The sequence below is a fragment of the Ananas comosus genome, linkage group 25 (assembly GCF_001540865.1).
Source record: "Ananas comosus cultivar F153 linkage group 25, ASM154086v1, whole genome shotgun sequence".
Lineage (NCBI taxonomy): Eukaryota > Viridiplantae > Streptophyta > Magnoliopsida > Poales > Bromeliaceae > Ananas > Ananas comosus.
Genome location: NC_033645.1, coordinates 2,535,823 through 2,598,644, shown reverse-complemented (window position 1 = coordinate 2,598,644; position 62,822 = coordinate 2,535,823). Strand labels below are relative to the sequence as shown.

The following is a 62,822-nucleotide window of genomic DNA, read 5'->3' as shown; positions in this document are numbered from 1 at the left end:
TAATGTAACACAAGTAGTAGTAAAGTTCTAAATGCTAAATACGTACGATCGAGCACACTAACTCAACTCAGCTTTATTGGGTGGTAATATTTTTGTACCAGCTAGTTTATCTCAAAACTAAAGTAAGACTAGTATGTAAACAGAGAAAAAGGAAAGGAAAAAAAACAAAAAAACAAAAAACAAATCAAGCGCACAAACAAGCAACAACTGGATCACTCGAACACAGAGGATTTGGGCAAGGAATACAAAGCTACTGGGCTAGGCCCATTAGGTTTGCTGGGCCGATGAAACATGAGCCCAAATCCACCCTATGAGTAATTTATATGGGCCTTGGCCCAAAACACACTAAGTTTTTAGGCTCTAATACCTATGCTAAAGGGCTCAAACCAACTCAAAAACTATTCGATAAAAACACCCTCCACGTTATGTTCAAGTCCTCGCTCCATTTATCAAACTGTTATTTCTAAATGAGTGCAAGGTCCAGAATTCACTGTGAATTATAATCATACGACTCCTCTGGTACGACTCTTCTGGTCCTAAAGCCACTTTCTCTCTACTTCTCTTATCACTTTTTTTTTTATTTTTAAGTTTTGGTAAAAATTTAAAAAGGGTTAGTAAAATCAACAACTTTTGAATGAGGGGTTGTAGAGATTATAATCTTTTTTTATTATAGACTAAGTATTTCTCTTATTTTTACGTGATCCATCTCTACGGGTGTAAAATGGCACGACTGCCGGTCGGGCCATGGCCTGGCACAGCTATAGTAGCATCGTGCCGGGCCAGGCCGGTCCAGCTATATGGGCCATGCTGAACCAATCTTCTTGGGCCCGACGGTTCGTCCTGCCACAGCCCGATACGGTTCTGAGCAGTGCCGGAACGAAGGGAGACCCGTGGCTCGGCACGGCACGGCCCAAGTGGGCTATGCCAGTTGAGCCAGCACGGCCTGAACCCAAAGGCCCAAGGCTAGCCTTGCGGTTGGATCTCCTGAGGAGAAGGGCCTTGGCCCTTCATCCGAGGAGATCTCCTCCCAAGGTATGCTAGAAGGAGGTTTTTGGTCCAATGGACCAAATAATTTTGGTCCATTGGACCAAATACACTCTCCAATTTTTTTTTTCAAAAAAATATAAAAAATTATATATATTTTTAAAAATTTAAATATTTGTTATATTATAATTATTATATAAATTTTAAATTTTTAAATAGAAAAAATTATTTGTTTATTTTTTAATTTTATATATTTTAAAAAAAATAATAAAGGATAAAATCCTTTAGTGGCCGGCCCGGAGCACAGCCCGGACCGGCACGGCCCGGGCCTTCCGGGCCGAAGGGCCGTGCTGGGCCAGAGAGTTGGTAGCTCCAGCCCGGCACGGCTGGCCCGAATTTGAAATCGGGCAGAGCCTGGCCGGCCCCTAGCCGGGATCAGCACGAAAAATGTGAGCCGTGCCGGCACGATCCGGCCCACATTACACCCCTACCCATCTCTCTCTAGTACTGCAAATAGATAGCACTACTTTTCAACCTTCTATCCTATTCCCTTTTCCTCTTTTGCAGTGTCCATGTATGGGATATATCCTTGACAGGTCGAGACTCGAGAGCCTCCACTTTGGCTTCTATAAGGAAAAAGCCATACATATTGCAACTGAGCCCTTGCAACGTTTTCCTATTTACACCCAAGACCACTTTATTAAGTCCTTATTGTGTTCACTCTTTATAAATGGGTTTATATTCCTCTCCTCAGAGAATTGGGTTCAAAGTTCACCTGGATATATAGCTTTATTCCTTCCCCACCTCATTTACTACAGCTAAGTTCTGGTCTAAGATGCTTGTGGTCTTGTTCTGGCTATTTAAGGTGGCTTTAATCATGTGGTCACGTAGAAAAGTTCATCTCAATTTCCGTTAATTATGATAAAAGTAAAAGAAAAAAAAAAAAAACAAAAAAACTTCATTTATTTAGCTTATATATATTTTTGAAATGCGAGCGTAATTTGACAAGTGAAAAATTAATGCAGTCTCAATTATTATTTTTTAAACAAATAAATTTAACTAAAAATATAAAGTAATTTGATTTCAAATTTGAAATCATAGATATTTTTCCACTTGTTTTAGAGACCGTCAAAAGTGATTGTTAGTTAATTTTAAAAAATAAAACGTCATGAAAAGATCGTCTCAAATCTATTGTTATAAAAACTGGGTTTGAATTTTGCGTCGGAAAAAAAAAGAAAAAAGAAGAAGTGTCTACATGGATTATAATTTATATATAAGCCTACAATAATTATTATTTTTTTTTTATTTTTTTTTGGGTAATTATTTAAATCACCGCGCGATTCGTTTCGCTCCTCGGATTCCTCTGGCACGTATGGTGGGCCATGCGCTCTTGGGGAATGTGGACTCGGCACACGTGTCGCTGTCGCTTCCCGTTTACAAACGCGCGAATACGCAGCACAAGCGTGGGCCCCACACCATGTCACGATCCCCTCGGGTTATCTCATGATCGACGTCCACGTGTCCGACGAGGTCTCGCATCGTACGGCCGTTACTGTGTTCCATTCTCCCTAGGGAACTGCATTTGCCCGGTTTTTTTTATGTAAAAATGTATTTTCGTATTTATTTTTTTAAAAAAATTTGATAAATTCCTTTTTTGGGGTTTTATTGAAGTTTCCTACTGTTATTTTTTTGTGAGAAAAAGAGCATGGTATCTTGCTTCATTATTTTTTTAAAAAAAAAAATAGTGAAAAATATCAAACAAATTAATTTTGAACTCAGAACATTATATACTGTTACGATGGCAATATCGTGTACTAATTTTACCGCATCTCTAATTAAATAAATTAAAAATTAGATCATAGATGCGTAAAGAAAAATTTCGCTATGCTCATAATCACATCATATATTAATCATCGTATTCTTTAATTAACAACTTACATTAGCCGGGGACGATCGTAAAGTTTTATAATTTTATTTGAGCACTTAGATAGATTTAGTCACTCATCATGATAAAAAAAATTATTAATATAACAAAGGGCTTGAGGATTACGAATACTCTTCAACAAAAGAAAGATTTGATCTACATTCATGCTGTTGTGTTTTCGTTGCGACTGTAAAAAAACTATTTCCTATTTTTCAAGCCAAAGTTTCAACCGCACAAGAGAGTTCTGGACTCGCTTATATCAAGACCCATATAAGTATGACCATGCAATATATTTAATGAAAGTTATTAAATACGTATTAATCTTTTATTATTATAGCTGTTATTATATGAAAAAAATATACTACACAAAATATTAATATTGGAAAATTTTGATAAAAAAGTCACATAAAATTAATGTATGTATAACAGTTTGTACATATAGCATCAACTAAGTTTAGTCCCCACCTCATCTACGTTCACGCTGCGGTAAAAAACAACAAAAGTAAAACCTTCTTTAGTATTATATTAAATGAATCACGTACCAAATAATTAAAAGGACGTTATTTAATGCACAAAATAATATATGTTTATAGCTAGGCGCCGTCCAAGATGATATATTGAATATTAATACGAGAGGAGACATATAAATAGAGTGTTAATGGAGTAAGTAATGCATGGATGGGGACAAAGTAACATGTAAAAGTTGATAAAAGCTTCGTCAAAGATCGGACGTGCGTAATGTTTCTAATTATTGAAAGTTAAATTAAGATAGAAGAGAGTCGTGCACGTTACTCCTCTCCATTCGTTCGTTCAATGCGATCGAAACGTACTCGATCCACCCAATATGAGACCATCCGCATAACGCCAAAACCCACCCACCTCCCCATCACCTACCATGCATCATCCTCTCTCTACATCTCTCTCTTCTCTCTTATACTGCTTTTTCTTTTGTTCTTAATTAGCAATAACAAATTTTATAGAGTATTCAATAAATATACAGTTCTAAGCTTAATACTGTGACAAGAAAAGAGAATTATAATTCTAATTAAGCTGGCCCCTTAGAAACAAAAGCTCCAACTTGAAACTTTTGATTTTGCTTGGACAAGATGCGAATGGAATGAGAATATATGCTGTTAAAAGAGTGGTTCTCTTACTTGAATATATATTAGCTTAATTATGAAACAACAATATACCTTATAACAAGACCAAATTAATTAACAGGTTTAAAGTGCAACAAGCAAGTGGAAGGGCAATAATTCACGCAAGCAATTTAATTAGCACATTTTTCTGAAAATGTTTTAAAAATTTCGAGCATAATTTTTGGAAGCGCGGTGAGCTTGCATTTTAAGCACCACAATACATAGTTATATAGGGGTTTATAGCAGCTTCATGATGGCCACACAAAAAACATGTGTGATGATCATGCTATAACACACATCACAAAGGAGAAAACAAATTAAACACAATCATATATATATCCTCACCTCTCCATTGCTAAATCCCACGCACTAAGTTAATTAACATGCAACTTCCATTATCAACTGCTTCAGTAATTAAATGTTACAAATATCTATACCACATGAGAACAAAAATACCAAAAAAAAAAAAAAGAAAGAAAGAAAAAAACCCCTATCTTACACACGTTCGTGAACCTATCATATCTTATAAATCACCATAATAAAAGTTTGACCTTTTTTAATCTTCAAGTGGATGACATGCATATCTTCCTCCGCTTCACATCTCTTTCGTTAATCGAATTCCCAGCGAAGTTTACCCGAAACAAATTCTCCAACTCCTCCATTTCAACACTGATGAGCTCAAAATCCACCGAAAGCCTTCTCTTGCACAGCACCACCCTCCGGGGCTTCCGCGGGGCCGGCGGGCAAATTCGCGCGGCCACGGGGAGCTTACTCGCTTCTGCAGTCGGCGTGCGGCACTCCCCGCTGTCGTCGCCGTCGACCGTCGGCGGTGAAGCGTCGTTCCTTCCCTGGTCTTGAACCGGATGCGATCGGGCGGTCGCGATAGGCGGGAGAGCGAGCTCAGGAGAGGCCGACATGGTTTGTGGGAGTGTAATGGGGATGGTATGTGTTTTGTTTGTGTTTATGAAGAGGTGAGAGAGATGGAGAGGCTTAGTAGAGAAGGTAGAGAGGGGTTAGAGAAGGGTTGTTTAGGTTGGTCTCTTGCTCTTCTTATATTTGTATTCTTTTAATTCTTTTTCTTTTTCCTTTTTTTTTATTTGTTTACTCTTTTAATCTTCTTATCTACTATTGGGTCCTATCTCTGTCTCTCTCTACTGTTTGCTTTGTTAAATTCCAGGATGATTTTCTTAACCTTTTTACTTTTCCTGGAATGGGACCCTTTAGAAGCTACCTTATGACCCTTATCTCCTGTGTCTCTTTCTCCTTTTCTTTTTTAATTTCCTTTCTTTTTTCCTTTTTTTTTTTTTTTTTTACTTATTTTTGCGACNTTTTAATGCAAGGGTCATGTGAGTTTTCTGTAATTTTTTTTTTTTTTTTTTTTTTTTTTTTTTTTTTTTACTTATTTTTGCGACATAATAGATTGACGTTTAACTAGTTGGTTGTACCTCCATTAATTTGGAAAAATTCTAGAATACACCGGGTGTATTAGTGACATGGCATCACAAACCAATCAAATAAATCCTTTTAAAGATATATGTCCTATTATGATTGTAAAAGAATATTTTTATTGTACGTTTATTTGAAAAGAAGAAATGTGATTGGCTTGTTACGGATGACGAGGTGCAAGCGTGATAGTGTAGAACTTCTCATTAATTTGGGCCCATCTAGCTGGTACATGCAAAGCCATTGCCCCAACATTTTGAGCTAATATATTAATTAATACACTAATATTCTATAAAGATAATATTCTATTAGGATAGCTGAAGTATTTTCTGTTTAAAATTAAAAAATTAATTCTTCTGTCACCACAATTTCAAAACTCAACCTATTGAAAGAGGGGACAATTAGTTATCACTTAAAGTAAATAAGCAAACAACGTCCGCAGGTTTCGCTTGTGATTCGGTGCAATCCGCTCTCTGCCACGAAACAAGATTTTGCTGGTCTTTCCTAAGCCAACATGAAATATGTTTTTTAAGTTTTCTATTTAACACTCCAAAATGGTAAAGTTTTACAGGATGATCGATCATATTACGTGCCGTGGTGATCGGATCATTTTATAAACCAATCTTGCTCGTCAAGATGGAATATTAAGCATTCATAACACTTAAAAGCAATGAAAAGGTTACAATTTGCAAACTTTAAATTTGAGCTTCTAAGTTATAATCATAAGTTCATTTTGGCCTTATGTAGAACTGATCAAAAAGTTCAAACTCTTTTATTTCAAACAATAATATTATTGCTATAATACTATTATTATTATTGATAGAATAAATATATTAAACATTTATTACAATTTTGCAAAAACTCTAGTTTCAGAAAATTTAACTAGATTCAATGTATCCGTTATTACTTACTCTTTCCGACAGGGTACATAGGATACCCTTTCTCCAGGGTATCAAAAATATTCGGCATCTTTGATAGAGTGGGAATGTGGGATGGCTCCGGAGACGAACACCCGTCCGATCTGATCGTGGTGGGCCCAAGCAATAAATCAACGGGCATAGGATGCCACTGGGGTATATTAAATGCCTAAGGGTCGTTAACCGTTTTATCCGTTACCATTTAAAAATTTACCTGGAGGAGGTTTCGCTGGACCTAATCCACCACATCATCCATGAACCACCACACAGAATATAACAGTTTTTTTTCATATTTTATAAATTATTTTTTAATTGAAGAGTAAGATGAGATGAATAACAGATTATTATTGAATGTGTAGCACGATACAATCACAATCTCAAATGTGCTAGTTAATTGCTAAATAAAGGGAAAAGGTAAGTCCAAGAATTTACTTGCATGATATGCAACAATATTTATCTACTTTTTCATCGGCATTGACCATTATTAATTAGTGATTATAATATTCTCGTTAAGCTTTTTCCTTGCTCAAAAGTCATATGTAGCATCTGGCTAAGATGTAAGCTCTCACCTAACAAAATATTTGGTTGTTTCTCCCTTTTCTCTTTTCTAATCTGATTTGGTGGATGTGGTTGAGCCAAAACAAGTAATTTTTTTCCAACAAACTAATGAGAATGCATTACAAAAGCTTTGTTCCAAACAAAATCTGCCTATTTCTTGTGACACAGAACATGAAAAAAATACTTTTTGAAAAAAGAAGAAGAAGAAGAAGAAGAAGAATCATCTGATATTTTGCTTCAAAGTTTACCTTCTTTCTTCTCCCTCTGAGATCGAGGATCAAGATAAGGACCTTGATCAGAAGCACGATTCGAGGATTTCATTTTTTTTTTTTCTTTTCTGAGCATTGATAATCGATAATGAACTTGATTGTTTGAGAGACCAATTTGTCTCCTCTCCTGCTCTTTGCTGGTTCTAATTTATAGATTTGAAGACCGCCGTCTATATATTTTAGTTACATTTAGTTTTGAGGATAATTGTATACTTGCTAAGTTCTGTGCATTAATTGTGCTATTTTTTTTTTGCAAAACTCTATAAGCCTGTGATCCAGCTCTGTTGTTTAAGGAATTGCTTACATATTTTTACCTTTGGGGAGGGGAAAAAAACAAAAAAAAACTTATCAATTAGAAGGTTAGGCTCCGGATAAACCCATTAAAGATCATAAGTGGGCCTAATACACAAATTTGGCCCGTATTGCACAGGCTTACATATAGATTGGTCCGGCCCACTACAGTTTGGCCCAATTTGTGGGAGTGGGCTTTAACTAGTGTAAAGAGAGAGAAGGCCTATAGCTCCCCCTCTCTTTGATTATTTTTTTTATTTTTTTTTTTTTTTTTTTTTTGGTGCACAAACTATTGAGGAATAACTACCTATGCGCCCTATCCACTTTTTTACTCTTGGATTATTACAACCATATCAATCACCCACTTAACCTTAAACAACCAATGATCACAAAATAGACAGTATCATACTATTAATAGTATTTTAGCACAACTCTCTTCTTCTCTCTTTAACTCTCTCTCTATACATACACTCTTACATTACCAGATTCTGTATGTATCCTAATTTAACTTTATCTTTAGTCTAACCTCCGCGTGAAATGAATGGTACATTACAAAGAAGTTGGAATACTAGAAAGATAGATTTTATTTTATTTTTTTTATTTATTTTTTTTGGGAGAGATAGGTAGCACGCTACCCGCTTCGTTTATTTCATTTAGAAATAAACTTAGCTAGAAATGTGAATCAACTAGGATTCGAACTTAGATCTCGGGTACCAACCACCCAGCCCTTTGCCACTTGCTCTATAGGGACGGTCGGCGAAAGATAGATTTTATTACTTAAAACTTAATTTCTATGAAGCATATTTGAAAGAGCAAATATAGCTTTATAGTAAGGTAATGGCTCTTTTTAACACTAAACTAACCGAATTTAATTCAATAATGTATTTGAAAGAAGTTGAAACTTTAGAGGGATAAATCTCATCACTTAAACTTTCTAAAAGTATATCTAAAAAATAGGCACTTCAAGAGGAATATACATAAAGAACTGCCCCAACTATTATATATAATAACACGACTTGGTATATGTGTGTATAACCTTTCTAAAACATTTGTGTATGAGACTGACCGTCCTTAGAACAAGTGGCAAAGAATTTGGTGGTTAGTATTCGAAATCCCAAGTTTGAATCGTAGTTGATTCACATTTCCAGCTTCGTTTATTTTTAAATGAAATAAACGAAACATTTGCGTATGAGATTTTTGGGAATACTCATCCAAACACCAATTTTGTAAGATTTTTTTTTCTTTTATTGACACGATTCTGTATATTTCCAGGTGTGTTTGTTTACGGGTGCCAGTGTACGACCAATCTGAACTTGTTTTGTCACAAATTATCAAATTCAGGTTATAAAATTCAGATTCAATGAGCTATTAAGTAACAATCAGGTTATAGATTTGGGTCTCCATCAAAAGTCGTACATATATTCCTGAGCTCATTGCCGACTTCTTGAAATGACGCTCATGTTAATAAAATATCCTTTTACAAGAAAGTCATCATCACTACCAAATTCATGAATTTGAGGTGCATTGCGATTTCAACTATATATATATATATATATATATATAGAGTCGGCTCTATACTATTTATAGTCGGGAGCTCCCGTACTTATAGTATTTGTTTTCGATCTTTGGGGCATTCAAATCAATATCACACCGGTGAAACTGATCTAGGTATTTAAAGTTTTCTAGAAATAAAATTTATATTTTTTCGCCATAGTTTAACTTTATGATCAAACATTTCCAAATTTGTCAACTTTCAATGGCTATTATGACGAGGTTTGGGATAACGGTGTAGAATAATCTAAATTTTTGTCAATTTTTTGATAGAAAATTCTTTTAAACTATATAGATTAAGTTAACATTCTTGATCTTGATTTGAAAAATGTCTATGCTCAAATTTTTTAAAGAGTATTTATTCCACCGTCTATTTTGACATATTTATTTACTAATGTAGAACGAGTTATCAAAAAAACTAAATTTTTTTTCTTAGAACTTCATATACCCTAGATCATATTTAACGCGTGTGGACTGTTAATTGAACGCACCTAAAGATCGAAAACAACACTATAGTACGGGAGTTCCCGTACTACAAATAGTATAGTAGCCTAAATTCTATGATATATATATATATAATATATATATATATATATATATATAGCAAAAACTCTTCTTTACTATCAAATTTTTAACTTTTGAATGAGAAATTGTAGGATATGTGGATGATCATTAGTCATTAGATGAGTGGTCCCCTTGGGTTGAGTCGTCCCCCACTGATTTATAGTTGTATTTATCAAATGATTAGAAATTATTAAAAGAGTTGATCCAAAGATCTAAATTGATAGAAAATGACGTTTTGCATCATATATAGCCCAGCTCTCTCTGCTCTCTCTCTTTCTCTCTCTCTTTCTCTCGCTATATATAGTATATATATATATATATATATATATAGAGCCATGGCTATTATACTATTATGAGTATTGGAGCTCTCGTACTCATAAGTTGTTTTCAATGATTAGAGCTTCCGACATCTGAACGATTCCACTCTTGTTAAATATTGATCAGAGTAATTGAAACTCTAGAACAATAATTTAGTAAATTTCGAACTCATAATAAAGCCATCAAGTGGGTTATTAAAATGAACGGTCTAAATCGAACGACGTTCTAAAAAAGTATGATTCGGATCCTTCAATTCAAAGATCGGAAGTTATTGACTTTATCTAGTAGTGAATAGAATTTCTATCAAAAATTCAACAAATTTTGATTCTTTTACACCGTTAACTAGAAGTTATCCCATACCGCGCTTTAAAAATGCAAATTTGTTGACCTCTTGATCATAAGGTAAATGATTGCTTCGCAAAATTATAAAATTTGATTCTAGAAGTTTTAATACTGTAAAATAACGTTAACGGTGTGGATCGTCGTATTCGCAAAGCTCTATCATCGAAAACAATTATGAGTAGAGAGGCGATCGTACTCATAATAGTATAGTAGCACGGACCATTATATATATATATATATATATATAGAGAGAGAGGGACGAGAGAGAGAGAGAGAGATAGAGAGAGAGAGATGTTGTCTCGTCGGAGATGAGAGAGAGAGTTTTGCTTTAGAATACTATCGGCTAGTAACGGCTCTTTTACTACCGATTGCTTTCGATGATTAGAGCTATCAAATGATGTCGGGACCGTTAACAATTATCTAAATTATTTAAACTATTGGAAATCAAATTTCACACATTTTTCGATATTGTTCTCTTGTCATCAAGTTAACAAAATGAATGCGCTTGAATTGATTCCTTCAAAAATGATTGATATTTAATTTTTATATTGAGATCTAGAGTCTAAGATCTTATTTAAATAGTTTAAAGAATTCTTCTAAAAAATTAGTGATTTAAACCTTCTATATGTTGTAAACGATGCAACGCACCAGTATCGGCCATTAAAATTATAGTATTTTTGTGATCCTTTGATCGTTCAGTTAGTGATACCAAAAATCTGAGAATTATTTTCTAATATTTAAATGGTTTAGATCATGTTCAACGTGCCGCATCGTCGATTTGGAGCTCTATCTAAAAGACAATCGTAGTAAACTGAGCGAGTTTATACCGATAGTAACCCAGTTCAATTATATATATATATATATATATATATACTATATATATATATAATATATATTATATATATACTAGTTATTTTACTTATATTAATAAGAGTCGCTACTATACATTTATAGTCGGGAGCTCGCGTACTTATTAGTATGTTTTTTCGATCTTGGGCATTCAAATCAATGATCACACCGTTAGAAACTATCTAGGTATTTAAAGTTTTCTAAGAAATAAAAATTTATTATTTTTTCGCCATAGTTTACTTTATGATCAAACATTTCAAAATTTCAACTTTCAATGGCATATTATGACGAGGTTTGTGAGATAACGTTGTAGCTATAATCTAATTTTTGTCAAATGTTTTTGATAGAAAATTCTTTTAAACTATATAGATTAGCGTTACACTTCTTGAATCTTGATTTAAAAAGTCTAGGTGCTCAAATTTTTTAAAGAGTATTTAGTTCGCACCGTCTATTTTTTACAATATTTATTTCATAAGTAAACGATTATCAAAAAAAAACTAAAATTTTTTTTCTTAGAACTTTCATATACCTGCTGTAGCTCATATTTAGCTGTGTGGGATCTGTTAAATTGAAACGCCCTAAGATCGAAAACAACCTATAGTACGGGAGTTCCTCGTACTACAAATTCATATAGTAGCCTAAATTCATTGATATATATATATATATAATATATATATATATATATATAGCAAAAACTCTTTTTTACTATCAAATTTTTTTAACTTTGAATGAGAAATTGTTAGGATAGGAGATGATATTAGTCAATTAGAGTGAGTGGTCCCCTATGGGTGAGTCGTCCCCACTGTTTATTAGTGTGTATTTAATCAAATGATTAGAAATTATTAAAAGAGTTGATCCAAAGATCTAAATTGATAGAAGAATGACGTTTTGCTATCATTAGTATAGCTCCAGCTTCTCTCTCTCTTCTCTCTTTCTCTCTCTCTTTCTCTCGCTATATATAGTATATCATATTATATATGATATATATAGGCCATGGCTATTATACTATTTATGAGTATTGAGCTTCTCGTACTATAGTTGTTTTCAATGATTAGAGCTTCCGACATCGACGATTCCACTCTTTTCGTTAAATATATGATCAGAGATCATATTAGAACTTCTAGAACAATAATTTAGCTAAATTTTCGACAACTCATAATAAAGCATCAAGTGGGTTATAAAATGAATGCCGTCTAAATCGAACGACGTCTAAAAAGATGATTCGGATCCTTAATTCAAATGATCGAAGTTATTGACTTTATCTAGTATGTGATAGAATTTCTATCAAAATTCAACAAATTTTGATTTTTCTACACCGTTAACTAGCAATGTTATCCCATACGGCTGTTAAAAATGCAAATTTGTGACCTCTTGATCATAAGGTAAATGACTTCGAAAAATTCATAAATTTGTATTCTAGAAGTTTAATACTGTAAATAACGTTTAACGTGTGGATCGTCGTATTCGAAAGCTCTTCATCGAAAACACATTATGAGTAGAGAGGCGATCTACTCATAATAGTAGTAGTAGCACGGACCATATATATATATATATATATATAATAGAGAGAGAGAGGAACGAGAGAGAGAGAGAGGAGAGAGAGGAGACGAGAGAAATTGCCGTGGAGATGAGAGAGAAAGAGTTTGATAGCGTTAGAATGACATATCGGTAGTAACGCTCGTTTTACTACCCGATTTGCTTTCGATGATAGAGCTATCAAATGATGATGCGCGCACGTTAACATTATCTAAATTATTTAACTATCTGGAAATCAAATTTCACACATTTTTCGATATTGTTCTCTTGTCATCAAGTTAACAAAAATGAATGCCTTGAATAATGATCCTTCAAAATGGATGATACTAATTTTTCATATTGAGATCTAGAGTTCTAGATCTTATTTGAAATAGTTTAAAGAATTTTCTAAAAAAATTTAGTGATTTAAACCTTCTATACTGTTAAGACGACGCAAACGCACCATATCGGCCATTAAATTATAGATCTTTGTGATCTTTGATCGTTCAGTAGTGATACCAAAAAATCATGAGAATTATTTTCTAATATTTAAATGGTTTAATCATGTTTAACGGTGCCCGATCGTCGATTTGGAGCTCTATCATCAAAAGACAAATCAGTAGTAAACCGAGCAGTTTACTACCGATAGTAACCCAGTTCAATTATATATATATATATATATATATATACTATATATATATATAATATATATTATATATATATATAGAGTTGAGCTGGAAGGCTATCGGTAGCAAACGGGCTCCGTTGCCACCCATTTGTTTTCGATGATGGAGCCTCCGAATCGACGATTGGCACCGTTGAACATAATTTATACCACTTGAAGTATTTAGAAACTAAATTTCAAATCTTTTCGATATCATCGACCTAATGATCAAAGGGTTTTAAAATTTGTAATTTTAATGGTAGATATAAGGTGTTTTCACGTTTAACGGTGTAGAGCTATTCAAATCAATTGAATTTTAGTTAGAAAATTTTTTAAACTATTTAAAACAAGATTTATACTCTCGATCTTGATTATAAAATTTCTATCATCACTTTTTAGAGAATATTCATATTCAGCTGTTCATTTTTGCGCCCACCTGATGGACAAGAGAATAATATCTAAAAAGCATGAAATTTGATTTCTAGATACTTTAAGTGGTATAGATCATGTTCACCGATGTCGATCGTCGATTTGGAGGCTCCATCATTGAAAATAAATACGTGGCAAACGGAGCCGATTTGCTATCGATAGTATTCCGAATCAATATATATATATATATATATGCGCTGTTGCAAATCCAAGCGTGAATCTGGAATAAGATACTCTTGGGACCACGAAGATCTACAAATAGCTGGTAATACTATGGCTACAAGAGTGCCCCCATATTGAAGGCGCCAAGCATAGTAGTGCATTATTGTGGACAATTAATATATGTACAAAAAATAAATGCATGAGAAAAGTCAATATAGGTACTATTTTGCAGTAGCAGTACAAAATAGATTGGTCCCCATTCTCCCGATATAGATAGGCCATGTGAATATTTTATTAAATTTTCCTCTTTCAAACATGAGTTCAAATTTGTATATTAAATGGATGATTAATACTTCCCCCATTCCTATTAGCTTTGTGTATATATATATATATATATATATATACATACATATTTGTTTTTAACTTAATTGTATGAATATAATGCTTGCTCTCATCAACATTTTCAACGTCTACAACATATGTTTAAGTTAATGCGGTGACTCTTTTCAATTTCAAAAGATTCTTTAGAGTAATTGGAGAAAACTTAAATGTACATATTTTGAGGGGAGTTAAACATATGTTAAAGAGCTCAAATAATTAGAAATACTAAAACATAAAATTAATGGTAATATATATTATATACATACAGGTCGGGGTCATGATTCTTTTTTCTATCTAGTATAAGGGCCTAGTTCGTTGCATGTAATTTCAAATTCAGTGTTGTCTTAATTAAATTGCTACTGTGGAAGTTGGACGAGTAGGCTAAAACACAGTAGTTCGAATTATCTCCGTATTAGCTGCTGAAGCAGTTGGAGAAAATAACTTTGAATAAAAGATAATCTTACCTTCCTATTAATCTCTTAAACAGAAAATATATTTTATTCTACATTATAATAATCTCACCATCCCATATGTATAAAGTAGTAAAACTTTGTACCAAATAAATTATTTTAATTACAATGCTTTCTACAACATCCAGTCAAATACGATATAGTAGTTGTAACTGTTTTATTTTCAAACGCATACATCTTCAACTATATTATATTAATAACTGCATCGATCCAACCAAACAGGCCACCATATGATTACTATTCCTAATATGACACTATTAGTTAACTATTATAGTAGCAAAGAACGTGTCGATGATTTTACGCAAAATGAGATCAATTATTGGTTCTTTTTATAGCATATCTTGAAAAGGTTTGACTTAATTAATTTAATTTTAATAAAAATAACACAGCATTTCCTTGGCTTTTCTTCACTACTGCCATTTCAATGAAACTTCCTAAGTAGCCTGCCCTAGTTGAACCTTGGTTTGAATGGTGCGTCAAATAGTGTGATAAACTTTTTTTTTTTTTTTTAAAGACTTTAAAAAGTCAACTAAGAATTTCCATTCTATTAGTTTTTTAAAGAGAAATAAATAACTTGGAAAACATTTCCATCATTTCCAGTATAAGGAAGCTTCCTTGGGAGTTGACTCCTTTAATGCTTACTTTTGTAAGAAATGAATGTTTTTTATGTTTTCTTTTCCGCCGTGTACTTTTATAATAAAGCACAATATACTTATACTAATGTATAGTGAAAATTTATGTTTAGATTAATTAATGTTTTGTATACATCCAAAAATATCTCTGAATATTATTGATAAATTAGCCTGACACATATTATGACACATTTGGTTACGTACGTTTGCTGCAATCATATATGGTACATTTTATATTTAGGAAAGCGAGTTAATTAGCCTAATTGTTGCAGGTAATAGTTTTGATTTTAATCATTAATATTGCTAACTAAATTGATTAGGCACATGTGTGATCATTACTCTTATTTAGTAATATCCTATAGTACTAGCATTGATTTATAATGGTGGTCTTGTCTACGGCCTTTATGATGATCCACCTATCTCTATGAAACCACTCCATAAATCATCATACTTGTTCCGAAATAAATAAATAAATAAAAGCTAAAGGTCAATCTTTAATTTATATACCTATTTCTATATATTACAAAGATAATTAAAAGGATTCCAACCGCAAGTATAATTAATTATAGATATATTTTTATCCCTTACTCTCTCCTTTCTACGTACATACTATACGGATCTTATCTCCTACAATTGAGTGGTTGAATAATTTGAAAAGGAGGATGATGGTGATGATGACGTAGTCTCAATTAATTTGTCGGAATATTTAAATAGCCCAAAAATACGATGCTCAAATTGTCAACGCCTTTTTGGCGAGGGAATCAGAAGTCAAATTGGTTGACTATCAGGGAGGGCCTTGCCAGGAGTCAACCTCCTTGACTCGAGGAAGTTCTTGTGCTTCGATTCGCACGAGGCGATGTAATCGAGGAACGAGGCGAAGTCCGTGTCCATGTAACGCCGCGGGTTGTCGTCGTCGTCGACAAGGTCGGGGGAGGGCCCGACGACGCGCTCGATGGGGAGACTGTGGAGGGATGCGACGGAGATTCGGAGCTTCGCAGGGTTGACCAACACTCGGTGGAGAACGCTCTTGTACCTCCCGTTACTGAATATCTGAGATTCAAAGATCGAATTCCGATTTAGGACTATGAATTTGTTCATTGGCCCGATTTCTAAAATAACTGTTCAATCCGAAATATTTAACTAGAAATTTTGAAAATATACCCTCCAATTGTAAGGAACAAAATGGTTAGGAAAATGCTTAATTAATTATCATGAGAGCAACACTCGTGTTTCAAAACCAATAAATTTAGACTTTTGAGAGCGCAATTAATGTTGAGGGAATAAGTACTCCTAACTAGAGCGAAAAATTGAAATGATATTCTAAACCCAAAAGTAAAAGCTTTAAATTTAAGTAACTTTAACTACCTCAAAATGATCGCCGATGTTTACGACAAGAGAGTCAGGGACTGGCTCGACGGTGACCCATTCGTCGCCGTGCTGGATTTGTAGCCCCTCGACGTCGTCCTGGAGGAGAAGAGTGAGGAAGCCATAGTCAGAATGGGGCGGCATTCCGAGGGTAAGTCCCGGTTCGGGGCACACCGGATAACAATTCGCTACAAGGATATGCGATCCAGTTCTAAATTCTTCGAGCACGCCACGGTTCACTCCTAGAGTCTCCAAAATCGCTTCCATCAGATCCATGAACAAACTCTTCATTTCCTTGACATATAAAAGTGCTTTGTCCCTGCATTAGATTAATAAAGGAGGGTTAATTCAATAAGTTTAATTTAATTAAGCAGGGGCTAATTATGGTCCAAATAAACATTTTCACAATAAAAATGTACGTTGTGGTCCAAAACTCTCCCATATAGTTGACTCGATCCACAACTCGAATTCTCACGTGGGTCAAAGTTGAAATCACGCAAAGATCAAATTAAGCGACCGAATCTATACGGTGTTTTTATTTAATCTTTGATTTGCTCAAAATTCAGCTACCCTTTTAATTAGGATTGAAATTTTTCAAATTGAAGAATTAAATAACTATACTAATTTTTCCAAATGAAACCACTCAATTTGATCGAGTCAAATTATACATCTTATGGTACAGTGAGTGCAAACTTTATTTACTAATTTCTGGTAAAATTTCGGCATCGTTGTCATTTTTTTAAAAAAATATTAATTTTATATAATGTGAAGTGCTGGATTTTTTTTTTTTTATTTGGGGTATTGTTATTGTCCCTTAGCTTACTATGCATCAGGTTGAGTGATAGATGGCTACATGTTTAAAAAAAAAATTAAAAAAATTTATTTATAAATATCTTTTTTGTTGCTGAGTAAATGTTACTTTGGATGAAAAATTTACAAATAATTCGCTGTTTGCTCCTACAATTTTTTTTAATATACAAAATTTTATTATGAAAACAAAAAATAAATATGATAGCGAAAAAGGCCTAAATAATTTAATGATGTACTAACTACTTCTCTATATCTTAGTTGGCACAACATGTAGTAGCGACTCGTTTAGCTACCTGAGTTTAATTTTATATATATATATATAGAATTCGGCTGGAATATTATTAATAGCATGAAATATTTGGTACTATCAAATTTTTTACCGTTAAATTTATCCGAATTTAATTTAATATATATATATATATATAATACTAAGGGTACAGTAGAGGGTACCCAAAAGTGTAGTCCTTATATGGAACATGAAGATCTAAGTAAGATATGGAGTCCAAAAAGCTAAAGTAAGAAGGACTCACTCATAAATTATTAGATACTAACTATGGGTACTTTAATAATACATCTCATTGTACTATGGTTGATTTTTCACTCTTCCAAACATATAACAACTAACTGTTGTGGTTTAAACTTTCAAATTTTAAATATGAAATTAAAATTAAGATATTAACTTCAAAAAAAAGCAAATCTTCATTAATAAATTATAATATTTATATTAATACTGATTTATCAATAGTATTTTAAAATATATTATATTTATTTATGTATAAAGTTGTGAGTTTGGTTCTGTGCAGTCGACTTCTATCACCATATTACCCACAACTGACTATGACTTGGCTCTGATGAGTTGGCTTCAGCACATCTGTTTGGAGGAATTTAATTACTTTTTTCGCTTCTAGGGTGTGCGTGCGCACACAAAAAAAAAAAAGAAAAAAGAAAACAACTTGAATCCACATATATATATTGTATAAAAGAATATTAAGAATTTAAAAGAGGTGGTAAATTACTTATCTGAACCATTGAAACAAGAGAGAGATAGAGTTTAAATGGAAAGAAAATTAAGGTGGTTAAAGCTTGAACAACTTAAAGAGAGAAATATATATATATGCTTCCAATAAAAGCTGGCTCCTGTGTCGTAGAGGAACTGCTACTCTACTAAATGAAGGGGACAAAAATTAATGAGTTACAGGAAACTTAAAAACCGACCAAATCTAGGTGCGTACATAGAAATTATCAAACTACCCACCCCAGTTTCCACCTATAAAGGCTTTTCAGTGTGCAACGCTCACACGATCATATATATGGTATATAGGCCAAGAGTTCGGCTACTATACTCTTATGAGTACGATTGCCTTCGTACTCATAAGTTGTTTTCGTTGATAGAACTTTCGAATTAACGATTCATACTGTTAAATATAATCTAGAGCATTTAAAACTTTTAGAAATTAAATTTTATAATTTTTTGATATCATTTACCTTACGATCAAAAGCTCACAAAATTGACAATTTTTAACGACCGGTATGAGATATTTGTTATTTNAAATTTTATAATTTTTTGATATCATTTACCTTACGATCAAAAGCTCACAAAATTGACAATTTTTAACGACCGGTATGAGATATTTGTTATTTTAACAGTGAAAAAGAATCGGAATAGGTTGAATTTTTTATAGAAAATTTTATTCACTACCTAAATAAAGATCAATAACTCCGGTTTTAAATTGAATGATCCGATCATCCATTTTTAGGGTGTCGTTCGATTTTGACCGTTCATTTTATACCCGCTTGATGAATTTATAATGATTTCAAAAAATTATGACATTTATTTTCTAGAAGTTTTAAATACTCTAGATCATATTTAACGGTGTGGATCGTTGATTTGAAAATCCCAACATCTAAAATAACTTATGAGTACGAAGTGCTCTATACTCATAAAAGTATAGAAACCCTGCTCTATAGACCAACCCTACTTTTTGTTTGATAGGGCTATTTTTGTACTGTTTCCTAAACAATCATTAATGGGTAATATTTCAATTGTTGCTTTTTTTTATTATCTTTTTTATGAGTGTGCGTATAATAGAATAATATAAATTATTTTTTTTTATTAAATTGATCTATCATAATCAATAAATAAAATAGTTAATATGTACTGCGAGCGCTACCTTAAGTCTGCAGGAGAAGAAGGCCAAAACGGGAGAGCGCTGGAGATAGGATGGCAGCTGAGTTTCAGGAAGTCTCTCCAAGAAAACACTTTGTCGTTCATTTGGTTGAAGCTCGTCCCGTACCTAACTGGATTTCGTATGTCGGACGACATATACTTTGATCTCTCCTCAAACGGAAGCTCGAAGAATCTCCTCACGACGCCGACCATATCCCTTATAACCTCGATCGGAATGCCGTGGTTCACTATCTATAAACTTCATACAGTGAGAAGTAGTTTTTTTTTAAAAATATTAAAAATAGTTCTATTCAAATAGCACTTCAACAAACGTAGTACCTGAAAGAATCCGTACTCCTCGCAGGCCTTTTCCAAGGACTGAATAACCGATGCGTGGTCTTTCGAGTGCAACAGAGAGAGATCAATGACGGGCAGCTTGAGACTGAGGTTTTGAGCGGCGGTATCGCGCCGTCCGTTCACCCGAGGACGCTCCGAGGCTGGCAAGATGTACTTGTTGGGCACCTTCTTGATGCCGCTCTCGCAAAGCTGCTTCACCCCTTCCATGTACTGCCGCTCCGCCGCCTCCTCTTTCTTCTCCCCCTCCGCTTCTAAATCCATTGCCATTTCCGCAATCTCACGCCAACGCCAGGGAGAGAGAGAGAGAGAGACTGAATAGGGAATAGCTAATCGCAGAGAAATGCTAAAAGATGGAGAACTAATAGTAGGGGTTTTATTTTGGTTTGATGTGGAGAGATGGGTGAGGAATTAACCATAAATGTGCCGAGGAGATTGGGTGGGAATGGTGAAGGTGATCAGAGGTATATATAGGAGTTCGAGTGGAGGAGGGGGGTTGAGAGCATAATTAAAAGAGATAAAGGGCTTTCTTAAAAACCCGGCATTTGGTTCCCGGAAGTGTGAACTATTCTATGCACCCGATGCATTCTTATCCGTGTGTTAGGATGAAAATAATTTTTTTTTTTTTTGAGAAAAGATAGCATGCTACCGTTTTATTCATTTAGGATATGAACTTGATTATGAGATGAGGCAGCTGGGGCTTCAAAAAAAAAAAAAAATCGAAGGAAAACTACACTAGAATAAAATATGTAGTAGTTCTTATTAAATTTTGCTTTGGAGGATATTTTTCAATCTACTTATAGCGAAATCCTTCTTAGCCTCTCAACTTTCACCCATCAGAAATGGACGGAAGGTTAGCCTCGTACTCTATATTTATAAAATTATATAGATTGAAGCATATACCCAACAATCACTGTCATTCAATTTTTTTTAAGAAGAAAATAGTAATTCATAAATCAACGAGATTGAAAGTAGAGATAAGATGGATGAGAGATAATCTAGGCCGAATAACTTGGCTGTGCACGGGTGTACGGATGGACCGGGTGCGGGGAATAGTTTTCGTATTTTGCGTGAGCGACGTGGATCCGTTGACCCGTCACTTGGTCAGACCCACGAGCCCGCCACGCCGGATGAGCGCGGACTCAAAATCGTTGGCCCGATCCCCTGGAACGCACCACAACGGCAAACACGCATAAGAACGTTTCGTTTTGACACGTGTCCAAAAGTAGAGATTCCACCTTTATAAATAATTTGAGTAAATAATAATAATAATAATGGTAATAATTTTTTCACTATAATTTCTATTTTTCGCTCCACCGCTGTCGTTGCACCTAGATTGACGAACGCTTTTCATTCTTTATAATAATAATAATAATAATAAATGTAATGTTAAGAGGAGCTGACTTTTTAAAAAAATTATTCACATGTTTAAAATAAAAAAAAAGTAAAACATAAAATAAAAGTTTGTTGTACTGAGTAGGACGAGTGCAAATTTTTATTGTACAAATGAGGACAAGTACAAAACTGCCTCCTCCACATGTGCTTGGTGAGATAAGGAGTATCCCTTCGTGTTAATATATATATATATATATATATATATATATATATGTAATGCTAATTAATTTAGATAATGGATCATGATTAAAGGTGAATATTTTGCGATGTGGGAATGCTATATAAAGTAAGGAATGGGGAAAAGAGCTCGTGCACAAAAAGTATGAGGCCATATGCATGAAACTCTTTTGTATGATTTTTTAACTAACATTTCAGGAATCTGATACGCCGAAAAAATATTTCTATTTTATTCTAAATACTAAATCAACTTTTAGTAATGCCATAGTAGAGACATCCCCTGTGTTCGACATCATTTAATTTTATTGAGTTCAACAAGTAGAATTCTCCGTTAATCTTATCAAAAGAAAAGGTCAATATATATATAGATTATTTCGCCGAATTTCTTGAACTTGATCAAGTAAAATCTAATCACAAAAATTAACCCAATTTATTGAGAACTTTTAGCAAGGATACACTTCTTGTTGAACTAAAAAAAAAAAAACTTGGATTGGCTCCAAATTCAGATACCGATTGACCTAAACACCGTTTACAATCCACTACGCATGCACAATAAAAAATTGAGGCGGCTAAAAAAAGGATTAAATTTATCTATTGTCCACATTTATGGGAAACAATTCATTACTGGGTTGGCCTCTGATCCAAGATCTAAAAAAAACCAACAAATTTAATTCCTTGGGCTTGGGACATGGCCATTTATTGTTTGACTTTACTTCGAGCCATTTATGAGAGAGAGAGAAGAGAGAGAGCGAGTAGGTAAATCATACAATACACAAGTAAGAACAATAAAAACCTTTTTTAACATGGCCAATATATAGATCAATGTTCATGACTCAACATGCTTAACATAATACCAACCATAACTGAACATGCCGAGCACAGTTGGTTAAAAACTTAATAATTGATATTCGATGTTCCAAATTCAAAACCTAAATACTTTATATTTTTAACTGAGTTGATTTCTAACAAAAATGATCGAAGTGGGGCCTTGCTACATTTCTAACTAAAAATTAAGAAACCAATCATATCCCTCCCTTTTAAATATTTACTAGAAGTAGTGTCCTCAAATAAGTGTTTAATAGAATCAGATAAGATTCATCGAATTTGGTAAGATTCAATTAGCTTAGTGAATAGCAATTAGACTTTATAAATCTAATCATTAATATTAAAATTAAACATAAAAAATTTGAACCTTAATTCGGCTTGGTGTGATAGGCTTAAATTTGATTAAAAAAAAACTAATCCGTACATAAGGTGCAAGTTATTTATTTCTATCAGGTTAAACTCATAAGGTTTTTTTTTTTGTCTTTTTTTCCGGAAAAATGAAAAGTGTAGATATATAGAAACCACATTATGGGGAATATATAAAATAGCCCTTTCAAGTTTTTTTCTTAAGAGACAGAGTCAACATATGTAATTTTTTATGTACGAACTTCAATTGAATGAGGGAACCTAATCAGCTCTCCACAGCCACACAAAAAAAAATAAATAAAAAAAGAAAAAAATCTAGAATGCAACAGTTATATTGGCGACAGAACGTAACAAACCAATCAAATGTCTCTTTTTAGAAGTATATGTCCCATCATGATTGTAAAAAAATATTTTTATTGTACTTTTATTTGAAAAGAAAAAAATATGATTGATTTGTTATTAATAACATAATGCAAGTGTGATAATATAGAATTCCTAAAAAAATTGAGTTGCATTTAACATTTCCCGTCTCTTGATCTCCGTCGAAAAAGAAAAAAAGAAAAACCTTACTATATACCACGTGTGCGGTTAACATGTCAATCAGGTGTCCTTGTACAAAAACTTAATGACAATAAAATTCATAATGCAAGATTGCGTGATTTATAATCTATCATGTCATTGCTCGAAAATTAAAGTTGTATAAATGTCTGATCACGCTGTCTCACATTGGAGACTATTCCAAACCTAAACCATTTATCGCTCAACGGTCTTGATAAGTTTCCTAATTTGACTCTTATCGTTGAAGAACTTGCTCGATGCAACAAGGTCTATACACGAGGATCTCAAAGACCCGAGCATAGACACCATAAATATTAAAGAGACCATAAATTAAAGATAAAAAGTAAAATATGATCTGCAACATTTTAATTTTTTTAAAAAATAAATAATAATTTTTAGAACTCTTTTACTATGTGTTGAGCAACATATGTATATTTTAATATCTAGGTTTGAGTTTTGGGAATACCAGTATATGGACCGCAATACAGAATTTTTCCTCTATATTGTTACTGTTTGGTTGGATATAATAAGCAATACAATATAATTATAAATGCATATAGTTAAAAATATAGTAATTATAATTATATATATTTTATTTGGTTGAATGTAGTAGAAACACTGCAAATATAAATAATTTATTTGGTTACATATAATTAAAAGTGCAATTTAATTTTATCATTTTATGTGGTATGATTATTTACAATGTAGAGAAAAAAATATATTCATTTATTTAAAAAGTTATTAGGAAAGTAAGCTAACATTTTGTTTCAAGTTATTCTTTTCAACTAGAACAGCCGCCAATTTAGGCGTAGTTACAGTTTCTATAGTTGAGTCTCCTCATACATTTCTAAGAAGTTGAATTCAACATATAAAATCAAACACCGAATTTAGATTTGTATAAAAAGAACACAAAACATTAAGAAGTCTCTATTTAAACATTCACTATAAAGAGTTCTCTCCACTTGTGTTGGACATAAGGCGAAAATTCCTACGTATCTTACAACTCTAGATCATATGGTGGTTCATAATAAAGAATATTATTATATTTAATAAGATGCTTTTAGGAGAATGGATGCTTATTAGACTTGCATAAAATCCATTAGAATAGTAGTGATATATATATATATATATATATATAGAACTAGGCTGGAATACTATTAATAGCACCAATGATTTAGTGCTATTAAGTTTTCTGCCCTTAGATTAAAAGATGTGCGGTTAGGATAATGTGGGCCCACTAGGGTTGAGTGGGTGGTTGGTTAAATAGTATAATCGAACGGATGAAAATGATAAAAGAGGTAAATCTAACGGTAGAAAACTTGATAGCACCAAATACTTCATGCTATCGATAGTATCCCAACCGGACTCATATATATATATATATATATATATATATATATATGTAGAGAGAGAGAGTTTGACTGGACTACTATCGGTAGTAAACTGCTCGATTTACTACCGATTTGTTTTTTATGATAAAGCTTCCAAATCGACGATCGGCACCGTTGAACATGATCTAAACCATTTAAATTATCTAGAAATCAAATTTCATGATTTTTTGACATCACTAACTGAACGATCAAAGGGTCACAAAATCTATAATTTTAATGGCCGATATGGTGCGTTTGCTCGTTTAACGGTATAGAAGAGTTCAAATCAACTAAATTTTTGTTAAAAATTCTTTAAATTATTTAAAATAAGATCTAGACTCTAGATCTCAAATATAAAAATTGTATTATCACTTTTTGAAGGATATTCATTTCCAGTCATTTATTTTTCTGTTTACTTGATGGACAAGAGAACAATATCGAAAATGTGTGAAATTGGATTTTCAAATAGTTTAAATAGTTTAGATCATGTTTAACGGTGCCGATCATCAATTTGGAAGCTCCATCATCAAAAACAAATCAGTAGTAAACCGAGCTGTTTACTACCGACAGTATTCTAGCAAAACTCTCTCTCTCTCTCTCTCTCTCTCTCTCTCTCTCTCTCTCTATATATATATATTGCACTTTATTATAATACATAGACGCTGTTTAAACTACTATTGCTTTTCAATATCATAATATTAACTATATACATATGAACATAACTAGTGTGTTCATCATTCCAAAAAATTCTACTTTAACAAGAAATAACTTGCTCCATCAAAATTTTGTGGAGTTTTTGAACAAAATTAACAAGAGATGTTTCCTTTTATCGTTGAGACATATTCTCAAACCCTATATAGGTCTCAGAGTAAGTAGTCCCCTCTATATATATATTTATATATAATATAGGGTATAAGATACTACGAGAATTCAGTTAGAAAACACTCTTATTTTTTAAAATAAATTAGAACTTTTCTGGCGAAAATCCTAACTGGATTATTAAATATTTCTCTAAACTATTTATGACATAACCCTTCTGAAAAGTATAATTGACATTTTCAAACTACAGCTCTCTACTTAATTAGGGTGGTCCTTTTCTTCCGTGCGAAAGAAATTTCATCTATGAGATATCATTTTCCCATGCATGCGAAAAATATATATAGTGTCATAACTCTAAACTTAAGCTCTGTTTGAATATCAAAATAAGTCACTCAGTGATATTTTATTAATTTGATATGAACATCTTTTATTACAATTGAAAGTTAGGAGTGTGGTCAAACATATATATATATGTATATCTCAAATTATATTCGGCCTTCAAATTATTTTTTTAAATAAGATAAATTATTTTGTATATAAAATATTCTATCCTATTAAGTTACAAATGCCTATACATATATAAAGCAAAAAAAATCAAATTTTTACCTCTAATTACACAAAAAATTATTTTCATACCGAATAACTTATTCGGGCATCCAAATAAAGCCTAAAAAGAATAGTAGAGCAAGATGCGTACTATAGAAAGTTGTGGCACCTACATTTTGTTGTACACTATGTTTATTTATTTTAAAATTTTTACGTAGGGATCTCTCCAATATATATATATATATGCTATCATGAACTAAAGAGAAAAAATAAAATAAAATAAAATAAAGTGAGGGCAAAGGGAATGTTATCTAGTATGACGCGAGATTAAATTGGATCTAGAGTTGATGATGCCCCACTTCGTTCTTAATCCCTCCACTCAAAAGATTTGGGAATAAAGGAAATTGCACAATATCGATCGACCTTCATTTTGAGCAACAAATTCAACAAGCCTTCGCATCAATAAGCTCTTTTATCTATCAATGTTGTTGGCCACTTACTTTTTTTTCGGGACTTAATCTTTTGGAAGATCTTGTAGTGTCTTTTGTATTTTTATTTACTTATTTGTTTTGTGTTGCGGCATTGATTGGTAAAAGATCCTTCCTTTTTGTGGGCCTCACTTTCGTACTCGGCGGATATCACCTATGAGACACTAGATGCTACAAAAATTGTCCTAAAATTGTCGTGCCCATGTCGAGCCAAACGCAATTGTCGTACCAATAATTCTTCGACAGCATGTTGCATGTTCGATTAGAAAGTCACAAATATTCAGATTCATTTGCACTTGTCCTGGATAAATTTGGAATATTGTTTCGAATTCACATCTTCGAGGATCGTTTTGGAGTCGCAAGAGCTTGGTGCATCTTATTCCTCTAGGTAATTTTTGCCTAGGGCCTCGATCATGGTGAAGCCTAGGCAATCACTCTTCAAAATTTCTTTTTTAAAAAGACTCTTCTTTAAATTCAAGATTAATTGCTACATTTTGCAAGTGGGTGCATGCATGGGTTAGGACTTAGCGTATACGAAAAGATTCTATAGGAGTCTAGCTTGAGAGAATTTGTCACATCACAATTCACAAAGGCAACATGCATGTACATATCCCACCCCTTAAAAAGGAGAAAGCTTTCTCCATGATACTTTTGGTGTTGACTTGAATCAATTGAGTTTCGAATTGAGTTGAAAAGTTTTAAAATTTTTTGAGAAATAACGTAAAATGAAAACAATTGAAAAAAATTTCATTAGTTGAGAGAATTTGCCTTCACAGTAGCTAAAATTAATTTGAAATGTGGCGCATCAATTTGTAATTTATAGAATTTGTTATTTACCATCTAATCTTTTCGTTCTTTTAATTTTCGACATTAGACCGCTTTTCTGCTTTAAAATTCGAGTGTGCGTGAATCATAAAAAACTACAGTCAACTTTGCTGAAGCAAATAATGCATCATAATTGTTGACTATAAAAGATCCATCAAATTAATTAAACTAAACAAACTTAAAAGTTAGTGATGAAACCCAATTTTGTATTCTAAATTCTAGGTCAAATTACGACTAGATAAACCCAAAACAGCTTTAGAAAACCGCTTTTCCAAAAAACCCGGTATTTACGAAAACCGCTTGCTGCTACAGCTGCTTCTGAGCTGCACAAACATAAATATATACACATAACACATCACTGGGGCCCACCAAATCTAGTTTAAAAAAAAAAAAAAAAAAAGGGGAAAGTGAAAAGCACTTCGATGTGACTGTCATGTCCCAAATCCAACGCATCTACAGGTGCCACGTCATCTGATGGGCCCACAACTGCTTTTTGTTTTGGTGTTGCGCGCCACAGCTCCATATACACCGATTAATAAATGAACGCATATAAATAGCTGAGCTATCTCAGTCGCCACTCGCCAACCGTTGATCGTATTTTAATGCATTGATTAATACAAACTATATACGTTTGGTTTTAGTACGTCACTGTACGAACTATATATATATCTTTGAAAACTATAGTATAATTTAAATAATAATATATAACAATAATAGTAGCACTAGTAATAATTAAAATTTTCCTCTTAACCTCTTACCGAGCCTACTAATGAGATTTTTTTTTTATTAATGTTTAAAACTTACGCTTTATATGTATAATAAATATAAAAGACATTAAAAATTAGCAATTGAGGTACTCTACAGAATCGTGGGAGAGTACAATTTTGTGGCTTAGAACTAAATTTTTCACATGTGAAAAATATTCTATGTAACACTCTTAGCATGTAGGATGTCGATCAAACGTACACATGCATCCATTTGCGTGCGTACAAAATTGAGAGTAATATTTTCTACCATTTCATTCACTTGAGATACAATTTTAGGTGATTTTATGTCGCCATGTGATTTGGTTGCTAATTCGTCCCATACGTTGTTGATGTTGCATATTATGTAAATAAATAAAATATATATGGTCTTTTTGGACTAACAACTTGTCACATTAATAATATTTTTTATGTTAATTTCTATATATGTTGGTGCATGTAACTATTAGATGAAATCTGGAGTGCACCAAACCCCATGTGTTTCATACTCTTTGGTAATCGGACAATGAGGAGTCTCAAATTAAGTTGTGTCATCCATATCACGTTTGGTGACGAAACCTACATGCCCATGTTGATTTGGTAACATATACTACAACACAATTAAGTTATAGGGACATATGTTTGGGACACTTTTGAGTAAGTATTTCATTTATGTTAAAATTTAAAAAAATATTTGCTAATGCCTAAATATAAAGCCCAATCCAACCAAAAATAAAAGATTACTCTACTCAACCCATCACACCCAGTCCATTTGGCCCGATTACAAACAGAAAAGAAAAAAAAAAAAAGAAAAATCAATTGCCATCTTTTCTTCTCTCTTCACTCAATCTACTGAAATTCTAGACGAAGAGCCTTTTCTGTCGTCCTCCTCGGCCACCGCAGCCAACGAGATAGAGTTTCGGCGGTTGTTAAATGCTTAAATAAGTGTTGGTAAATTAGCAGCACTCTTTTAGGTTATAGCGACATTCTTTAACTGTCACTATATACCTAGCGACCCCACATATAGCAACACTTTTTAAAAGTGTCGGTAATTTTAGCTAGCAGCACTTTTTTGACATGTACCTATATTTAAAAGTGTCGCTATAGACCGTTTTTGTTGTAGTGATATATATTTCGACCTCACTAATTAAAAGATTGATTAATTAATGAATATTTGCACTGACTATTTATAATATAAGTGATAAAAAATTTGATGATTGGTATCTAAGATCTCAAGTTCGAAGCCTAACGAACTGTTATATTTTTTTAGCTAAATTTATTTTTAAAAAATAAAATAGATAGCATACTATATATGTTTTCTCAAATAAATAAATAAATATCTTATGAAATGATATATGCCTACAAAAATGGCGGAGACAATAGTGCCACATAGCTAGCAAGGATCCTTGCTAATAACATGTGCTAACAATCAAATTGTATGCAATAATTAATTTATACAATAAAGCCAACATATCAGCAGCTATAAAAAAGCCGAATAAGAAATGTCTTTATCATACACAATTAAATGCTGCTTAATTTGTCTCATGATAGAACCCCTAAGATCCTAGCTACTAATGACATGTGCTAACAATCAAATGATATGCAATAATTAATTTATACAATATAGCCAACATATCAGCAGCTATAAAAGGCCGAATAAGAAATGTTTTATCATACACAAATAAATGCTGCTTAATTTGTCTCATGATAGACTCCCTCCCCCCCCTCCTCCCAAAAGCTGCACACCGTCGCATAAATTTTATCTTTGCCGACATGAGTTGATCGCTGCGTTAGGATTAAGACACATCCGTTCCTAAGTCCAAAATGATATCGAATGCAACCACCAACTGTGAAGATCAGAACTTAATTACTACTGGCATCCACTCTGGTCTAAAAAATTCAAATTCAAATTATGCTTCGTGCAGAAACCAGTATTGAAAAAGAAAAATAGAATAAAAATGTATTAAAATGGATTTTCCTACAGCAATAGATTTTATAGAATCGAAATCTAATATTCCATGTTGGAGATAATGAATTGGTTATATATAGAAAATTGCACATATATATATATATATATATATATATATATATATATATACATATGGGGTCTTTTGAGGTTCCCTACAACAGTTATGGTTAGACTAAGTGACCCAAGAATCGAACCTAGTCAATTGCCATAAAAAGCAAAGTGGGTCCAAACCGTGGGCCCGGGTGTTTGTGTGTACAGTAATGCTCCTTGAGATGCCCTTTTGTCCTATGCACCTCGTTCGTTGTATTGTGTTAGCATCAATACATCATCACCCAACCAATAATGTGAGGCTAAGTTTGCACAATTTTTAATGCCTCGAATCCACCTATAGATATCCACTTCCCTATCTTGTAGCATCATCATCACCCCAAGTCATGTTATGGGCATCTGGCGCTATCTCTCCGTTCATTAATTTCCCCTCTAAAGTTTCTGGAGCGTGACACTACATTTATTTTTCTCATGTTAGGATTTGTGTGTGTGTGTGTGTGTAGTTTCCTGATAGTAAAATGTTTACATAAATTATCACACTTTTAGCTTTCAGCATACAAGAGAGATGTTCTGATCAGTTTCAAGTCTTTCCGGACTCCGAACTCCATATCTTTATTTTCTTCTATTTGATTCAAATTTGCATAACTGAGGCTTGATCGCGACTTTTGAACCGGAGCTTTTTGTAGATTGCAACTGTGTAAAGGGTGTTAGCTAACGGGGCTAAATTGAGCAGGGCACCAGAGAAGGCCTATTGGGCCCAAATTTATTCGTGTGAGGTTTTCGAACCAGAAAAGTCACTTTGGGCCTTAACAGGATAGGCCCAAAATTGCTCTCTGGTTCGCGCAGGTATCGTCTGCATCACATTAAAGGCCTATCACCTGAAAATGTAAGTCGAATAATTGAAGATTATAACTAGCTGCAGATACAATCTCATCTAACTGTACAAAGGAATGAAAAGAAAGTGTGATGCTTCTGTTCATGTTAAGCATAAATTTGAGCAGAAGGGTACAGAACATAACCCCTCTGCTGCATAGAAGATGATATGAAAAATTTAACTGTCATTAAAATCTTCAAAGATTACATAAAAATAATTTAAGCTTCCCAGGCCTAAAACTCTCTTGAAGCTTTATGCTGTCAAGTACACATGCATATGGCTATGACTTGTTCTCACAACTCAAGTTAGAGCCAAGATGCATGGCCGAGTATTTAAAATTTACAAACAACGAAAATAGAAACTCAGAGGTTGGTATATTTTTTGCACCCCCTCAACCGCAAAAAAAGAAGACGACTCGCTGAAAACATTCATAGAGAGCAGCATCTCATAGCTGCAATAGGTTTTTGCAACAATTACTTATTTGCGACTATGCCATTTTACTCATGCCATGCCATCTAGCTGTTGTGACATCACATCTCTTCGTTTTCAAATGCGAAAGTCAAATTTGTCAAGGGTTTGTCGCTGAAGATGATCAACATTCTTGTATTTGCACATGTAAATGTTAGCAAAACCTTTGATTTGGTATAGCAGCATTTACTGCTTGCTTCTGTTTTAGTCGAGAACTTTCTCTCCAGTTGAAAAGATATTCCACACCAATGCGCCTATGATATAGAGGGCAACAGCCACCTTAAATACATCATCCCATGAGCCTGTAGAATTCATATGGTGTGAAGAAAAGATAATATTAGTATAAAGATGCAAGTGTTGTGTAAACTAGTGTTAAATTAAATAAGTTTAAAATGAGATTGTGTATCGGTTTTGCTATTTCCTTGCCTTTTTGTAGGATATAGCCGGTCGCGGCAGTGCCAAAAACTCCTGCAAGCACCCCAGCAGTGTTCGATAACCCTAGTAGCACTCCCTGTTAATTTTCAAAACATATCCATTTTAGGATACAACTACATTAGAAGGATGAGCAGAAGAAAGAAGATCTCTTTCTTTGTCGAAAGGCATAAGCGAGAAACTTCCTATAAATCTACAAAACATCAAATTGTTTTTCATATGTGCTAGCACATCATTATATTGGCAATTGACTATATACAAAGTAGACAATTCAGAACAGTTAAGAGCATCAGAAGAGACCGCGTCGCATTTTTACTTGACGTGCGGCTAATAATGACTATCAGTTGTATGAACTCAAGAAGCAAGCATTAGCATGACTATTATAGCCTTTATTCATGTGACTAATATTATATCCTTTTGCCAGTAAGCGTTAGCACGACAGCACCAAAAACGAATGGAAAGAACATACTGCATAACGCGGTCCTATATCCTGGTGATTGGAATAAAGACCAGATTGTGAAAATGCATCACTGCCCTGGAAAAGAAAAAAGAAAACTTTGCCTTAAAAACCAACCAAATAATATCAAGAATGCACCGGCTATAAGTAAATAATATCAAGTCAAATAACTTGATTCAAATACAGTTCCCTAAAAGAAACTTTGCTCTTTGAAAGAAAATGGATCATTCAAGAAGAACTGAGGAAAGAGAAATGAGGACTTCATAAAACGAAACAGCAACAATGCCAGGCATTATATAAAATCTCAACAAATAGCAAATAATTTTTTTTTATAAGAAAGCTATTAAGCAAATCAAACCTGACTGCATGCCATACAAAGCACAGCCAAAGCTGGTGTACGGACATGGCTGAGCAGTGTCAAGAAGAAAGCTGGACCAAGAAAGCCAATTGATTGCATTATCTGCAATGAGGCAGCAAATTAAAATCAACCTCAGCACCAGAAATTCACACTTGCAGCTGTTTTGATCGCAGTATTCTCCTAGATAGATAAAGTAGATAATGAAATATTAAGAAATTCCAGATATCAAGGAATGATGATTGACGATCCAAAGTGAACTTTACAATCAGAAGTATGCTATTTTATGTCTGAAGAGTGAAAACGAATGGGTGGGTAAAATTTTAAGTAACTTGTATGGCAAAATCATTTCAAGCATTACACAACAGTTTGCACAAAGATGAGCTTGTACACACCTAAAAAAAATTTAGTTTGCTGGGACAAAAGGACCATTCAATAATATATAAAATGAGATCAAGCACTACCACCATTGTCTGCATAAGATAAAAATTCGATAGCATAAAAAACTTACTTTACGAACAGTTGTTATTGAAAGTCCTTTTGCAACTAATGTGTCTGCAATCCACCCTCCTATGTTCGCAAAGACAGCCATGGTTAACCATGGTAACACACAGAATAGCCCAGATTCCGTAAGATTAAACTTCAACACCTGAGTACAATCAATTGAACATTGACTTTTGCAATTATTAGTTATATACAATACTAAGAAAAAGATAATTTTATAGTTATTGACAAGCATCAAGAGTAAGGGAGACAATGTTTTCTGTTAAACACTCCCTATGAGTTTGATAAAGAAACAACACAAACATCCAGAACCATGAAATAGCAATCACCTGATTGTAATATGTGGGCATCCATGTTAAAAGGATAAAAGTGCCCCAGTTATGACAAAAGTGTGATATTATGAGGGCCCACACTGGAGCCTTCGATAGAATTAGTCTCCATGGTATAGAGGTAACAGGTTCTTTCAGCACATTTCCCCCTAAGATGAGCTGTTTTTCAACTGAACTAAGCTCTGGATCTTCTTGTGGAGAGCTGTGCGCCTAAAGAGAAATCAAATTAATAAGTGTAAAATAAATTAAAGCCCTACTTCAACTGGCCAAATAAGAACCAGAAACATTTGAGGGACTCGAAATGCATAATGGATAGAAAGTCGGCAGATTGCTAGATTATGAGTTATCAGAAGGTCAGAAGCAAATAAAAATCATGGCTTACTTTTAATTGCCACAGAGCAAACCAGATACTTCCAAGGGACCCAAATGCATAAAAAACAGAAGACCATCCAAATCTGTGGATTAGAATTGGTGACAATGCCAGTCCTGTGACAGAACCAAGGTACATCCCGCTATAGACTAATGCAAGCGATCTGCTCCTTTCTGAAACTGGAATCCATTTGGAGAGTATGTTATTCATAGCAGGCATAGCAACACCCTGCAAGGAAATAAATTGCCTCGTTGATATATTATACATAGGCATCAAAATGAAGAGCAGAAAATTTTATAATCCAAGAAAAGAGCAGCTGCGTCAACTACAAATGACATTACATTATAAAGATACTTATAAAATGATCTGACAGGTATCAAATATCAGAGAGGACAAGTCAACAAACTGAGAACAGCATTATCCCCTTCAACTTTCTGACAGGTCCTAAAATGATTGTCCTCTAGGTGTAACAATCAAAAGGTCAAGGTGAAAGAAGAAACCAACCTCACCAATCCCCATAAAAGCACGCATAATAAGTAGAAAGGGAAGGCCTATCTTGGCAGCCAGTGGGGTAAGTATTGTCGCGATTGACCACCATACAACTCCAAAGCCCAACACTACCTTGCCGCCAATCTTGTCGGCCCAAATACCTCCGACGATCTGTCGACACCAGAAACCCAACAATGTAAAAAGGGATGTCCATGGCAGTACAATACACATTAGGTATGAACTGGGCAGAGGCTCTTTGCCCCTACCTTTTCTCAAAAATTTCAGAAAATACACCTTAGGTAAGAACTACCAGGTACAAAGAATTGAAAGCATTGATGGAAGAAAAAAAAATGGTTAATTCATGTGATTAGTCTTAGAATTGAAGACAAAATATTCAGCAAAAAATTGCTCAATAAAAAAAAAATTTACTGTCCTGAAAGTTTGTAACAGACTATAAGTGATCAGAATATGATCATTCTCTATGTTTTATGTGCCCCCTCACTACAACCTTACTGGAAGCAGACATAATTCTTGAAAATCGAGGACGATCAAGTGTCTGTCAATCCCCAGTAAAAGGGTGTGCGTGCCTACGTATTTTTCATCTGTATGAGAGAAAAAAGGAAAGGAAGGAATGAAGATAGACCTGAGTAAGAAGATAGCCCCAAAAGAAAGATGATTGAATTAAGCCAACAGTTGCTGGATTCCAATTAAACTCTGCCGACATTGGAAGGATTGCAATGCTCATATTTACCTGCACCACACTTGACCAGCTTCAGAAAAAGAAAAGAAGAAACTATCAAAGACTGCGGCAATCTACATAAAAGGCTGCCAAATGGATCTTCTTTTGAAGTTACGACTACTGGTATTGTCAACAAGTGTATGGTATACAATAACAAACTTACACGATCCATATTGCAGAGCAGGAATGCAAAAAAACATAAGAGCACGATCAACCAACGTTTAGGAAACTGCTCCCACCATCTAGATACATCCCTCACATTTCCTCCAGGTAAAACTGCTTCACTTGATGCTTCTGAAGAACTAAATGACTCAGGTTGTGGTCCTGTTATTTCATACTGCTCTGATTTGAAGTCGGCACGAGTTCTAATTGCCAACCGGTATCTGCCAATATTGTTCAACTTTCCTTGTTGTATCCAACTATTATTTGTCGGATCTGAAGAAATAAAGCATTCTGTTCTTGCCCGAAGTCTTCTCTTGAAATTGATATTAGGCATCTTTCCAGTAGATCCATTCCCTAAAGAATTTGATAGAGGGTATCGTAGCTCGCCAAGTGATACAAGTCTCTTCATCATGATAGTGTTGCCTAAAGTACAAGATATACGACTTGGGAAGAAGGAACTCCTAGCAATATAGGAGTCTTCTCTTCGAGCAGACAAGATATAAATCCCACCCCACACAAATTGCTCTGCAGAAGATGGGGAATGTGCTTTTCTATCATGTGCAGTAGTCCGTTTCAAGCGATACTCTTTTCCTGCATAGATACCTTCAAGTTTATGAACTTTGCTAGAATCCAAGTGACATGTCCTCCATTACAAATCATAAAATCTCATCATTCGAGCTAATGCCTTTAAGTAACGCGAGTTGTTTAATTTTGATAACAGCTGTGCTCACATGATAAAAGATTGAAATAAGAAAGTAAAATTCTACAAATCAGTATAATACATTAACCAGGAAAGAGAGATGCAATATCATGTAACTAGCATGCTTGAACCGAACATGCACACATGTTATGAATGCCAAACTGACTAGAAATAGCCAGACCATAAGTTTGATTAGCACTTTACGCATCCAGACTAGTCACCACGAGTCCCAAACCTTCAAAAACGTCAAGTTGACATCTCCAAGCATGAGGCATCAATTGCAGAACATATGTAGGACATGGATAATAGCATTTAATCTTTAATAATTGTGAGCAAGTTGACCCACTTATTTGGTTTTTGGTGATGGCCAAGTACTTCGCTCTGAGAATGGTCACGAATCAAAACAAAATTTATAAAGTCAACTACCGTCGATTTTTGCCAAAACAAACTGCTGTTTCTGAATGCTGTTAAAAAAACTTTATTTGGATTGGGCTTTTTAGTGCCTGAAAGATGGGGACAAATTTTTAAATCTTTATAGCAAGCCCTCTCTCCCTAATGCAGCTTTTCCTACCACAATCTGACACCAACTTGCCAAAAGCTAATTGAAAAACTTAGTCAATTCTTTAAGGGGGAGCTTCTTCACAAGTTCAACCCGTTAGCTGTCACCAATTTAAAAATGATGGCTAATTACTAGCTTCGCATAAGCACGAAAAGCCTCCTCTTCTGAAAAGGTCATACAGGGTTAACATGAACCAAGCTTCAAATTTCACAACTACTGCAATAAAAAATTACCATCCTAACTAATTCGAGGCACGAAATTTATCAGTAGATGCAAGCAAAATCAAATCAATTCGACTTTCTCCCAATTAACTCAACCAATTAAAGTTACTAATTAGGCCCTCATTTACTGGACACCAGCATCCATACGTGACCCAATAATCCTACTACACATCTCAACGCATAACACCATAAAGGACACGATATTTGAACTTTCCTACGCTTCAAACCGAAACACGAAGAGACGGATGGTTTGAGACCAAACCTGAGACGAGAGGAGAAACGAAGCTTCTACTGGAGAGCACGGCCCCCATCGCCATTGGAAAGGAAACGAGCTTGGAGATCGGAGTGAAACCCTAGATGGAATACCACCTATCGGGGATTACTCGTCATAGAAGCAAAAGAGGAGAGAGGAGAGGGGAGAGGACGAGGACGTCGAGGAGGAGGGAGAGGATAATAAATGGAGGGGTTTCCTCGTGCACACATCCACTCCCACACTAATTCCGCCTCTTTTTCCAAAAGCGCGGAAAAGAAGCGCAAAAAAAAAAAAAAAAAATCTCCGATGTAACACTTCGGTGTTTCTCCATCTGGGAATAAAACTGTCCCAGCAACGGCCGAGCTGTTGCCACGTGAGTATCTGTGTGGGATCGTTATGATGGCGTTTGATGATTGGTGATCTGAGGGTGGTAATTTGTGTAACGGTTTTAAGGCCGTAACGGACAAGCGGGGCCCGCATTTGTCAATTTCGTGACCCGAACCCAACACCTCACCCGTGAACCACCTGCCATTGTTACGGTTAAGGATGGGAGCATGGGCCCGGTCCAAATCTGACCTTATGGACCAGGATGAGGACATAATATTCCGTGTTAGTGGGTCCAACCAATCGGTTTGAAGAACTGGGCCAGAGTTTAACTGGGCCGGTCATGGGCCGGTGAACCCCGAGGATATGGGCCACGGCGGTGCTATTACGCGTTTCAAGTAATCTGAGGAACCAATACTTCGATTATTACCACTATAATCATTTCATTAATCTTTATTGTCCTCATCTTGCGACCTACAATCTTTTTTAAAATATGATTAGTTGCAAATTAATTTTATAGCTAATTAAATGTGGCATTTTAAATCCATAGTCATATATAAGCTGGGTTAAAAATCTCACTACTCAAAACATAGTAACTCAATAAAATATATTAAAAAATTTTGACCGTTACTTTAAATTCAAAGTACTTTTTAAGATAAATTTCTTTTCAAAATTTAAATATTTTAAAATGGCAAGTGAATTTTTTTTCAAAATTTAAATATTTTAAATTGGCAGGGGCCGCGCGTTGCGCGTACCCCCTTCTACCACAAATTATGACGTCCACTCTCCCTCTTGGGGAGATGGTAGGCCAGCGCACCCACAAAGTGCAATGTGGGCCGCGGGCCCAGGCCATGGACCTTTCTGATCGCCCATAGACCCCGTCCAGGTAAGTATGGATATACGGTCCACTCCCCACCCATCTTATACATGCTGGCGAGTGGGAAGAGTAGTCGCTAGTCGATGTGGGACTAAAGCGTTCTTCAAATATAAAAACCATGGCGCATGCACATGTTATCGGCTTATCGCACTCACGTGTTGTGGTTAGCTAGATGGATGACGATCACCTGCGCAAAGCCTGTGCTTCAGTTGGAAGGTATCCCAAATTATACGGAAATTATCCGAGAAAACAAAATAATATTTACTCGCATTATTCTTTTATACAAGTCCCAGATCCTTTGAAACTTCGACCATTCTACATGATAAATTTTGGGAATAATCACTATAATGTTTCATGTTACGAATTGTTTGGTTCCACATAAAAGTGTAACAAATACTTTTTCACGGAAAAAAATAGTTTTTAATGGAAAAAAAATTATATGTTTTTTAATGTTTGGTTTATTGTAAATAAAAAGAAAATTTTACACCTTTTTATGTTGAATTTATTGTAAAAATAAGGATTTCAGACTCGACATATTTGATTTGTAGGAAAAAAAATAAAGAATATTTTTTCTTTTCTATTGTTTGATTATATAAAAGTATTTTAAATAATTACTAACATATATATTAGTTATATATTTTTCTAGGACAGTGGATGAAAAATAAATTTTTCAGCAAAATCTATAAAAATTTTTTGCACAAAAGTCTATTTTGCAAGCAACCAAACGCTCGTATAGTTATTTTTCGAGCCGAAAATAATTTTCGGTTCAATTCTACACCCAGTCAAATATTCCCTTAGAAGAAAAATATATAACCAACGCCATCAAAGCAACCCAAACAATAATCAACTCCTACTTAAAACCAGAGGTAGTGAAAAGGATGCATAGAATTAAAAAAAAGAAAAAAGATTTCTTTCACACACTGCAGTTTCAACGCGGAACGTTTTATATCACCGTGCAGTATTGCTGAGGTTCCTCATCTCATTAATGGTATCGATAGTTGCTAATCGCTTTCTGATAAACAGTCAAATTTTACATCTCCAAAAGCATTAAGAAATCGAAGGTTGAATTTAAGGTTGCAGCGATTGTTTCAGCTGATCAAATCCATGCTGAAGTCCCAGAGTTTCTTCGCCAGATCAGCGTCCTTCGCTTTGGCGCTCGGCTCATATAAGTTGCTGTCGCTGAAATACTTCCCCGTCACTCCTTTCACTTGAGAATGCAACGCTACGTAGCATGTGGTCGCCGCCCCCTGTTAATGACAGAAATTTCAAAAATATAGAGCAGTTGAATTGGAATGTACCGTCAAATTAAATATTGCAATATCATCTCGATAAATAAGTAGTTTAAATAGCATCAGAATGTATAACCTGGTTGCATGAGTGAAAGCTTATTACAAAACTATGGCACTCGAAATTTCAGGATAGTGCATGGTATAATTTAGTGAAGATGCGCAAACACAATTCATTGGTTTTGCAGGATATGTAGTATACGTGCTAACCTGCTGAGCATTTTTCAATACTAGTTTTCCAGCCGTCCGGTGAAGAACTGCATGCAAATGTAGGGTTAGTCAGCTTCAATTTCGACAGATAGAATTATAACTAGAAGTGCAACAGAAAAGTTATTCTACACATGGATATCATGTAAGCAATAGACTAACCTATCCATGCATCAGCATACAGATGCTTAAAAATGTCTAATGCATTTCTGTTTAATGGAAACAGTTATATCTACGCTACCACTGGAAAAGACCATGAGAGATTTACACACAGTAAAGCAATTATTGTCATACATGATATCCTCCTAAAATAAGTTAGGATTTTGTTTCTCGTGAAGCACAGATGAAGAGTGTATGGTAGAGAAGATTAGGTTATTGGTTACTTAATAATCTTGTAAGAGTGCACTATATCAGGCAAACATATGAGATAATCATTTGCTAACAATAAAGAATGGAGGTATATATTGGTTATCATTCAACAGCATCTCTGCGTATCAGCAGCTAGGGGGGAAAAAGAGAAAAAACAACCTTTGGACATTATATCACAGGGGAATCCAGATACCATAGAATATAAGCTAACTATTGGGAATTACTAAAGAGAATATATGCATGAATTGAGTATACAGAGTACAGATAATTTACAATCTAGAAAACTGTGGTAGCGCAGAAGATTTGTGATAATTGATCCTGGATGAAGAGAATTTGCAGTAATCTCCACCCCTTCCTCCTGTGGAAAATAGTGATAAAAGCTTTATAAGAGACAACTTTATTAATGGATCCTGCAATTAATACACTCAAAAGTATAATCACTGTAATCAACCATAAAAACAAATAAAACTCGGCTCTGACACAGCAGATGAATCATCTGCTATGTAATTTCCACATCATCTCTCTGAAATAAATAAATAAAACTCGGCTCGACACAGTAGATGAATCATCTGCTATGTAATTTCCACATCATCTCTCTGAAATGACATAGCAGCTAAACACAGCTAAATCTTTAGGAAGGCGTTGAACATAGTATAGGAAAACTATCTCAGAGAAGTTCACTGAGAACTCTATGTGATCTTTCAGTTTATTATATTGATCGATAACAAGACAAAGATTAACTGCATTCATCTTGTGAAAATCATAATGTATTGACTTTAGTTTCTGCTAAGAAAACTGTTTTTCTGTTCAAACATGTTAAGTAGACCAGTCCGGCCCTTTCAGCATGTGTATATGATGGGTACAAACTAGGACAAGGTATTTAAAAAAGAGAATATTAATCAACCAAGGTATCATATATAGACCCAACTCTCCCTGATAGGTACCTTAAAGCGCCTGGAAAGTTCATTGGCATGTAAAATGTTTGCAAGCTTTGATTGCCCATATGCACCGAGACTGCTATAGCTGTAGATGAACATATTAGAGCAAGAAGATCAGTAACCTCACTGGTTTTGACTTTATGTTAGAAGGATGCACTAAAACATAGTTTTTGTGTACCTAGATGGGTCGTTGATCTTATCAAACCGAATCCCTTCCCCGTAGGAAAATCTATGTCCCTCAGATGAGACATTGACAATCCTTCCTTCCACTTCAGATTCACGAGCTGTGTTCTTCAAGTTCTCCAGAAGAAGATTTGTTAAAAGAAAATGACCTGCAAAAGATAGCATTTTAGTATATCACATATCTTCAGATTTCCGCTATGAAATCATTCCGAGTTAATGAATCTTAGAATTTTTGAAAGCTAGAATACTCCAAAAAAAAAGCCAAAAAAATTGTTGGTGAGCAAAGAAAATATTTCATGATATGGAACAAAGCTTCATATATATATTCTGGAACTTAGAATAGCTCAAAAAAAAAGGAAAAAGCAACTTACTGTTTAATGATAAAAAAATTAAGATGAAAAAAAAAGAGCACGTACCTATATGATTAGTTGCAAATTGCAGCTCTATACCATCTTGTGAAAGCGAAAAAGGAGTTGCCATAACTCCTGCATTGTTACTGTTAACAGTAAAAGGAAGAAGGTACCACTTTCATATATCCTCCAACTAGCGCATTAAAATAGAACAACAGATAATAAAACAAAAAAAGAAAAGAAAACTTGGTTCCTGGCTTCTAAAGTTTCACTACTCTGAGCAGCAACAGCTAGCGCTTCATCCAATTGGTGTACTTAATAACACTTCTGTAGTTGTTTGGAAGCTCTAGCCGCATGAAACAGGCCCTTAGTTATATTCAAATAATATAGCAGTCGCCAAGTTAATTCTTCCAGTGATTTTTACATTTAAGAATTTCTCACATGAGCACATTTAGCGGTAGATTCTGAGATTTGAATTCTGAAGCAAACTTCCTAACCGATGCCTTCGACGTGAGATCCAACTCCATTACATCAAGTTTGGCAGAGGGTATCTCCTTTAAAATCTCCTCTTTCACATTGTTACCAGATGTTACATTCCTAACAGCCATGACCACATGAACACCACGCTTCGCAAGAACACGAGCTGTTTCAGTGCCAATTCCACTTGATGCCCCTGAAAAAATGGTCAATCTAAGCTATACAGCAGCTAGAACATATATCCATAATAAAAATGTAATCAAATTTGCTACTTTACTCCTCCCAGCTCTGTTAAGGTAACTTAGATGGATGCATCGAACTCCAAAGTTGTCCTCTTTCTTTAGTTGCATCTATACTAGCAAAAATTTCTAATTTTGCATGGATTCATAAGTCATAACTAAGATAACTGGAAATAGATCAAATGACTCATTAGCACTCATTAGGAAAGTAGAAAACAAGGACATATAATCCTGAAGAACATTATAAACTCAATGTATGATGCTTCTGGTCCATCTATAGGCCTCTTTTTCACTAATAAGCATGTAAATATATATGAATTACCTGTAAATAAACAGCTTATCCTAGATTATAAGCCCTAATTGCTCTAATATTTTCAGACATCATCACAGAAACACTCAAAACTTAAGCCAAAAATAGCAAAACGCGGGTAGGAACAGCAAATCGAAGTGGGTATCAGCATCCGAACGCTAAATAACGAACAATTTGTGAAACAACTACTAAAACAACTGATCCAAATCCTGCATAAGATCGACAAATAAACCGTATAACGATCGATTGAGGGCGGAATCGAACCTGTGACGATCGCGGTGAGGCCGGAGCCATCGATCCCCTCCGTGACCTCCTCGGCCGTGGAGTACCATGAAAACCCCGAAGGCCCCTTCCTACTAAACGGCCACATTCTAGGGTTAGGGTATTTCTTCTTCTTCTTCTTCTTCGTGAAAGTAAAAGGAAAAGAGAGCGCGGTTTCCTCAAAAGGGCGGATAATGCGCTTTGGTATCGTATATTAATATATTAATAAAATAAAAATCTACATACATCGTACTAACGTAGCGAGCAATTTAACTAACTTTACCCACGGCCCTTGAAATATGTTAACCTATAATAACTCAAAACTAGTGTTAAAAAATTTCTTAAAAATAATTTTTTTATTTTTAATATTCAATTATACATTTTGTCTATTGAATATTATAAATTTTATTATATAAAAATATACTGATCATGCATTAAGAATGATGAGTCTATAAACTCGTCAACTGACGACAAGAAAAGCAATTTGCGTGACATTGATCGAATGACCTTTTCTTTTCTTTTCATTTTTTTCTTCGGCATGGTGCGAATCCACTCCCCACCGAGTATATATTTTCGACGAAAATATTTTTTGGACGTTGATTCCTAGTAGCATAATGTTACGAAAACTACTAAATGGACGCAAAAGTCATGGTTCTCACTATCTACGTAACAAACAAGGCACAACCCGGGCGTGAATGAACCCGGGGAGACCACCCGTACAACTCAGCCCCATCTCGGGTCTAAAACGGCCCAAGATATCGAGCATAACTACGGTGGGCTGATATAGGCCCAACAGGTCCATCGAAAACTTGGCCGGGCCCATTAACAGCGTGGGGAATCGGTGAGTGATTTTGGGCTTGGGCCCCTGGTGGGCCGGATCACGGGAAATTGAAAGACAATCCGGCACGATTTCCGAGGCGATTTCGTGGTCCAATCACCAGTGTGGTAAAATTAGCTTCTATTTCGAGAATCGTCAAATTCGCCCTTGTTACGTTGCTTTTTGAAATTCGTGTGTCTTTACACGATAGACACGATTTTACGGTGCGGATAAATCCCAACTAGATTTTCTATTTTAATTTAACAAGAATATCTTAGTTTGTCTCGTCAAGGATCTCTCTAATGTTTAGGAAAAATTCTTTTTTGCAGTCCTAACCGCATATAGGGTGAATTTAAATTATTCAAAAATTTTAAAAAGAGGTCTACAATTAAAGAGAAAGATCATTTTTCATATCTCATAGGAGTAACAGGCGAAAAATAATTGAACCCTAGGATTCACGAAATAGTGAAAAAAAAAAATTGAGAATCAACATAACATGCATACATCTAATCAGAAAACGGCACAACATAATATGATCTGTTACGAAAGAAAAACAAATCGGCATTTTAAAGTATTTCGAAAACTATCAAAAAAATATTTAAATATTTTTTTTGTGTTTGCATAACTAACACACAAGTACTATCCACTAATAAGCTAACTTTCTATTTTCCCCACTCACATGGCCTCATTGTAGCTACTGGTTTAAAGGCTGAGATAAACAGAGGCGTCCTACAGTCCCACTTGCTTTTCGGTGGAACGAAAAAAAAAGAAGGGGAAAAAAAAGAAAAAGAATGCTTCCAAACACTCCACTGTAGGCACATAGACCATGTCCCCAAAGAACTTTCTTTCCCCCCCCCTCTCTCTCTCTCTCTCTCTCTCTCTCTCTCTCTCTCTCTCTCTCTCTCTCTCTCAAAAGCTCTCTCTCTCTCTCTCAAAAGAAAAAGTATTTAAAAAAAAAAATGGAAAAAGAAAAGGACAAAGAAGTCCTCATGTGATGGTGGGCTCCCACCCAAGGTTTTCACCTAACAAGTTTGGCGTAAATTATACGCTTATAAAAGATTTGATAGTAGGTATCTGGTGCCTCCAATTTGAAGATTAGTTATTATTTATTTTCAACTAAATTCGTAAGAAATGGTTGGAAAATGTATAATATGCAGCATTACTTTCGAGACAGTGAATCACCTGTTGGTAGCAAGTGTCGTTACCTTCAACCTTGAGAGATTTCAAGTTCTTCTCTTTACCGAGGATGTCCAGATTGTTTGGGAGGAGTTACAAAGGAGGGGTACTCAAGATGCTCTGAAGACACGGATTTTGATGCCGGCAATGTGGTGGATGATCTAGCGCGGAATTTTTACTTTTTCTTTCTTTTGACCTTTTTCCTTCTTTGAGGCATTGACGCCTCACTTCACATAGCTAAATTTATTTACTAAATGAATTATGCAAGTAGCGGTCTATCTTTATTCTAAAAAAAAAAAATCATAATTGAAAATAATGAATAAAGTCGATAAGATGCAACATTTATCCCAAAAAATAAAAAAAAGTTTGTCCTAAATTTCCCTCACATATATAATTACATGTAAATTCCTGCAAAATCACATATTTGTGCATATGTTTCTATAAGACCTCAGATTTTCATCTACCTCCTAAAAACTTGTATCTATACCCTGATACTAACAGAAACACTCTCTTCCAAATACTTTTGTGATATGTGTTGATGGTAAATAAAAAATAATTTTCCAACAGTTCTAAGTTTCTAGAAAGAAAAGGTTGGTTTACATGATTTTATCTGGCATTGGAGCAGAAGAATTCACAATATTTTATATTAATTTTTATCTAACTTTTAAAAATTTAACTTAGATTTACGTCTCGAACTTCAAAAAAATTTCGCATTCAAACGTGAGAAAAAGTATATAAGTTTGTTAAATAGGAAACCATTAAAATCACTTCTCTTCTGCTTGATTTGGGGCACAATTTCTCCGCACCCCAAGACACCTCCTAATGAGGACCCTTTGATGGATGGATAATCAATCTCCATCACAAATTTCTGGTGTGACATAATTTATCTAATCTATACACACATGACCACAAAAGTAGGGACTTTTTTTAAAAATACTTTAGGGTAAATTTTGCAATGATATGTGTCATCACTGTCCACCACTCCCATCACCAACTCCCACTATCACCATCTTAAATAAACAGGTCAACATACTCCCTCTGATCCACACATTAAACTTTTATTATCTCAATAATAATATATAATTAGTACATGCCACTGGATAGTAGGTAGACAGATAAGGCTATAGAGAGAGAGAATATACACTAGAAGCTGCTAATTTAAAAAAGCACTTCTGGTAACAGCATTACATAATAATAATAATGTACACACTTGATTGAAAACCAGCCACATAGATGATGATGATGATGATGAAATACATGAGGACATAAACTCAAGTTGCTGAGGAGAAGGAGAGAGAGGATAAAGTAAAAGCTCAAACTCATGATGGATGATAAGATAAGATAAGATAAGATAACGAGGATACAATTAGGAACAAGCCACAAACATAAAGTTTAAAACAAAGGTGGCATGAGTGGGGTGGACTAAAGTTTTAAGCCCTGCTTTTGAATGGAATGGCCCTGATCACAACAACATGGTAAATTGCAGCAAGTGCAGCTCCAATGAATGGTCCCACCCAGAAAATCCACTGAAAAATAGCAAAACAAAACAAAACAAAAGGGTTAAAACTAAGTAAAAGTTAGGTTTCTTAATTGATTCTTCTTTTTTTTTTTTGGTTTAAAAAAAAAAATTGAGGCAAGAAATTAATGTTTACATGGTCATGCCAAGCATGAGGCCTATTGTAGATAATTGCAGCTCCAAGGCTTCTAGCAGGGTTGATGCCTGTGCCAGTGATGGGGATGGTGGCCAAGTGAACCAGGAACACAGCAAACCCAATAGGCAAGGGAGCAAGGATCTGCACAAAAAAAAATAAAAATAAATAATAAATAAAAACTAAAAAATAAAACCACAAATAAGTAAAAAAAAAAAAAAACTTTCTAGAAGGTTCAGGAAATTCAATTAGAATTAAAATTCTTAGATCTTTGTATGGCTTTCTTTTTTTTCGTTTAAAACTAAAATTTTACGTAATTGAATGCCACTTCTTTACACTTGGTTGGCTCTTATTAAACAAATCCTGCAAACATACAGACTATATATTGATCGCATGGAATTTAAGTTCTCCAAAAAAAAAAAAAAAACATAAGCATAGAAAACCAAACAACATCTAAATCTAAATTTTGTTTTTTTGTACAAACACTGGAAAAATAGGCATAAAAGCTGCTAAGCAACAATATAAAAAAGAGTTAAAATTTGTATGGAAACTTTTCTCAGCTATTATCTATTTGATCTGAATTAGAAATCTCTAAAAAAAATTTATTTATTTAATTTAAGTAAGTTAATGACTCTTTAATTTTAAAATTTTATGATTTTAATTAATATATTTAATATAATTCATACAACTACAAGTTTATTATTCAAGTAACCAATCAGTTCAAAATTTGTATCAGCAAAGTCATCAAATAACTTGAAATATTACAAATTGAAAACCCGGATAAGTGCTAAACTTAAAAAATTTAAAAAATTGGTTAAAATTGAATCAAAATAATTTATAATTCACATATGAATTCTATATTTTCTTTTGTGCCTGAGAGAGGAAAAATTCTAGAATACAACCGGTATATTGGTGACGTGTCGTAACAAACCAATCAAATATCTCCTTTTAGAAATATATGTTCAATCATAATTATAAAAAATATTTTTATTATACTTTTATTAAAAAAAATGATTGACTTGTTATTGATGGCGTAGTACAAGTGTCACAGTGTAGAATTTCTCGAGAGAGAGAGAGAGAGAGAGAGAGAGAGAGAGAGAGAGAGAGAGAGAGAGAGAGAGAGAGAATACAACTATACAAGGTTATTTGGTTCTGGGAAAAAAGACCAGAAAACAATTTTACAGGTAAACAAATTATTTTCTGTCCAAAAAAAAAAAAACGTCTTCAGGAACCATTTTTAGTTACTTTAAAAGTTGAAGCTATGTGATCGTGAACTTAAATTAAACAAAAAAAATTAATAATGATAGGAGCTTAATTAATATGACTCGAGCTCAGTTCAGAACCTTTTATTCTAAGGGGCTATGAAATAACCGTTGAACTCAGAAAATTAAATTTTAGTTAAAGTACACCGGTTATTTCACAACAGAACTTTAATAGTAGAAGTAGAAGCAACAGCAGTAGTACTTACGGGGACATGGGAGTCCCTAGCATTCCTTTTGGCATCAGTGGCAGAGAAAACGGTGTAGACGAGGATGAAGGTGCCGACGATCTCAGCACCGAGGCCGTCTCCTTTGGTGTATCCAGGGGCGACAACATTGGCCCCGCCCCCACTGCCCTCGTAGAGCCCCTTCCGGAACCCCTTCACAACCCCAGCCCCGCATATCGCCCCAAGGCACTGCATCACCATGTAGAACAGAGCCCTCGTCAACGACAGCTTCCTCGCCAGCAGCAGCCCAAACGTCACCGCTGGGTTGATGTGCCCACCTATACCAATAATATTTTTTCTTTCAACATGGTATCAGAGCGAGCGAGCGAGCGAGCGAGCGAAAGAATAAATGAATGAATGTAATGAATGAATTAGATAAGGTACCGGAGATGCCGGCGGTGCAGTAGACGAGGGCGAAGATCATGCCGCCGAAGGCCCAGGCGATGCCCTGGATGCCGACGGTGGAGCACTTGGAGGGGGAGTTGTTGACGCCCATGACGGTGAGGATGGTGATGTAGAGGAAGAGGAAGGTGGCCATGAACTCGGCGATGCCGGCGCGGTAGAAGGACCAGGACGCCAGCTCCCCGGGCTCGAACAGCGGCGCCGGCGGCGGCTCCTTGTAGTCCTTCCCCTCCTCCTGGCTCTGCGCCGCCGTCCCGATCGGCTGCCGCTCCGGAAACTTGTTCGCCCCCACCCGCACGTCCTCTTCTTTACCTTCCATTTTATTTCTTACTAGTACTGTATATTCTTTTTTACTCTTAATATATTCCCTCTCACCTGATGATAATATTCCTGATCAGTTTGAGTACTTCAAAAAGAGTGAGGGGACGAAGCTAGCTAGGTGAGGAGGAGGAGGAGGAGGAGGAGGAGGAGTGGGCTTGTGAGAAGATGGAGTGCGACTGATGATGAGGAGTGCTACTTTATAGAAGCGCTGTGTTGTCTTGTTTTTTTTTTTTTTTTTTTTGTCTGTGCTCTTGATGGAAAAAGGGTGAAATTTATTATGCAAGTGCCCCTACACTGCTACACAATCGCAATATTGGCCAAAATGGTCCTTTTAATTAGTTTGGCGTGGTGCTTAATTGCGTCCTCCGCTCCAGCTTCTTTTAACACTTTTTGGGCACCAAAAAACAAAAAAAATCTACTACAGTAAAAGAATTATATTCTTTTTTATAAAAATATTTGCAGTCTATAGAGTTTCTAGATTGGCTGTAGATGAAAGTTATTGACGAGAATTTTAATGTAAAAATAGTATTAGTATAGTAATTTATCGATCAAATTATATATCTTACAGTATTATTTAGTATTTTTAGACATTTTAATTTTTAAACATTTCTAATGGTCGGAAAATCTAATTTTTCTAAAAATATAATTATTTTTTTCTTCATTTTAAGGCAAGTTATTTATTTTAATTTACTTTTAAGTGTAATTAAAAAAATAATTTGTACGATAAGAAACTAAATTTTTTCAGAGAACTAAAGTACATTATGTGAAAAAAGAATCTGTATCAAGCTCCTATATCAAGATTGTACGGGGACCATCCACACATTATTACCCCCACCCTCCATGGCTCCACCCAAAGGACAAAAAAAAAAGAAAAAAAAAGGACTTTGTTTGTGGTGAGGTAAGGTGCGTGCTAATAATTATCTCCGTATCAACAGTAATAGGATAGGGTTATGTGCTAATTAAAAAAGTTTTTGGGGTTAGGTAGGTGGTTTAGAGATGGTTCTGGAGAGGGTATAGGCCGATGTGATGTGGACAGGGTGGTGTGGTCGGTTTGGTCTTATCTTTTGTGATATCACATTATCACCTACCTGTCTCGGGTCTTTTTTTTTAATTTTATTTTCAGCTTTTTTATATAATTTAATTTATTTTTAAAAATAAACTGTAATTAAACTTTAAACTTAAAATCTCGGATGAGTAATCATCAACCGCTTAGTCAACTATATTAAACACGAAAGGTTAAGAATTTTTACGGCCAAATAAATTAGTGAACTTATTTGTGATATGGAAATTATATTTGTTTTAGATCAAATTTTTACATAAATGTTATATAAGTAGAATAATTTTAAAAATATTAAATATATTTTTAACAAAATTTTTTGAATCATGGTTTCTAGTCAAATTATTTTTGGATGCTTATTTGGGCTTCTCACTACGTACATTTCTTTTAATCCAATGATTTACTAAACATTTATTTCCCTAAAAATTACCACCACTAAAAGCAAGAGTAAAAATTGGCTTAAATTTTTTTCACTATATTAAAAGCTAGCTAGTTTGGAAACATTTTTATCTTTCTGAATAATATTTTGACTAAAAACTTACTCTAAATAATCAAATTAATAATTCATTAGTTATTTGAAAAGAATTGTGGCATGCTACCGCTTTGTTTATATAATTTTTAGAAATAACTTTAGTTGAAAATATAAAACAACTAAATTTTAAACTTACAATCTCAAATATCAATTATCAAGCTTTTTGTCACTTGCACCGGAGACGACCAATCCATAAGTTGTAATGGTCAGCTTACAAACCTAAGGTTTTCTTAATAACAACATTATTGAGGAGGAATCTCAAGTGCTCTTAATTACTACAAAAATTTCAATTATAGATTTTGATATTATAATAGTAAGTTGTTGTGCAAAGAGTTTCTTTATTTCCTAATCCACCCACTTTCCCCTCTTTTGGGGCTTGTGACCTGTTTCACATAATAGAGAAAAGTTCTCTTCCCTTGCTTTCCATATGTAGCCTATATATATATATTTTTCCTCTTAGTACTCTCTAATTAGTTTGATATTTTTTTTTAAATAATACTTATTATACACCTCCAAAGTGATGTAGGATACCCTATCCATCCAAAAAAAGAATGTAACTAGTAGAGTACATTCATCCCACCCTTAGATGAATACAGACTAAAAAAAGTATACCTCACATTCTCGCTCTTAATAAGTGGAGTGTATATCCTATATTCTTTAGGGGTGTAGGAGTGGAGTTTTTCTTTTTTTTTTTTTTTAATACGGATAAAAAGCTATATCTTGATAACAAAATCACATTTGAAAAGGATTTTTATTCTAGTTATAATGAGAGCAACAAGAATTTTTTTTTAAGAAATAGATAACACGCTATCTGCTTCGTTTATTTTATTTAATAATAAATTTAATTAAAAATATAAATTAATTAAAATTTAAATTTAGATCTTAAATATTAATCATCAAATTTTTTATCACTTACTTTAGAAACGTTCCGCAAGAGCAACAAGGTTAATCAAAACGGATGGGAGGATCCTCGCTGTCGAGGAAAGCGACGGCTTTGAATCGCCATTGGACATTCGCGTCAAAAGATGTGCTCCGTTTTCCACGCAGCTAACGGCTACATTCCGTTCGTCTTTCTTCTTTGTTATTATTACGTAAATGCCCCTTTCTCAATATATAGCATGACATTGCAGGGTTTTTTTTTTTTTTTTTTGTGTGTGCTTCTTAGCAGATCAAACCACTAGTAGTAGTTTATCATGAAGAAATTTGAATGCTGATTATGACTATGTGCTATGTTTTTAGGGTGCGCGTTCTAAGTCTTATAAAAATAATATAAATAAATTATTTTGGATTAAATCGTCGTACGTAGATATGCTATCATGCATGCTTTCATAATTCTTCATGCAGGATGTGCAAGAGATATATCGAAAAAAAGCTCGGGAATAGATATGCTATCATGCATGCTTTCATAATTCCAAATTGATAATCAGCACCGTTAAACATGATCTAAACTATTTAAACTATCTGAAAATCAAATTTCACACATTTTCGATATTGTTCTCTTGTCCATCAACTGAACAGAAGAATGAATGGTTGGAAATGAATATCCTTCGAAAAGTGATGATACAATTTTTATATTTGAGATCTAGAGTCTAGATCTTATTTTAAATAGTTTAAAGAATTTTTTAACAAAAATTTAGTTAATTTGAACTCTTCTATACCGTTAAACGAGCAAACACACCATATCGGTCATTAAAATTATAGATTTTGTGACCCTTTGATCGTTCAGTTAGTGATGTCAAAGAATTATAAAATTTGATTTTTAGATAATTTAAATAGTTTAGATCATATTCAATGATACCGATCGTCAATTTGTAAGCTCTATCATTAAAAATAAATTAGTAATAAATCGAGTAATTTACTATCGATAGTAGCCCAGTTAACATATATATCTGAGCACGAAGAAGTAAAAGCGATTGAGTTATATACTATATACTGTGTTCAATACTTGGCCTAGAATAAGCTAATTTATTCTTNGATTCTCTTGGTCTACCTGCACAGAATAAAAAAACATAGGATCTTCCAATTGTCTATGCTTAAAGTAATTAATGACACTTTGTCCGTCGCCTGCTTCAATCATCACTTTTCTTGCGGTATGCAAGAAATTATAACAATCTTTCTTAGTAAATCCAACATTTTGTGTCCCCCCAACCTGTTTGGCTAAATAAGAGTATGATTTTATTGGTTTTATGCCTGCTTGTACCATAGAGGAAATAACAGCTGCATGAGAATCTAGCATTCTCCTACCAGATCGTAAATTGTCTTTCCTCTTGTTTTGCAAACTCGTGATTGTGCATATCATTAAAATGAGTGACTTCCCAAGCACCACTTTTTATACTGAATCGAACTCTAGCCGTACATCCCGTTCTTGTTACTAATCGATTTATCCCTTTTAAGTTACAAGGATCTTTAGAATCAGAAAATCCTGCTTTGGAGCACACATATTCTCGTTGTCGGAGAACCCCATCGACTAATCGTTTGTTTCCTTTTCTTATGCTAAAACCCTTCCTCAATGCATATTCATTGTAGAGATTGTAAGCTTCGTCTTCAGAATTAACTATTATACCCACTTCAAGTTTTTTATCATAAGCATCTATATTTATATACTCCCAGATGCTGTTATCATTCGTTTTGTCGACCATGACATGATTCCTAATTGATGCAGCCATTCAACCTATGATGGAGAAAGATTGAGTTTCAGTTTGCAAAAGAGCTAAAGAACATCATACTTTATTAGCTAAAATGCTACGAATTAATACTAATTAGGACTTTTAATTGACTACTTTGCTTGCAAACTAGCAGCTCATGTTGCTCAACAAATTTGAAAATATTAAAAAAAAAAGTTATAAATTTAATCGAATCATAGCTAAATTTAGTAAAATTTTTAATTTTTAGATTAAAATTATTGGATCCAAAATATGAAAAGTTGATGCATGTGTCAATGATAGGGGAAAAAAATTGTTTCAAAATACTCTGTAATTTTAAAATGCGATGAAGTTGACGGTTTTCTTCATACACTTTACTAATATCTTCATCCAAATTAGTATTACTTGGTGCATTCCTAAGAATTAAAAAATAGGTTTTTTTTTTAAAGAAAAACATGCACAATAAGTACAGCCTACTTATGTAGAGAATATAAATTAGATGGAAAGGGAAAAAAAATTACAAAGGAGCATTGAGAAGGAAAAGAAAATTACGAAGGAGCCAGTGGAACTCGGTGGCAAGCAAATTAAAGTGGAGGACGCGGTCGGAGTCGGTAAGCATTACTGAGCAAGAGGGGCGTCGTGCGAGAACGTCGGCGGCGGCAATTAGACTGGCATCATAAAGTCATCGGTGCAGCCGGAGTCGTCGTCTGCGACGGTGGCATCAATGGTGGCCTCGGCAAGCAACGGGGAAGCAGAGTGTCTGGGTTATCTCGATGGAAATTTTTTCCCCCCTTTTTTCATGGACTAATCTGTGAGAGAGAGAGAGAGAGAGAGAGAGAGATTAAAAACTCCCGCTAAAACTCGGGCACCAATTTTCGATAATTTCAAATTGCTAGGGAAACGGCGTTAGTGCTGTTTGATTTTTCTTCTCAATTTAATTGGCTGCTGAGGTGTCGCGCTATTATTGGCCGGTGATAAAGGTGACGTGGTGTACGCGCTGCATACTAGAATTTCTCCCAAGTCCGAGGCACCACGACATGCGTCGAACCGACCAGCCAGTTACAGGCCGACACGTGGATGGCCGATCATTGTACCACGTGACTTGAATTTCCCATGCTTTACTCGTACGTTTGAGGCTAATAAATGGATCGATGTGATTGATAGCAACTTACACTACATTTAGCCTCCCAAGTGGGCCTTCGATGTGGAGCCATGCTTGGGCCATAATCGAGAAGTGGGTACGAAAATTTAGACAAATAAAAAATTTGGTCAAAATTTTCTTATATTTTATAGTATTTGATTTGTAGAAAAAAAAAAAAAGTTTAATACATATTTTTAAAAATTTTAGTGAAAAAATAAATAAAAAAATTTATGCAGTTTGAATTTTTATTTTTCGTCAAAAAACAACAAAAATATAAAAATTTTATAGTGTTTCTAAATCGTAAAAATAATTTTACAATATCAAACTAAATAAGCGAAAAAATATTTTTTATATTAAAAATATTTTTTTAATCTGTCTTATGCGTAATGTAATGCCCCCTTACACACAACATAGAAACTTACGCGCCATTCGACAATGTTCAATGTGGCATGGGCCTCGTTGTGCTTGGTACTACAGCAGAAATATTGAATACCAGTGATTGTTAAATGCTCTGCTAAAAATCGATGTCGCCAAAAGCATAAGCAAAACAAATGCTCTACAAACCCTGAATCAAAGCCCCGCTCTAGGGATCGTCGATTATAGAAACACAATTCGTTGCTGATAGTTGTTCGAATCACTGCAGAAGCAATGCAAAAATGAAAAAAATCATATCATTTCATTTACATCGACATGAAAGAAATTTTACCTGAAACACTTAACACAATAACAAAAGCCTGTAAGAAAATAGCAAAAATGTTTAAACTATAATACAGGCAGAAAATAACATCTGTGGATCACAACAATTTGAAAAGGAAAGAGACAAGCCTATCCAAAAACGTCTACCAAAACAGAACTTTTCTAAATTATAGAAGACCGCTTCTAAGTTCAGATTCATGTAACACATTTATTGCAACATTCCTCTATATAAGCAATTGCCCCTTAAGTAAATGTTTCAGGGCATTCAATCGCGCACACTAGTGCCAATCAGAATTGGAGAGAAGAGCGGAGAGATCAAGTAGGATGTTCAGCTTCTGCTCCACGAAAAGCAATACGATTTTCATTTATAATTGATGACAGGGCAAAAATATTTAAACACAATTTTCTAACAACTTTGATTTTCAGAGTATAACGATTATTTCATATAATTTATCATGATATTAGAGTATGAGGTTTTAAGTTCTAGTTACGTTAGACTCCGAACATTATTAATTCTTTTCTATTTAATTCAGCTCCATATTATGAGTCTTATAAAAAATCACAAGTTCAAACGTGAGGAAAATGTTAAAATATAAAAATATTTAAACTCCATTTTCTAACAGATTAATTTTTTAAAGCTATTTCAGTTCTAAGCATGCTCAGAGCCACCAAGTGCGACACTAATAAAACCTATTGAAACTTCTGACGTTCAAGAGGGAGCAATATCGTGCCTGTCTCCAACATCTAGTTGATAATTGCAATACTCTTCTAAAAATTTCCATCTTCATTCATTCTTTTCCTTTTTATCGACTACACCCGCGTGCAAAATTACAAATTATTTGATAATAGTTTTTAAAATGCAGAACAACCAGTTCAAAATGCGGCATAGCATCGTCATCAAACTACTAATGTAAGCTAAGAACAAAGTGAAAGAGCCAATCTAACAAATAGGTCGATCAGGTAAGATTATTATTACATTGATTTCGAAAATGCCTGATCAATAGCATATTTTTAAAGTTAACTAAAATAAATTTCAAACATTTTTATCAAATCAGAGTGGCGCAGCGGAAGCGTGGTGGGCCCATAACCCACAGGTCACAGGATCGAAACCTGTCTCTGATATTTGGAGTTGATTTTTTATTTTCATTTTTTAAAATTTTTTTAATTGTCCTGTTTAGCTATTTTCTTCTCCCATTCGCACCTTTCAAACGCCCTAATTTATTGGTAAGCGCTTTTACATTTACCAATTTTTTTTTTTCTTCTTTTGAGTGGTTTTTTAATTTATATATATTTTTTTTATTGACCTGTTTAGCTTATTTCCTTCTCCATTCGCGCCCTTCAAACCCTAATTTATTGGTAAGCGCTTTTACCTTCTCCTTTTCAATTTAAGCTTAGTTTTTGGACCGATTGTACCTTTTTCTTTTTTTTTTTCCCATTACTTGCGATTGATTTAATTGATTCATAGTTAAAATTGTAATCACCTTTTCTTTTCCCTGTAACTATTTTGGTGTTTAGAAATCCAAATTATTATTATTTTAAGTGTTCGATTTTAGAACGGAATGCATGTAGTTTCTCTTAGTTTGCGATAGACTAAGTTGATTCATTGTTAAAATTGTGATCTCCTTTTTTCTTTGGTGTGTAACTTTTTGGTGTTTAGAAATCCAAATTTTACTTAGTTTTTTTGGTTTCGGTGATTCGATTTTAGTATATGAATCCAATGAGTACATTTATTCTGCTGATTAGTGTGGAAATTACATTTCTTCGGATCTTTCAAGATAAAAGTAAATATGTTTTTACAATTTTTGGTGGGTATGAATACTTTTTTATCAATTAACTCTGTTACGGTTTGTGTATAATGACTGAACAAATTGATACAATATAGGTGTGTTTTGTTGTAGATTCCACCTCTTGATACTTGAAAAGGAGGGAAAAGTTGTAGTATTGCTTTTGCTTTGATGAAAGAAGCCGTATTTATATTTGTTTGCAAATTCCTGCTGTGTATTCATAATCCCTTCCCTATTATCGTTGTAATTTTTGCAAGCTGTTTCCAAATTGCTACTGGTTTTTTTTTCTCCCCAGTATTGTGAATAGATAGACACAATCGCACGAAAGGTGCTTAAAATATGTATACATATATCCATCTTGTTTTGAAGCAAGCCTGAAAGAAAGAAAAGAAAAGAAAAGGAGCATGATAAAGTCATGCTCACTTCAGATATCTGTAATGAAGTTATTCACGCTAACTCATAAATTTACATGCCATATTGTAACACACAGCAACTTGGATCCCTGTACATCCATGCATATGCATGTGCATGTGCAAACTTCGTCATACCTTGTTCTAATTTCCCACCACCAGTAACTTACATAAGTTGGATTTTAATGCCTTATTTGGTGTTGTTGCCAATTGTTTTTTGTTTTTAAAACACAAACTCTGTGTAATAGAGAGTGCTCGCGGAGGTTGGAGTGTTCACGGTCTATTCAATTATGGTGTTGGTTGTGACAAATAGCAGAACTTGGTAGCAAACTTCAAATTTTTTTTTTTGAAGAAGAAGATACCCTTTAGCATTCTATTCACGGTTGCATTGTAAGCTTGCCAGTGATGACAAGAGCGGGAAAGTCCAACCAGCGGCACATCCAACCACAGAGAATTTTTGTTTGTAAAGACAAAAAATGGCAGCAATACCAAACATCTCTGAAGGTTTACTTTTTGTTTGTTTGTAATACAAGTTGAGTCTTCTTTAATTTTCGACTGCTTTCTTGATTTTCCATTCAAAAATCTCTGACATCGATATGTTGCATATCAACCTGCATCATGGAGAAAGTTGTAAGACTCAATTTAAACCTCTTAAAAGATGGGATGTTTCTCACCAAATATCTTGTAGAATGATAATAATTATACTATCTTGTAGAATAATAATATTATACAATATACAATAGTACTGCATGTGCTAAATCTATTTTGACATCATCACCATTATCATCTAAACACCTAGTGATATTTACCGCAGATTATATATTCAGCATAGTGCAGTTCCTTTTCTTGAAATAGCAAACAAAGTATATTAGATTGTAAAGTACCGAGCACAAATGAATCGGACTAGTTTCGACCTTTCTATTTATACACGATGCTTTGTATTGACATAACAGTTGTGCCATTTCTTCTTTCTGCCTTATTCGATGCAATGCTCTTTCTGCCTCGTTTGCTAATACGTATGATATTTTGGTACCCACTGCTAATATTATTAGAGAGAACCAAACTTAGTAATGTCTTGGGATTATAAAAGATTGAAGCATACTTAAAGAACATACCTTACAGTTGATGTATAGTAGGTGACTATGTAGATCAAGCTGCTTAATCCATATGTATCACACAAAATCTTAAAATTAGGCATGCAAATATTCTGCAGGGCTACTTTTGATGAGTTTGCCTTTTCCTCTGTTTCTTTGCCTACCATACTTCATTCCTAAACTTTACATCTTGCTTCTATTTTAAAGATTAATTTTTCAGAATAGAAACCTTAAGTAGTTCATTGGTAAGCCATTTCTCAACCTCATTTTTGTGATCCTTCGTGTCTCTACATTTGTTAGCATTAATAAGAGATCAGCACTTTACAGTTCATTCCAGATGCTTTGTAAAGTAGCATCAATCTTTTTTTCTCTCTTGTTTTTTTTTTTCTCTTTTCCTCCTTTTGCTATCATCCATCTGCTACAGATACTACAGAATTCTTCCATGCTTTTGGCGCTAGCATAACTTAGATTCAATTTTGGTAATATTTTTCGGTGATCAAAGATATTATGTATGAGGATTCTATCAACACCAAGAATGATATCTCAAGTAATTTTGCTTTTTTCTTTTTTGACACTTCTTATTTGTGTTCTTATCTTTTAACCAAAATTTTCTAAAACTCAGATTAATTCGGAAAGAATGAAGCAACTGAAAAACTAACAACAGTACATATGTTCGATATTTTGCTCGATAGGTTCAAAAACTTTCTGAAGGGCATCTACTTGGAAGGCCAAGGAACATGGATGATAAAAATCCTAGCCCGCGGGAAGTTCTCTGGTACCCACTTCAAGTTCTGTTTCTCTGCACGATAATTCTTTCCGACAGCAATATGGATCACCTCCGTGGCTTCCGATCTCCGAAAAGGTTCGCTTTTACTTGCTTCCATTCTTTCTTCTTTGATTTCTCCACTAAGACCCATCTCTCCTCCTCGCCTCTCTACATACAACTAGAAAACTACAGGGAAAATAATTACGGAAAATAGGAGGGAATTATATATGATTTGCTTTACAACACTAGTTCACCATTAAAGAGTTGGATTAGTAGCTTCACTAGCAATGATACTATAGGATAAAAGCAAATATTTGGAATGCTCTAACTAACCTTTAGGAGCTGAGAAGTGCTTTTCTTTTTGAAGCAGTTACTCTATGCCTTTTTCTTTTAGCCATTCTAAGAAGCATAAAAGAGAGGTGTTTTTGATAGGCATAATGGATATAGCATGTTTTGCTTTTGTGTTTATGCTTCTTCTTTTTTCCCCCAATAGAACAGTTGATTAGGCCTACGCTGTCCGGGTAATGAAATGGAAGTTGTAATGTGATTTTCGCGTCTTTAATTTATTCTTGTCAAAAAAAAAAGAGACAACAATCAAACTTAATTTATTTACCGTGGAATTATATGTGATATTATATGTAAATGAATATATAATATTTTTAGACTATATGTATAAATCAATAAAAAGATAATTTAAAGAATCTTCATATTATGTATACTACTGCATCAAAAGTGAAGCTTTCCCGTGGTTTTGTTTAATAATACGATAGTTGACAATTAGTGCCTTCACTTTTTTTTGTTGTGGAGGTGCAAACAAACTTAATGCAAGCTACATAGGCTCAAGCTCGGGTAAATTACACAAGAGTTTCAGAATCAAATTTGAATCCTTAGTTCATATGGACTCAACTCAATTTAATAACAAATAGAATATTATTTATTTCAAATAAATTAAAGTTGAACCTAACTTTATTTTGCTTCTTAAAAGGAAAATGAGAAGAGCGGATATAGCTATATACTGGGAAGAAGCATTTTGGGGCTGGAATATGCAATAATTATTTGTTTATTTATTTATTTTCGAGAAAAAGGAAGGGAATGTGAAGCGTATAGGCTTCAAACTTGGAATTTCAGATACCAACCTCAAATCTTTAACAACTGCGCTAAATATGGTTTATAGTTCAGATAAGTTTTATACGCTTTTATCTATATTTTTTCTCTTCCGTTCAGTAACTTGGAAAAGAAGATTCTTATATATGAACGTCCTTTTCTGATTTTGAAGCAGTTGCAGATTACAAGGTTCCAGTGGCATTAGAGAAATACCCTTATTCTCACCGTTGTAAATAAACATTTCTTAAAGAACCTATACATTTTATACACAAGAAGGAACAAAAAATATAGGAAAAAAAAAAGAAAAGAAACCACACATTCTCTGTCCAAGAAGAGCACCACGGCAGTTTCAGTTGATTTTGATTTTAACCTGCATAGTGCAAAAGCACATAACACACAAAACACACAAAATAGTTAATGTAAAATAATTATTATTATCAAAAAAATAATAATGTGAACTAAGTTAATATGAGAGAGAAAGAGAGTACTTAAAAACTTTTGAATGGGATAGGTTAATTCATCTATGAAGAAAAGTGCCTATCCTGTAACCTGCAGTAAACATACAGTAGTTTAGCTTGAATCAAAATGTTTACTTGTGGGATTTATGCATCAAAATTGAATCCGATTCGAAATTACAGTAGGTATTAAATAGAAAAGAACAATTGCCTATTTACCCCCCATGAAAGTTCACTGATGTCTATTCCTGCTTTCTTCAACTCGCGGACGTAACGCAGAGCTTCTCGGCACTCTTCTCTGTCGTCAAAGAATTTCCGCGTTTCACCTTCGATTTGATATGTTTCGTGGCCTTTCCCTGCAACAACCTACAGCACCAAAATTTTCACAAGGCAGAGAAGAAAACGTAGCAGAAAGTATGAGAAAGGATCTCCTATAGAACTTGCATTTTTTTTTGATTTTCTGTCAGTTTTTGGCAAAAACTCTTGTTCTCACAATGAGAAATAACACACACACAGACACACACACACACAAGAACAGTGTTGGTTGAGTTTAACCAATCTTCTCATGTATTGAGAAACATTTATTCTTCACATATTTAGAAAGTGAGAATGATATAGGAAGAAGGTTGGAGTAAGATATATTACGATAATGTCTCCTTCCTTTCCCATGGCAATGGCAGCTTGCAGAGCAACTCTTCTGAGATCATGGACAAGAAGCTGACACCCATTGTTAAGCTGCGCATAATTCTTGTCATGAGTAAGTTGCACATAATCTTGTATGGTCCATCCAACACCAGCTAACATGCCTTCCAAGATATTCACTAACCATACACAAGCACAATACCTTGGAGAATTAGGAACCCCATATTCAAAATTTAAGATTAGATATTTACTGTAAGATAGTTTTTGTGGTTTCTGACTACATTACTGAAACATAGAATGCTTACATGGATCTTCATTCCTGGGATTGTCAGAGGTTAGAATAACAACATCGCTTTTGTTGGTAGCAATTCGGGTCATGAGCGGTCTCTTTCCGCTATCTCGTTGGCCGCCACACCCGAAAACTGGAAGTGGGAAATTCAGAAGAGAAGTTTCATCAGTAAGGAAAATAACTGTGCTTATGAATAGTCTGCATAAAACAGATCAGTAGATCGCGAACCAGTTATGATTCTCTTCGGAGCGAGCTCTCTCATGGCATCCAAAAGTCTTGACAAAGCATCCGGCGTATGCGCATAGTCGACAATAACTCCGAAGTTTTGACCTTCATCGATCAATTCACACCGGCCCGGAACTCCAGCTAACCCCTCAATCCCCCTCTTAATCTCCTCTAATTGCCCCCCAACTGCGATCCCAACAGAAACTGCAGCAAGAATGTTGTACACATTGTACCGACCCACCAACGCAGAGTTGATTTCTACTACTCCCTTTGGTGTACTAATCGAAAGCTTCGTCCCAAACAAAGAAATCTCGAGCCCCAGAGGTCGCACGTCGCAATTTTTGCTATCCATTCCAAAGGTCACAAGAGGTACGTCTGCATTACCCCGCGCGATAAAATACGACGCATTTGGATCATCAATGTTCACAACTTTTCTATGCTTATCTGGATCGAGCATTTTGTCGAACAGCTTGAGCTTGCTCTCTCTGTACCGCTCTTCGGTTACATGGAAATCTAAGTGGTCTCGTGTAAGGTTGGTGAACACCGCGACGTCGAAGTCAATCTCGTCGCACCTCCCCAATTCCAGCCCATGCGACGAAGCCTCCATCACGATGGCATCGGCCCTGTTCCGCGCCATTTCCGCCATCAGTCTCTGAATGGTCAAGGCATCAGGTGTTGTGTTAACTGCTTCCAACTTGTTATCTTCATCAATACAGTAACCAAGTGTTCCCAACATCCCCGATTTCGATCCCATTGCTTCGAACACCGATTTGACCAGATGGGTCGTCGTGGTTTTACCGTTGGTGCCGGTGATCCCGACGACGGAGAGCCGCTTCGACGGGTGGCCGAAGAAGGAGGCGGCAAGGCGAGGGAGGATCGAATTGGTGTCCTCCACTATTACAAGGGCTCTACAACAATGTAAGGCCTCCTCTTCAACATTAACTACCTCAGTAACCACAACAGCTGAAGCTCCTTTCTCACAAGCTTCAGTAATATACAAATGGCCGTCGGTTTTCGACCCAAAACAACAAACAAATAGATCGCCAGGGCTAATCTCCTTAGAATTGTGTTGAATCCCTGTGATTGGTACCTGTGTATCTCCATGAATTGAGATAGGAGTAGCGTTGGCTTTGCTTAGGAGCTCGGAAAGGGTCATGGAGTGGGGGGTGTCAGA

At 34.5% G+C, this 62,822-nt stretch overlaps 7 protein-coding genes and 1 non-coding gene across 12 annotated transcripts in view; 2 read left to right on the top strand and 6 right to left on the bottom strand.

Moving 5' to 3' along the window:
- Positions 4,363-5,096, bottom strand: LOC109728969 (cyclin-dependent protein kinase inhibitor SMR1-like). The gene has a single exon (XM_020259541.1). The coding sequence runs from the start codon at positions 4,962-4,964 to the stop codon at positions 4,611-4,613; it is 354 nt and encodes a 117-aa protein (XP_020115130.1). The 5' UTR covers positions 4,965-5,096; the 3' UTR covers positions 4,363-4,610.
- LOC109728964 (protein DMR6-LIKE OXYGENASE 1) lies at positions 15,869-20,577 on the bottom strand. 2 transcript variants are annotated; one of them, XM_020259537.1, is made up of 5 exons: positions 20,084-20,577; positions 19,749-19,996; positions 16,942-17,086; positions 16,768-16,866; positions 15,869-16,452 (listed from the first exon to the last, which is right to left on the bottom strand). In XM_020259537.1, the coding sequence occupies exons 1-5, from the start codon at positions 20,366-20,368 to the stop codon at positions 16,171-16,173; spliced, it is 1,059 nt and encodes a 352-aa protein (XP_020115126.1). In that variant the 5' UTR covers positions 20,369-20,577; the 3' UTR covers positions 15,869-16,170. The 2 variants fall into 2 exon arrangements, with proteins under 2 accessions (XP_020115126.1, XP_020115125.1); XM_020259536.1 differs by having other exon boundaries at positions 16,768-17,086; positions 20,084-20,576.
- On the bottom strand, positions 31,269-37,407 carry LOC109703474 (ascorbate transporter, chloroplastic-like). 2 transcript variants are annotated; one of them, XM_020224076.1, is made up of 11 exons: positions 37,149-37,407; positions 35,408-36,009; positions 35,149-35,256; positions 34,521-34,676; positions 34,029-34,244; positions 33,647-33,856; positions 33,325-33,462; positions 32,817-32,918; positions 32,471-32,536; positions 31,996-32,080; positions 31,269-31,871 (listed from the first exon to the last, which is right to left on the bottom strand). In XM_020224076.1, exons 1-11 carry the CDS (start codon positions 37,201-37,203, stop codon positions 31,774-31,776), a joined length of 1,836 nt encoding a protein of 611 aa, XP_020079665.1. In that variant the 5' UTR covers positions 37,204-37,407; the 3' UTR covers positions 31,269-31,773. The 2 variants fall into 2 exon arrangements, with proteins under 2 accessions (XP_020079665.1, XP_020079666.1); XM_020224077.1 differs by having other exon boundaries at positions 35,408-35,997.
- LOC109703612 (short-chain dehydrogenase TIC 32, chloroplastic-like) lies at positions 39,208-43,175 on the bottom strand. The gene is made up of 8 exons (XM_020224296.1): positions 42,964-43,175; positions 42,115-42,346; positions 41,740-41,819; positions 41,319-41,472; positions 41,147-41,225; positions 40,476-40,560; positions 39,837-39,883; positions 39,208-39,587 (listed from the first exon to the last, which is right to left on the bottom strand). The coding sequence occupies exons 1-8, from the start codon at positions 43,067-43,069 to the stop codon at positions 39,429-39,431; spliced, it is 942 nt and encodes a 313-aa protein (XP_020079885.1). The 5' UTR covers positions 43,070-43,175; the 3' UTR covers positions 39,208-39,428.
- Positions 46,093-48,993, bottom strand: LOC109703497 (probable aquaporin PIP1-2). The gene is made up of 4 exons (XM_020224115.1): positions 48,473-48,993; positions 48,071-48,366; positions 46,606-46,746; positions 46,093-46,479 (listed from the first exon to the last, which is right to left on the bottom strand). Exons 1-4 carry the CDS (start codon positions 48,807-48,809, stop codon positions 46,384-46,386), a joined length of 870 nt encoding a protein of 289 aa, XP_020079704.1. The 5' UTR covers positions 48,810-48,993; the 3' UTR covers positions 46,093-46,383.
- Positions 55,930-56,001, top strand: TRNAM-CAU. Its single transcript has one exon. It is a non-coding gene; the product is annotated as a tRNA-Met (tRNA).
- The window catches only part of LOC109703584 (uncharacterized protein At3g49055), an 18,583-nt gene continuing 11,740 nt past the window's right edge, over positions 55,980-62,822 (top strand). Inside the window, exons 1-3 of one of the 2 annotated variants that reach the window (XM_020224250.1) lie at positions 55,980-56,103; positions 56,192-56,235; positions 58,860-59,029. The gene's annotated coding sequence lies outside the window, so the exon portion shown is untranslated. Of the gene's footprint in view, positions 56,104-56,191; positions 56,236-58,859; positions 59,030-62,488; positions 62,567-62,822 lie in introns of those variants that run through there. The other variant, XM_020224251.1, reaches the window with a different exon arrangement.
- LOC109703582 (UDP-N-acetylmuramoyl-L-alanyl-D-glutamate--2,6-diaminopimelate ligase-like) overlaps positions 60,241-62,822 on the bottom strand; it is a 2,729-nt gene continuing 147 nt past the window's right edge. Inside the window, exons 1-6 of one of the 2 annotated variants that reach the window (XM_020224247.1) lie at positions 61,652-62,822; positions 61,440-61,556; positions 61,138-61,313; positions 60,712-60,858; positions 60,526-60,586; positions 60,241-60,407 (exon numbers count right to left, since the gene is read on the bottom strand). The exon at positions 61,652-62,822 is cut by the window's right edge and continues 147 nt beyond it. In XM_020224247.1, coding sequence (XP_020079836.1) covers positions 60,575-60,586; positions 60,712-60,858; positions 61,138-61,313; positions 61,440-61,556; positions 61,652-62,822 — 1,623 coding nt within the window. In that variant the 3' untranslated portion in view covers positions 60,241-60,407; positions 60,526-60,574. Of the gene's footprint in view, positions 60,408-60,525; positions 60,587-60,662; positions 60,859-61,137; positions 61,314-61,439; positions 61,557-61,651 lie in introns of those variants that run through there. The other variant, XM_020224246.1, reaches the window with a different exon arrangement.

Bases quoted from the DNA above. Each gene is read 5' to 3' on its own strand.
- LOC109728969 (XM_020259541.1), bottom strand. From the start codon at position 4,964: ATGTCGGCCTCTCCTGAGCTCGCTCTCCCGCCTATCGCGACCGCCCGA.
- LOC109728964 (XM_020259536.1), bottom strand. From the start codon at position 20,368: ATGGCAATGGATTTAGAAGCGGAGGGGGAGAAGAAAGAGGAGGCGGCG. The intron at 19,997-20,083 runs GTACTACGTTTG...TGAAGTTTATAG, and splicing joins AGGAGTACGGATTCTTTCAG to ATAGTGAACCACGGCATTCC. The intron at 16,453-16,767 runs GTAGTTAAAGTT...TTTGAATCTCAG, and splicing joins ACATCGGCGATCATTTTGAG to ATATTCAGTAACGGGAGGTA.
- LOC109703474 (XM_020224076.1), bottom strand. From the start codon at position 37,203: ATGGCGATGGGGGCCGTGCTCTCCAGTAGAAGCTTCGTTTCTCCTCTC. The intron at 36,010-37,148 runs GTTTGGTCTCAA...ATAAACTTGAAG, and splicing joins CGTTTCTCCTCTCGTCTCAG to GTATCTATGCAGGAAAAGAG. The intron at 32,081-32,470 runs GTATGTTCTTTC...GAAAATTAACAG, and splicing joins ATATAGGACCGCGTTATGCA to GGAGTGCTACTAGGGTTATC.
- LOC109703612 (XM_020224296.1), bottom strand. From the start codon at position 43,069: ATGTGGCCGTTTAGTAGGAAGGGGCCTTCGGGGTTTTCATGGTACTCC. The intron at 41,820-42,114 runs GTGAGAAATTCT...TACTGTTAACAG, and splicing joins CTACCGCTAAATGTGCTCAT to TAACAATGCAGGAGTTATGG. The intron at 39,588-39,836 runs GTTAGCACGTAT...TGTCATTAACAG, and splicing joins TATTGAAAAATGCTCAGCAG to GGGGCGGCGACCACATGCTA.
- LOC109703497 (XM_020224115.1), bottom strand. From the start codon at position 48,809: ATGGAAGGTAAAGAAGAGGACGTGCGGGTGGGGGCGAACAAGTTTCCG. The intron at 48,367-48,472 runs GTACCTTATCTA...TTATTGGTATAG, and splicing joins CTGCACCGCCGGCATCTCCG to GTGGGCACATCAACCCAGCG. The intron at 46,480-46,605 runs GTAAACATTAAT...GCTATTTTTCAG, and splicing joins CTCATGCTTGGCATGACCAT to TGGATTTTCTGGGTGGGACC.